The following is a 59964-nucleotide window of genomic DNA, read 5'->3' on the forward strand; positions in this document are numbered from 1 at the left end:
CTTTTATTGTTTTAATATTGATGATTTTGGCATACAGCTCATGAAAACCCCAAATTCCTATCTCAAAAAATTAGCATATCATGAAAAGGTTCTCTAAACGAGCTATTAACCTAATCATCTGAATCAACTAATTAACTCTAAACACCTGCAAAAGATTCCTGAGGCTTTTAAAAACTCCCAGCCTGGTTCATTACTCAAAACCGCAATCATGGGTAAGACTGCCGACCTGACTGCTGTCCAGAAGGCCATCATTGACACCCTCAAGCAAGAGGGTAAGACACAGAAAGACATGTCTGAAGGAATAGGCTGTTCCCAGAGTGCTGTATCAAGGCACCTCAGTGGGAAGTCTGTGGGAAGGAAAAAGTGTGGCAGAAAACGCTGCACAACGAGAAGAGGTGGCCGGACCCTGAGGAAGATTGTGGAGAAGGACCGATTCCAGACCTTGGGGGACCTGCGGAAGCAGTGGACTGAGTCTGGAGTAGAAACATCCAGAGCCCCCGTGTACAGGCGTGTGCAGGAAATGGGCTACAGGTGCCGCATTCCCCAGGTCAAGCCACTTTTGAACCAGAAACAGCGGCAGAAGCGCCTGACCTGGGCTACAGAGAAGCAGCACTGGACTGTTGCATGTCATTCGGAAATCAAGGTGCCAGAGTCTGGAGGAAGACTGGGGAGAGGGAAATGCCAAAATGCCTGAAGTCCAGTGTCAAGTCCCCACAGTCAGTGATGGTCTGGGGTGCCATGTCAGCTGCTGGTGTTGGTCCACTGTGTTTTATCAAGGGCAGGGTCAATGCAGCTAGCTATCAGGAGATTTTGGAGCACTTCATGCTTCCATCTGCTGAAAAGCTTTATGGAGATGAAGATTTCATTTTTCAGCACGACCTGGCACCTGCTCACAGTGCCAAAACCACTGGTAAATGGTTTACTGACCATGGTATTACTGTGCTCAATTGGCCTGCCAACTCTCCTGACCTGAACCCCATAGAGAATCTGTGGGATATTGGGAAGAGAAAGTTGAGAGACGCAAGACCCAACACTCTGGATGAGCTTAAGGCCGCTATCGAAGCATCCTGGGCCTCCATAACACCTCAGCAGTGCCACAGGCTGATTGCCTCCATGCCACGCCGCATTGAAGCATCCTGGGCCTCCATAACACCTCAGCAGTGCCACAGGCTGATTGCCTCCATGCCACGCCGCATTGAAGCAGTCATTTCTGCAAAAGGATTCCCGACCAAGTATTGAGTGCAGAACTGAACATAATTATTTGAAGGTTGACTTTTTTTGTATTAAAAACACTTTTCTTTTATTGGTCGGATGAAATATGCTAATTTTTTGAGATAGGAAATTTGGGTTTTCATGAGCTGTATGCCAAAATCATCAATATTAAAAGAATACAAGGCTTAAACTACTTCAGTTGGTGTGTAATGAATCTAAAATATATGAAAGTCTAATGTTTATCAGTACATTACAGAAAATAATGAACTTTATCACAATATGCTAATTTTTTTAGAAGGACCTGTATATATATATAAAAAACAAAAATCCCGGCAATGATTTATTCATCCACATCGATTGATGTGAATGGAGAAATCTGGTTTGCCAGGGCATACGAGCTAAGTGGGTATGGATGTAGGGCGGAGCTCCTATGTCCTGGCAGACGCCTTTCCCCTCCATTTTTTTTTTTTTGGCAGAGATTTTTTCATCCACATTGATCAATGCGAATGAAGAAATCTGTGCCGTTCATTTTTTTCTTTCAGCCCAGAGGCTGAACGGAAAAAAAAATCTCATTACCTGTATGCTCAATATAAGGAGAATAGCAGAAACTCCTAATGCTGGCCATACATGTAATGATTGCGGAGACCCTCAAATGCCAGGGCAGTACAAACACCCCACAACTGACCCCATTTTGGAAAGAAGACACCCCAAGGTATTTGCTGAGGGGCATATTGAGTCCATGAAAGATTTAAATTTTTGTCCTAAGTTAGCGGAAAGTGAGACTTTGTGAGAAAAAAAAAAAAATAATCAATTTCCGCTAACTTATGCAAAAAAAAAAAAAATTCTATGAACTTGCCAGGCCCCTCATTGGATACCTTGGGGTGTCTTCTTTCCAAAGTGGGGTCACATGTGGGGTATTTATACTGCCCTGGCTTTTTAGGGGCCCTAAAGCGTGAGAAGAAGTCTGGGATCCAAATGTCTAAAAATGCCCTCCTAAAAGGAATTTGGGCCCCTTTGCGCATCTAGGCTGCAAAAAAGTGTCACACATCTGGTATCGCCGTACTCGGGAGAAGTTGGGGAATGTGTTTCGGGGTGTCATTTTACATATACCCATGCTGGGTGAGAAAAATATCTTGGTCAAATGCCAACTTTGTATAAAAAAATGGGAAAAGTTGTCTTTTGCCAAGATATTTCTCTGACCCAGCATGGGTATATGTAAAAATGACACCCCAAAACACATTCCCCAACTTCTCCTGAGTACGGCGATACCAGATGTGTGACACTTTTTTGATGCCAAGGTGGGCAAAGGGGCACATATTCCAAAGTGCACCTTTCGGATTTCACCGGTCATTTTTTACACATTTTGATTGCAAAGTACTTCTCACACATATGGGCCCCTAAATTGCCAGGGCAGTATAACTACGCCACAAGTGACCCCATTTTGGAAAGAAGACACCCCAAGGTATTCCGTGAGGGGCATGGCGAGTTCCTAGAATTTTTTATTTTTTGTCGCAAGTTAGTGGAATATGAGACTTTGTAAGAAAAAATAAAATCATCATCATTTTCCGCTAACTTGTGACAAAAAATAAAAAGTTCTATGAACTCACTATGCCCATCAGCGAATACCTTAGGGTGTCTACTTTCCGAAATGGGGTCATTTGTGGGGTTTTTCTACTGTCTGGGCATTGTAGAACCTCAGGAATCATGACAGGTGCTCAGAAAGTCAGAGCTGTTTCAAAAAGCGGAAATCCACATTTTTGTACCATAGTTTGTAAATGCTATAACTTTTACCCAAACCATTTTTTTTTTTGCCCAAACATTTTTTTTTTATCAAAGACATGTAGAACAATAAATTTGGTGAAAAATTTATATATGGATGTCGTTTTTTTTGCAAAATTTTACAGCTGAAAGTGAAAAATGTCTTTTTTTTTGCAAAAAAATCGTTACATTTTGATTAATAACAAAAAAAGTAAAAATGCCAGCAGCAATGAAATACCACCAAATGAAAGCTCTATTAGTGAGGAGAAAAGGAGGTAAAATTCATTTGTATGGTAAGTTGCATGACCGAGCGATAAACGGTGAAAGTAGTGTAGTGCCGAAGTGTAAAAAGTGCTCTGGTCATGAAGGGGGTTTCACCTAGCGGGGCTGAAGTGGTTAAACAGCAAGCATTTGATATGGGAGATAAAGCTGGGAAGATCTTGGCCCATATTGTTGATAAAAAACGGTTCTCCGTATACAAACCTTTGACTGTACCATACAAGAAAGTACAGAAGGTATAACGGCACGTTTTCGTGAGTTTTACCAAGTCCTATACCAATCTAAAGTATGTTATTCAGACAATGCGCTAGATAATTATCTTGAGGAAGTAACACACCCTCAGCTTGTCACTAGTGATAGACACACTTGAGGAGGACATAACATTAGAATAGATACAAGATATTTTGGGACCACAATTATACGAGATGTACAGAGCGGCTTAACAAATAGGGGAGCTCCCAATTTCTCTGTATGATGCTTCCATAGTGGTACTATTAAAACCAGACAAGAACCCACTGGATTGTGCGTCGTATAGGCCCATATCCTTATTAAATCTAGACTACAAAGTGCTCACAAAAATCCTGGCCAACAGATTAAATAAAATAATACCCAACATCATTCATGAGGATCAGACTGGATTTATTCCGGGTCGCTTGACATCCAATAATATTCGCAGAGCACAAATCATAGCACAAATAGGAGTACAAAACAGCAGACAATGGGCTATGGCATCATTAGATACGGCTAAAGCCTTTGACTCCTTAGAGTGGCTGTACTTGATGGGGATTTGAAAAGTTTTAGCTTTGGAACAGCGTTCCTTAAATGGATCCAAATAATATATAAGAAACCCAGGGCCCATATACTGATAAATGGTAATGCCTCATCCTCTTTTCCACTAGAGGGGGAACGAGGCAGGGATGCCCTCTCTCCCCCCTATTGTTTGTTATTGCCATAGAACACCTAGCCCTTAGAATACGTCAAGATTTTGTTTTTTAGGGGGTGGCGATGGACGACCTTATATTATTCATGAGCGCAGTGGAGATCACATTACCAAGGGCAATAGATCTTCTAGAGAAATTTGGACAGTTCTCCGGATTACACATAAATTGGACTAAGTCGGCACTCATGCCTTTCTGGCAGACTACCTGGCCTGCGGTTTACCATAACCTTTGGGTAGTGAAGCACGTTAAATACTTAGGCATTTTTATTACTAAAGACCCGAAGGAATCTTACTCCCAAAACATTGCTCCTATAGAAACCTTTTTCACCAATAAATTTAAGGTATGGAAGACCCTTCCCCTGTCAGTAATGGGAAGAATAAACCTCATAAAAATTATCCTACTGCCTAAGGGGTTATACTTATTGGAACATGCATGGACCACGATATCCCACAGTTTCTTTGATCGCGTTTACTCCCTGATGGTTAACTTCGTCTGGGGGGATGCTAGACATAAACTTGCACTCACAACACTGCAAAGATCAAAACAACAAGGAGGAGAGGCATTACCAAGTATCCACTTATATTTTTTGGCGGGTCAATTGAGATAGTTATCTTCATGGGTTACAGGAGAGTCGCATCAAAATGCGGAATATTATCTAGGAATTTCCTCATTGTGGCCAGTCCTGGAGAATATCTGTTTAATCTCTGGGCGTGCGTTGCAGATACATAGGTTGGCTCACCAGGTGTGGAGGGATGCAAAACTCCATCAATACAAAGATTGGGCAGACGTTATACCACTATGGGATAATCCATTGTTCTCACATTTACAAAACATTGAAGGGATAAATATCTGGAAAGAGCATGGAATAACAACACTATGAGATATTTATCAAGATGGAGCTCACAGATCCTTTTCTCAACTTCAGGAACAATTTGGATTGATACGCTCCCAATTTTTTAGATATTTACAAATAAGACATGCTCTCAGGGAACGATTCAAGAACAGTGTAAGAGCTATATCCTCATACCTCTTAATAGGAATAATAAGTCACAGGGACCCAAAGGAATAATTTCTGCACTTTATACACGCCTTTTGGGGAATTGCATGTCGTCACAACCACGGATGGCTCAAACTGGATGAAGGGGGGACAATCCTCATCTTACTGCAGAAGACTGGTCAGAGGCACTAGAGGCCACTACAAAAGTCTCACCCTCTATAAACAATAGACTCATACAACTATTTATACTGCAAAGGAGTTATTTAACTCCCACCCGGCTGCATAAGATGGGCAGGATGTCTCAATCCCAGGTGTCTTGGATGCGCACACGCAAATGCTGATTTTTGGCATATGATGTGGGATTGTAGTAATATCAGATTGTATTGGCAGGCAGTGCTTGATGTACTTTCAACCATGGGCTTAGGACCTATACCATTGTGCCCCAAGGTGTGCTTATTGGGCATATTAGAGGATGGGTGGACACACTACTATAAAATATTTTTGGGAGAAACCCTGTTCCTAGCTTGACAGGTTATAGCTCTTAAATGGATGGCAGACGACCTGCCTACAATAGGGCTTTGGAAAAAGTTAGTAAATCAAGTGATACCTATAGAGAATGTGATGTTTATACATAGAAAATGTCCTAAAAAATTTCTGAAAGTATGGGGCACTTGGTGTGAACGCCATTGACACTGCCTAACAGCATGTCAATACCTGATATTTAGCCCTATAGTAAAAAAAGACAGCCAATACACGCCTTTGTAGCATTCACCTGCTTTATTGTATTGTATTTGTACTGCATAAAATGAACAATGATGCTCTTACACATAAACATATTTATCATTGACTGTGGAATAACTTTATTGTTCACGTCGTTCATGTATAGTATATTGACAATATTGTACGATTCTATCTGTACTGATGCCTTGACTTGTTACTTTTCAATAAAACAAGTTTAAAAAAGCAAATGGCGTATCTTCAATGAAGGCAGACCACAGACTGCTATGGAGCGGGTGGGGGGGGGGGGGGGGGGCGCATTGCAAAGACATTATAATAGCTTCTGTTGCACTGTATAAAGTCTTATGAATTGAGCTCCCCCTAGTGGTAGCTGCAGGCAGCCAGCTTTGTAATATGTGAAGTGAAGCTGGAGAATTTATCAATGTATTTGTAGTTGTCTGCTGTAGGGACTCGTTAAGGGTCCATTCACACATCCCTAGTGTATTGCGGATCCGCAATACACCCGGCCGGCACCCCCCATAGAACTGCCTATTCTTGTCCACAATTGTGGACAAGAATAGGACATGTTCTATTTTTTGCGGAGCCACGGACCGGTAGTTCGGGGCTGGAGAACGAAAATGCGGATGCGGACAGCACACTGTGTGCTGTACGCATCTTTTCTGTCCCCATAGAGAATGAATGGGTCTGCACCGTCCCGCAAAATTGTGGAACGGATGCGGACCCATTTGCGGATGTGTGAATGGAGCCTTAATGTATTACTGCACTAATGCTCTTAGATAAGACAGATACGATTGCATAACTGGTCAGACTGGACTCTCATGATACAGCAGCCTATAATCAAAAGGTTTAAATTGCATGGATACAATAGAGCTGGGATGGAACAAATTACATTGCTAGAATATTGCTGGAGAGTTAGTATACGTATTAAAAACAATGCTGGAGTACTAAGTGTTTTCTACAGTGCTGCCCATAATTATTCATACACCTGGCACATTTTGACTTAGTTACTTTTATTCAACCAGCAAGTAATTTTTTTTACGGGAAATTACATAGGTGTCTCCCAAAAGATAATAAGACTATGTAAAAGAGGCATTATTGTGGGAAAAAAAAACATTTCTCAGCTTTTATTTACATTTCAGCAAAAAATACAAGATGTTCCGCACTGTGGAAAATCTCAGGGGACCTGGTCGGAAGCCAAAAGTGACACCTGTGCTGGCCAGGAGGATAGTTAGAGAGGTGAAAAAGAATCCAAGGATCACCACCAAGGCCATCCTGGTGAATCTGGGCTCTGCTGGTGGCAATGTCTCAAGGCAGACAATCCAACGGATACTGCACAAAGCAGACCAAGGAAGACGCCACTTCTCCAGATAAGGCACACAAAAGCTCGCTTGGCCTTTGTAAAAGCTCATCTGGACAAAGAAGAAGACTTCTGGTCTTCTGTGTTATGGTCAGATGAAACAAAAAATGTATAGTTTAGTCACAATGATGTTTCCTTCATTTGGTGTAAAAAAGGAGAAGCCTTCAACCCAAAGAACACCATCCCCAGTGTCAAACATGGTGGTGGGAACCTAATGCTTTGTGGGTGTTTTTCAGCCAATGGACCAGGGAACCTAATCACAGTAAACGGCACCATGAAAAAAAAGCAATACATGAAGATTCTCAACAACATCAGGCAGTCTGCAGAGAAACTTGGCCTTGGGTACCAGTGGACATTTCAGCATGACAATGACCCCAAAACCCACAGCAAAAGTGGTGAAGAAATTAGTAGAAGACAACAACATTAACATCTTGGAGTGGCCCAGCCAAAGTCCAGACTTGAATCCAATTGTGAATCTGTGGAGGGAGCTAAAGATCAGGGTGATGGCAAGAAGACCATCCAACCTAAAAGATTTAGAGCTCATTGCTAAAGATGAATGGGCAAAAATATCTGTGGAGACATGCAAAAAGCTGGTCTGCAATTATAGGAAGCGTTTGATTGCTGTAATGGCCAATAAAGGCTTTTCTATTGATTTTATTGAGACGGGTATGAATAATTTTGGACTGGACACTTTTTCCTCAAATGTAAATAAAAGCTGAGAAATGTTTTTTTCCCCCACAATAATGCCCCTTGTACATCGTCTTATTATCTTTTGGGAGACACCTATGTCATTTCGCGTCAAAAAAATTACTTGCTGGTTGAATAAAAGTAACTTTAAGTCAAAATTTGCCAGGGGTATGAATAATTATGGGCAGCACTGTATAGGCAACACTTCCATCGAATTCAACCCTGTTTCATCAAAGAGTGAGTAACAGCATAATATCTGACCTAAAAGTACAAGACTCTCAGTAGCCAAGAAAAGAAAGTAAGAAAACAAATTCTATACCTGGTGGCTGGTCCATCATGCTTCATTTTATTCCAATAATAATAAAATAATTTATATTTTCATACTTAATTTTAAATGTGATTTAAAGATGTACGTTTTATACGGTCAGAGATTAAACAGTAACAAATTACCTAAAATCTTTCTTTGCACTGCACTCATGTTACACAAACACAACCTCTATTAAAAAAAAATCTTTCAAAATAGATATTTTCAAGGAAAGTAACAATCCACTTATTAATTTCAAGCAGTGGCTGAGTTGTAAGGCTCGGGGAATATGTTGTTTTGCTGTAATAAAGTCTGGAGTCTTGAAATCTCTTGTTCCTGGAAAATATAAGAATATCTATTTAGATTGAACTCTTAGATGGGATCAAATGAAGCGTCAGTGCAATTATTAGTACAGAAAATAAGATTCCCATTCCATTACACGGCCCCCCTAACAAATCAGGTCACTACTTTCAATTAAGCAACATCACATTTTTATTTTCCAACTGTTAAAAACAAATAGTGAAATATTTTCTAATCTGCTTTTACTTTCTTTTATTCCGTTTCTTTAACATGATTATGGGGGCAGCCATATTGCCCTTGCTGTTGTTAACAGCATTTTTAGAGAGATGTTTTAGAACAGTGAACATGGGCCACAGACACAATGGTCAGGAGGGGACCTCACTGACTTCTATGGGAGCGTTTTCTAGGCATGCTCTGTGACCTGTGCAGAGATCATTGTACAAGTAGTAGATAAACATTGTTCATCACCTACTGCGAATAGAGGATCCTGCATTACATATACATACAAGTAATATCTGTCATTGTTATCCTACCTGTGATGATGGACTACTGAAGTGAACCAAGACGTGGTTCCTATTAGTGGTCAGTGCAAAAACAGCAGGATTTTTTTCAAACACAGTGACATGGAAATGAAACATATTTTTAAAGATTTTTTTATGTTATTTTTAACAAAATCTTGGCTTAAATAAATGGTCCTTTTCTGAAGGCACATTCCCTTTTAATTAGTGCTAGTCTTTATTGTACTACAGACAGACCATTACTTAGTGATGTTATAACAACAAGAACTTTACACAATAACATGTTTTCCCTTTGTACTAATTGTCTGTAAATATGTTCACACTTTAACCCCTTAAGGACCGGGCTCATTTTCACCTTCAGGACCAGGCAATTTTTTTGCAAATCTGACCAGTGTCGCTTTATGTGGTGATAACTTTAAAACGCTTTGACTTATCCAGGCCATTCTGAGACCGTTTTTACGTCACATATTGTACTTCATGACACTGGTAAAATGGAGTCAAAAAAATTCATTAAAAAAAAATACCAAATTTGCCCAAAAGTTTGAAAAATTTGCAAATTTCCAAGTTTCAATTTCTCTACTTCTATAATACATATTAATACCTACAAAAATAGTTATTACTTTACATTTCCCATATGTCTACTTCATGTTAGGATCATTTTGGGAATGACATTTTATTTTTGGGGGACGTTACAAGGCTTAGAAATTTAGAAGTAAATTCTTAGAAATTTTCAAAAACCAACTTTTTAAGGACCAGTTCAGGTCTGAAGTCACTTTGTGAAGCTTACATAATAGAAACTACACCCCTCAAGGTATTCAAAACTGATTTTACAAACGTCGTTAACCCTTTAGGTGTTCCACAAGAATTAATGGAAAATAGAGATACAATTTCAAAATTTCACTTTTTTGGGCAGATTTTCAATTGTAATATTTTTTTCCACTTACAAAGCAAGGGTTAACAGCCAAACAAAACTCAATATTTATGGCCCTGATTCTGTAGTTTACAGAAACACCCCATATGTGATCGTAAACTGCTGTAAGGGCACACGGCAGGGCGCAGAAGGAAAGGAATGCCATACGTTTTTTGGAAGACAGATTTTGCTAGACTGTTTTTTTTTTACACCATGTCCCATTTGAAGCCCCCCTGATGCATCCCTAGAGTAGAAACTCCATAAAAGTGACCCCATCTAAGAAACTACACCCCTCAAGGTATTCAAAACTGATTTTACAAACGTTGTTAACCCTTTAGGTGTTCCACAAGAGTTATTGGAAAATGGAGATGACATTTCAGAATTTCAATTTTTTGGCAAATTTTTCATTTTTTCCAATAACAAAGCAAGGGTTAACAGCCAAACAAAACTCAATATTTATGGCCCTGATTCTGTACTTTACAGAAACACTCCATATGTGGTCGTAAACTGCTGTACGGGGACACGGCAGGGCCCAGAAAGAAAGGAATGCCATACGGTTTTTGGAAGGCAAATTTAGCTGGAGTGGTTTTTTTGACACCATGTCCCATTTGAAGCCTCCCTGATGCACCCCTAGAGTAGAAACTCCCAAAAAGTGACCCCATTTTAGAAACTACGGGATAGGATGGAAGTTTTGTTGGTACTAGTTTAGGGTACATATGATTTTTGGTTGCTCTATATTACACTTTTTGTGAGGCAAGGTAACCAGAAATAGCTCTTTTTGGCACAGTTTTTTTTTGTTATTTACAACATTCATCTGACAGGTTAGATCATGTGGTATTTTTATAGAGAAGGTTGTCACGGACGCGGCGATACCTAATATGTATACTATATTTATTTAAGTAAGTTTTACACAATGATTTCATTTTTGGTACAAAAAAAAATCATGTTTTAGTGTCTCCATAGTCTGAGAGCCATAGTTATTTCAGTTTTTGGGCTATTGTCTTAGATAGGGTCTCATTTTTTGCGGGATGAGCTGACGGTTTGATTGGCACTATTTTGAGGTGCATATGACTTTTTGATCGCTTGCTATTACACTTTTTGTGATGTAAGATGACAGAAAATAGCTTTTTTTACACCGTTATTTTTATTTTTTTACGGTGTTCATTTGAGGGGTTAGGTCATGTAATATTTTAATAGAGCTGGTCGATACAGACACGGCGATACCTAATATGTATACTTTTTTTATTTATGTAAGTTTTACACAATGATTTCATTTTTGAAAAAATAAATAAATGTTTTAGTGTTTTCATAGTCTAAGAGCCATAGTTTTTTCAGTTTTTGGGTGATTATCTTGGGTAGGGTATGATTTTTGCGGGATGAGATGACAGTTTGGCACTATTTTGGGGTGCATATGACTTTTTGATCGCTTGCTATTACACTTTTTGTGATGTAAGGTGACAAAAAATAGTTTATTTAGCACAGTTTTCATTATTTTTTTTACGGTGTTCATCTGAGGGGTTAGGTCATGTGATATTTTTATAGAGCCGGTCGATACGCACACGGCGATACCTAATATGTATACATTTTATTTATGTAAGTTTTACACAATAATATCATTTTTGAAACAAAAAAGAAAATCATGTTTTAGTGTCTCCATATTCTGAGAGCCATAGATTTTTCAGTTTTTAGGCAATTATCTTAGGTAGGGTCTAATTTTTTGCGGGATGAGATGACGGTTTGATTGGCACTATTTTGGGGTGCATATAATTTTTTGATCGCTTGCTAATACACTTTTTCTGAAGTAAGGTGACAAAAAATTGTGTATTTAGCACAGTTTTTATTTTTTATTTTTTACGGTGTTCACCTAAGGGGTTAGGTCATGTGATATTTTTATAGAGCAGGTTGATAAGGACGCGGCGATATCTAATATGTATGCTTTTTTTTTATTTATGCAAGTTTTACACAATAACAGCTTTTTTAAAATAAAAAAATGATGTTTTAGTGTCTCCATATTCTGAGCCATATTTTATATTTATTTTTTGGGTGATTGTCTCAGGTAGGGGCTCATTTTTTGCGGAATGAGGTGACGGTTAGATTGGTACTATTTTGGTACGCCTTTTTGATCGCTTGCTGTTGTACTTTTTGTGATGTAAGGTGACACAAAATTGTTTAGCACCGTTTTTATTTTTTACGGTGTTCATCTGAGGGGTTAGGTCATGTGATATGTTTATAGAGGTGGTTGATACGGACGTGACGATACCTAATATGTCCATATGTAATTTTTTTTTTTTTACTTTAATTTTATTAACTTATTTTTTTCACTTTATTATTTGTCCCACTCTGGGACTTCAACATTACAGGGTCTGATCCCTGTTTCAATGCAGCACGATAGATCTGTATTGAACTGTTAGTGTCTTACACTGTAAGACGCTAACAATTGCCTAGGAGACCCAGCCTGGGGGCTGGGCCTCTTAGGCTTCCGTACATGCTTGGCTTGGGGCTGCCATGGCAACCATCGAGTCCCCGCCACAGCAGCGCGGGGACCGATGGATGAGGTGAGGGATCGCAAACCTCCCATATGCTGCGGTCAGCGCTGACCACGGCATATGAGGGGTTAATCCACCGGCATCAGCGTTATCGCCGATGCTGGTGGATGCAGCAGGGATCCGGCTGTCAGTAACAGCGCGGGACCGCACGCGGGGGAGGAGAACGACTGCAGGACGAGAACGCTCGTCTTCTAGCGCTAAGTGCCGGCGATTTTGGACGAGCATTCTCATCCTGGGTCGTTAAGGGGTTGTCCAGTAAATAAATATTCTTCTGTACGTGCAGGAAATTCTTTTAAATATTACAATACCCAATACTCACCTGTTTAACCCCTTATTGGCATCCTCCGTACATGTATAGTTCTCTAACTATGTTTAAAGAGTAAAGGCTACTTTCACACCAGCGTTTTTGCTGGATCCTTCATGAGCAAAAATGCTTCCGTTCAGATAATACAACCGTCTGCATCTGTTGTGAACGGATCCGGTTGTATTGTCTTTAAAATAGCTAAGACTGATCCGTCATGAACACCATTGAAAGTCAATGGGGGACGGATCCGTTTTCTATTGTCATCACGGACAGAAAAATGCTGCTTGTAGCGTAATTCTGTTTTGCGATGGGGACACAAGCAAACGGAACAGAATGCATTCTGGTGCATTCCGTTTCGTTCAGTTCAGTTTTGTTTTAACTTCTCATACCGATTATAGGGCAGCCATCTTGCCTGAGCTGTTGTTAACAGCATTTAGAGATATGCTTTAAGACAGCCACATGGGCCATAGACACACTGGACAGGAGGGGACTAGTTGACTTCTATGGGAGAGTTTTCCAGGCACACTCTGTGAGGTGTTGATGTATTAACGGTACGTGATATTACTATTTTATAGTTTGCAGTTGTGTTGTACTCCTATTTTCAGATGGTGGATTAAACAGTACTAAGTGAGATATTCAGAGCTTGGAATATTTTTTTTATAACCTAACCCTGCTTTACACTTCTCTACAACTTTATCCCTGACCTATCTGGTGTGTTCCTTGGTTTTTATGATGTTTGATCACTAATGTTCACTAGCAAACTCCTGGGGCCTTCACAGAATAGTTGTAGTTAGGCTGAGACTTCTGAAGGCTATTGGTCACACTGGATTTTTTTTTTGTGGTATCAGAGTACAGGGAACTGAACACGCATGCATGCCACACTTTTCAGATTTTTATTTATTAAAAGTTTTGAAATTTTTCTACTTTGTGTTGGTCTTTCACATAAAATCCCAATTAAATATATTTAAAATTGTGGGTGTAACGTGGGGGCGTGGTCTGGCTGCCGAGGCGCGCGGATGTAAGGTGCTTCAGCTCCAGTGATAGCACTACAAACCAGCGACTATTTCAGCGACTAAGCCCACGGTGAACTACCCTAAAGTGGCGGACCCGGTCCAGGAACTCGGCCAGAGCATGACGGGCCGAAAAAGGAAGGCAATAAAGCACCCGCAACTAACAAAGTTCTACTTCACCAGAGAAGCGGGCAGATCTCAAGATGGCGCCGGGGAGAGGACGGCACTGCTACGCGAACACGCGGAAGGCCTACAACCATCTACTTGCCCAGACTCTAAGACGGGGCCGAGACAGACGCCTGAGGAGGACAACCTTGAAGCTGGCCAGGAATATGTGAGCGGCACGGCAGTTACACTGCAAGATGCAGGGAGAGGCGTAGCGGCGGGATCAGCAGCTCCGCCACACATCTCAGAGGACACCCGTGAATCCGAGCCGGAGACAGACGCAGGTACTCTGGGAACACAAGGGGGCCCCCATGTCACGGGTGAGGCAGAAATTTTGGCGCTACCAGTTAATGATTTGGCCCTGACTGATACTATAATGAGAGACATGCTTCTAATCCAGAGGCGCTCCTTCCTACATGACATGCGCTCCTTAGTGGCCCCTTTGAGGAGAGAGGTGGAGGACATTGGGGACAGAACAGACCACCTAGAGCGCAAGTTTGGAGAATTTGCGGGATCGCACAATGACCTCATAGACGCCCATTATGCCTTAGAAGCGGAAGTGGAGGCAATCAAATGTAAAATGGCGGATTTAGAAGACCGCAGCAGGCGTAACAACATAAAGCTGCGGGGCATCCCAGAGACTGTGGTTGCTAAAGATATTCCCTCTTATGTGAAAGCGCTGATTAAAAGTGCTCTGCCTCACTGCAGCGACAGAGACTTGGAAATAGATAGGGCTCATAGAGTCCCTCGCCCTAGGCACCTGGAGGAAAATGTCCCCAGAGATGTATTGGCCAGGGTTCATTTCTACTCCACCAAGGAGCAACTAATGTCTTTTGCCAGACAAAATGGAGGTCTCCCGGCTCCGTACCACAAGGTGTCGCTATATGCGGACTTATCAGCTGCTACTCTTAGGCTCCGGAGGGCCCTTTTACCTATTACGTCAGCCTTGCAAGCAGCGAAAATACAGTATAGATGGGGGTTCCCGGTTCGCCTGTTGATACACCACCTAGGCGACCTACATGCTATCAAGTCCGTCGATGAGGGGAAAAAGTTGCTGCAAAGCTGGGACATACCAATCGATTTGCTAAAGGAACATCGCCGTCCCCCTCCTGATAAGATTCCCAGGGACTGGGACGTTGCTCGCTGAATTGATGAAGAAGGTTCACCGGGGGACATACAGGGCAATTATTGCCTATGAGATTTTTTGAGTGTCTATCGGTATAAGTACCAGACCTAGGCCTCAGACGGGACTTTAATTCCCCAAGTTATTTGGTGTTAGAGAACCGGCTGGTTCTTGTGAATACACCTCTGTTTATCTATGCTGTTGATTTTATGTTCTTATGTTTTACCACTGGTATTTGCTGCTCAAGTCATGACTGGTGCCACGAATATGCTTGTACACTGTTCCACCACCTTCATATTATGGCTGCGGACGTGCTGGCTGGGAGGCGTCCTGCACCTTCTTTATTGGTTATTGTGCGACCTCTATGCTTTCCGCTTTAAGTTGATATATTATGGTAATTGTGTTCGCTAGCCTTAATGTGAACGGGTTGAACAGTCCCATGCGCAGATCCCACCTATGGAAAGAGGCTAAACTTCTTAAGTGTGGTGTCCTGGGAGCACAGGAGACTCATATATTGGCCACAGATGCTCATAGGGTACAGCACGCGCAGTTCCCCCATGTTTTCCAAGCCCACTTTGATTCTAAATCTAGAGGAGTGTTAATAGCTATTAAAAACACGCTGGCGTTCACATTATTTGAAAGCTTTAGTGACCCTATGGGTAGATATGTAATAGTGGTTTGCACTTTGAATAATGTGACCGCCACTCTGGTTTCTATTTACGCGCCCAACAAGGGACAAAAAAGTTTTTTCCGAAGGGTAATGAAAATGGTCAATAGGAAAAGGAAGGGCCAGCTTATTATGTTTGGCGACTTCAACATTACCACAGACCCAGAGATTGACACCTCATCGTATGGGGGGAGACATACCCCTACTCTAGCGGAGGACGTGTGGAAAGCGGAGGTGTATGATGTATGGAGGATTCAGCATCCATCAATCAAAGACTTCACTTTCCACTCGGGGGTTCACAATGTTTATTCTCGTATTGATATGTTTTTGACAGACAGAGTAGCATTGCCCAAAGTGCTAGATACGGAGATCAAGCAGATTAAGTGGTCTGACCATGCTGCTATTACAATGACGTTAACGGAGGACAATAACTGCTCACCAAAGTACTTATGGAGGAGCAATCCGATACTGTTATCTTGTCCACAGCATGGTCAGCGCATTGAATCAGACTTGAGAGAATTCTTCCAACTTAATAGAACAGATTCTATTGACCCCGTAGTTCTCTGGAATGCCCATAAGGCTTTCATAAGAGGATCATTTATACAGCAAGGGGCGGTGAGAAAGAGGAAACTGGAGGAGACCACATCACAAATGCTGGCTAAACTGAAACAGCTGGAGGACAGCAACAAACTATGTCCCTCAACCCCAACGGCAGAGGCTCTAAAACAATTGAGACTTGACCTGAGAAACCATATGTTAGAGTCATATGAGAAAGGGCTCCGTAGATGTAAAGCTCGCTATTACTCCCAAGGGAATAAAGCAGGTAAACTCCTGGCAGCCAGCTTGAAAGCAAAACGGGTAAAGAGCAGAATTCCATTTCTTTTACATCCCAAGTCACACACCAAGCTATACTCACCGTCGGCCATAGCAGAGGGATTTCAATCGTACTATCATGACTTGTACAACCTTAGAGAAACCATTTCGACCCCCCAAAACCTGCCTGAGATGACAGATGAATACCTTAGATCCTTAAATTTGCCAACCCTAACGGTTCCACAACTCCAGGCCCTAAATGCCCAGATAACGACCGAGGAGATAGAAAAAGTGATTTCCTCCTTGCCAAGGGAGAAAGCACCAGGCCCAGATGGGTTTGCTAGTCATTATTATAAGTGGTTTTCACACATCCTGAGTCCCTTTCTGCGAGATTTTTGCCAGAGCGCGTTAACATCTGGAGCCTTTCCCAAAGAAAACCTACAGGCTATGATCATTACCCTACCAAAGCCAGGCAAGCCTTCTGACAGACCCCAAAATTTCAGACCCATATCTTTGTTGAATCAAGACGTGAAAATTTACGCCAAACTTTTGGCACTCAGACTCGCTAAAATTCTTCCAACCATAATTAATGCGGACCAAACTGGTTTTGTTCCATCCCGTCAGCCCTACTTTAATACTAGAAGAATGCTGGGTGTATTCCACCAGATCACACAGAAAAAAAGTCCCCTTCTGGTTCTGGCCTTGGACGCCGAAAAGGCGTTTGACAGGATCAGATGGTCGTTCGCCTTTTCGGTGCTCTCTACTATGGGTTTTGGTGGCCCTATTATGCGTGCAATAGAGGCTCTATATAGCAATCCAACGGCCAACATATATGTTAATGGGGCTCTGTCAGAGGCGTTTGAACTGACGAACGGTACGAGGCAAGGATGCCCTTTGTCCCCTTTAATTTTTATAATTGCTATGGAACCTTTGGCCCAAGCAATCAGGTTGGATCACAGGATCTCTGGGGTAGAGATTGGAAGTCAGGTACACAAAATTTCATTGTATGCAGATGATGTTCTTTTGTCACTTACGAGACCAGAGGTATCACTGCAAGCGGTTATGGACCAGATAAAAATCTATGGCGATCTCTCATACTACCATCTTAATTCCACTAAGACGCAAGCACTTCCGATCAATATCCCAGAGACCTTGACTAGATCATTTCGTGAGAAATGGAATTTTGATTGGTGCAAAGAGAGTATAAAATACTTGGGCACCAATATGACGCCATCTCCGTCGAAATTATTCACGCTTAATTATGAGGCTCTGCTCCTGGAAGTTGGGAAAGACCTGGAAAATTTCCACAAACATGAAACGTCGTGGTTAGGCAGAATTGCAGCTTTCAAGATGTTTATCCTTCCCCGTTTCCTCTATCTGTACCGCACCGTCCCAATATTGGTACGGAATGGTTTCTTTAGCAAGGTGCAAAGTGTGATTTCTAAGTATATCTGGAAGAACAAAAAACCAAGGGTAGCTAGGGATATTATCCAGAGGACTCGCAAACTGGGGGGTCTTGCAGTACCCGATATGAAATTATACTATTTATCCACTCTGGTCTCTATGCTTAGAAACTGGGGGCAGGGAAAGGAGGAGATCCCATGGGTACAGATGGAGACAACACAGGCAGCACCTTTCATCCTGAAGGATCTACTGCACATACCCTTCTGGGACATCCCGTTGCCAAATAAATTTCCACTGGTTATGCGGGCGTCTATAGAGGCCTGGAAACAAATGCACAAGACAGCTGGTGGGGGGAAGCGGCCTACACTGACCCATCTCCCCTTTTCTCTGGTCAGAGCTATGCTTCCTCAGACTGATTTGTCTAATTGGCAGCTGGGAGATACTGGCAGAGTGGAGATGCTGTATGAGAATGGGCAGCTACAGTCTTTTCAGTCTATAAAGGAGCAACTCAATCTTCCACAATCTGAATTTTTCAAGTACCTTCAAATTAGACACCTGTTGCAATCTCTACGCCCCTCTAACTTGTGCTGTAATCAAGTGGGTATAACTTATATGTCCACGAACACTAAAGGGCTCAAATTATTATATGAGGAATTACTCCAACCAGCACAGTTCAAGAAGTCTCATCCCATGCGCAAATGGGAAAGATCTCTAAACATACAATTATCAGATAGCGACTGGCAGAGGTCTATTGAAGCAGTCCATTCTCATCTGCACTGTTCCACCCATGTTGAATCCGCTCTAAAGACGATCTTGCACTGGTATTACACCCCGGAAATTTTACAATTTATGTACCCAGGGGTGTCTGGGGAGTGTTGGAGGGGCTGCGGATGCAGGGGGACCCTTTTCCACATTCTTTGGCAGTGTCCACTGATTAAAGGATACTGGAGAGCATGTGGGGAGCTGTTAGGTCGCTTACTTCCGCAACAGGTTAACTGGACACCGCAACTTGCTTTACTACTAATAGGGATAAATGATTTCCCAAGAATTGAGAGGAAACTGATATGCTTATTTTGTGTTTTAGCAAAACTGTTGCTTTTGCGGAGATGGAAATCTCAAGAAGTGCCGGGGATTGTAGACTTGATTTCTGAAATAAACACAACTTTTGCATATGAGAAAATAATTGCCCTAGGCAACGGTTCATATCATAAAGCCATGAAAAAGTGGCAAAGATGGGTAGCCTCATCTTATTGTAAATGAGAGGAGGTCAGGGTGGGGAGATGGTGCCCATGAAAGGCTGCATGATGGGCCTCATTACAGACATACACATCTGCGCTGGGACTGTTTAGCCGTTCGTCTATACCTACTAGTTCTGAGAATAATGAGGTATATGTGTATAAGGGAAGGAGGTGGATCTCACTTAATCTTTGTAACTTACGACCATGTACGGCTTTACTAGGATTACAGCTTGTGAATTTTGCTGAAGGAGGGCTCCGGTTGGAGTTGACGACTTTCACATACAGTGGGTTGATTCTTGTTATGGCAAGTTTATGCCATTGTGTTGAATATGTTTGATCCAACGCAAATGTAAATCAGATACTGTTTTTTAAGGCAACGTATCTTTATTGTAATTTGCATAAATGTTGTAAAATCCAATAAAAATTATTGAAACAAAAAATTGTGGGTGTAACAAGAAAAAATGTGGATAAGTTCAAAGGGTATGAATACTTTTTCAAGGCACTGTATATGTTGTTTAAGTTAGCCTGTGGTATTCGGTATTGCTTTTGAGGGGGTTTCACTGGAATGTATGTTGAGCCTTTGTTCCTCTGTTTACTGTATTGATGCTTATTAGATGGTAATATATTACAGTACCGAGTTGCCATATACAAATCCGCACGTAAAATATGTGTGCATGTGGCCTTTAAGAACAGCATTGCATATGGCATGGGCGGTATAACAGCAATCGGTGGGTTGAAATGGTTGTAGTCATAGGTAAAAGTCTGGATATGATTTATCCAAAGCCACAAAGCACCATGTATAATAGTATTAGAAGACTGAAAAAAAAAGTTTATAACAATTTACAAATATTAAGTCGCTCCAGTGCCTTCAATTGGATGGCACTAATTTTTGTCACAAATCTATTGCTATAATTTTTCGTTACAGTACCTGCTGAGTGCACTGCTGCTCTAGCTGCGAGACTCTGGCTAATAGGGTCTCCTGTTTCTCCTTTAACTTGTGGATCTTTTCTTCTGCTCTGCTCTTCACAGACAAAATGACACCTGTAAAAACAACCAGAAAGTAATCCATACTGGGCTGTATGAAACCAACTGGCCCAACCACATAGAAAGGGAGCATTTTTCTAACTAAAATAAAATCTTGCCGTAACTGACATCACAGTCTAGCAGACCTCACAAAATGCTTTATTACCATGACTCTTAAAGGGAACCTGTCACAGGGTTTTGGGTATAGAGTTGAGGACATGGGTTGCTAGATGGCCGCTAGCCATGTGCTTTTATTGTGTTAAAAAAAACTATTTGATACATCTGCAAATTAACCTGAGATGAGTCCTGTCCCTGACTCATCTCACATACAGGACTCATCTCAGGGTAATTTACATATGTAGTAAATCTTTTCTTTCTCCACAATAAAAGCACACAGAGCTATGGGGACTGGGTATTGCGGATGTGCTAGCGGCCATCTAGAAACCCATGTCCTCAGCTCTATACCCCAAATCCCGGTGACCGGTTCCCTTTAATATGGAGGAACTGTGCTACAGCTACCACTGGTGATCACTAGCGGCTGCTTACTGCTGGTGCTCACCTTTCTTACTTCTTGCATCATGGACATCACAATGCTCCACATTAACAAGTGTGTGATATGTTCCAGCTTGAAAAAGGACTCTTTGGTAGCCTGAAAGGTTACCTTTGTGATGTACATGATGCGCATTTTGTTGACTGGATTAATACATTTTACACATATTGAAGCCATACAACCATTAAGTGCTGTCATTCATTGGAATACAATATTACAGAAACCTGGCAGCGGATTGATAAGAAGATGGGCGCCCGTAAAAGCATTGGGTTGAGTGCAGTTGCCCCTTGGAGATGAACACCAGCTCACATATGTTATGGTTGAAGACCTCCATGCTCTTACAGTAAATTCCCGGTCCAGCTCAAATTAACCTTCATAACATATAGTGGCAAAGAGATCCATTGTCTTACTGTTCTTAGAATATATTCACTTGGGATTTTTTTTTCTGCAGTTCGGTAACTTTTTTTGTAAATGTGGCAATCAGGCAGAATATACACTTACAGTATAAAAACTAATATGGTGAAAATAACTTTCTTCTAGAGCGAAACATATGATTACAGGCCTAGGTATGAAAGGATCTATTCATCTTCATATATGGAAATCTAAACTGTTATTGCTCCCTTAAAGGGGCTGTTCATATGATCACCATAACTGGGGTTTGGCTCAATTTCTGCCACGCCAGCTCTGCAGGTCCTGGGTCTCCCCATGTCAAAATATGGTTGGATATTGCATTTGTGGGAATCCGCGACGCCCCTTGATAACATGTCACCGTTGCAGCCAGTGATTGGTAGTAGCGGTCATGTGCCCCGCATCAAATCTGATATTGATGAGGAGAGACTTGCGACATGCAGAACTGGCAGGGCAGCGATGGAGACAGAACCCAGTGGCAAGGATCTGGTAAGTATGATCACCACCGTGGGTCCAGCTTATTTTTACGTCTACAGTCATATAAGATAGATAGATTTTTTTTGTGGGACAAGTATTTTTATGTCACCAGGTAACATTAAAAATATACTAAAAAATAAATGCATTGAGAAAAAACTCTTAGATTATGGAGCTGTGTGAGTTTTGTTTTTTTGCAGAGCAAGCTGTAGTTTTCATAGGTACCATTTTAGGGTACATACAACTTTTTGATCATTTTTATTTCATTTTTTTGGGTAGGTGATGTGACCAAAAAACAGCAATTTTGTCATCTATTTACAGTTTCACAATATTTTAATAGTTCAGATTTTCACAGATACAAATTGATAATTATATTATTTAGGTTTTTACATTTTAATATTTAGCTTTTATATAATAAAATCTGAAAATGTTTATTTTTATTTAAAATATTTATTGGTGGTTTGTATTCTAAAAAATTTATTCAAACTTTTTTTTGTCACCCCAGGGGACATGAACATGCGATAGTATGTATAGTACACTGCAATACCTCTGTGGGCTACTTTTACACTCTCGTATTGGGCGGAACGGTCATGGATCTGCAAAAACGGATCCTGCATGCATCCGTCATGAACGGATCCGTTTGTATTATCTGTAATAGAGATGGCCTTGCGGTTCGCCTGGCGGGCGTTTTGTGGCAAACTTTGCTCATTTGCAATTTGCCAAACTGGCAAACATATAGCAATGTCCACCGGCGCCATATTCTTTTGCATTGCGCAGAACTTTTACCCATGACACATCCATCAGGAGGGACAGGACAGCCAATTGAGATGTTTCAGCACATGGACACATCCCCTACCCTATAAATAAACCCGATCTCGCCGCCATTTTACATTCTGTTTTTTGCCAGTGTAGAGAGAGGTTGCTGTGTGGAGCAGGGACAGGCTGTTAGGGACACCAAATGCTAGCTAATAGGGCCACAAAAGTCATTTTAAGGACTGGTATAGGTGTGCTATCGATAGGTGTGACATACAGAGGGATGTGATATACTTATAATATACTTTCTAACATAGAAAGTATACTATAGTGCAGTTGTGTGCGGTTCTGCTGCGATACTGCAGCTATATAGAGGGACAAATGACATTGGAACAACTAATTGCAACTCGTGTGATATACCAGTTGCCCCCCCCAAAAAAACTGATTGAGGCAGGGGTGTAATATACCTATAATATACTTTCTATATAGTGCATTTGTATTGTGCAGCAGTTGTGTGTAGTTCTTCTGAGATACCTCAGCTATACAGAGGGACAAAGGCTATTGGAACAACTATTTGCAACTGGTCTGATATACCAGTTGCCCCAAAGAAAACTGATTAAGGGGTTCTATATACCTGCTTCCACAAATACTGCTCTTCTATAGGGACTTTGCCTGTCATTTTCAAAAGAGGCAGGCCATTCCATAGGGGTCGGGCAGGTGCACCAGGCCAGAGCCTAAGTGGAAAGTTGGAGAAGGTGTGTGCGATTACGTCAAAGGATGCACCAGAGTTGGTTGAGTGGCTCACTCAGCCTTCCGCTTCTGCACCATCTTCATCCTCTGTATCGGCACCCTCCTCACTCTCTGCTGTCTGCACCCCCAAAGACACCAGCACCAACAACATAGCCTCTCCATTTGAGTCAGAGGAATTATTTTCCCATCCATTCCCAGACCTTACCGATGCGCAGCCATTCTTGGCATCGGTCCAGAAAGAGGAGGTAGCAACAGCCGCCACCCAGCGGTCTGACGACAGTACCCAGATCAGCCCAAGGAGGGTGGTCCCCGCTATTGCTGCCTACTCTGAGATCTCTAATGTCAGTGGTGGTGAAGGTGATGATGACCTGTCAATGGACGTCACCACAAGATAGGAAGAGGAGGGGAGTTCAGAGGGAGAGACAGAGCAGCAGATAGGGCGGCAAATTTGGAGAAGCAGGCAGAAGTGCAGTGTACAGGAGGCAAAAAGCAGACTGCAAATGTATCTGGAGTGAGCCATCCACCACGCATGGTCACATCTGGCAATCCCAGGACGCAGGGACATGGCTCCGCAGTGTGGGCTTTTGTTAACGTGTCAGCTGCTGACAATATTGTTGCCATCTGCAGCCTGTGCTGTCAATGCATAAGTCCCGGTAAGTCCAACACTCACCTAGGGACGACCGCCTTAAGAAGGCACCTGGCCAACCATCACCGAGCCCAGTGGGATTAACACCGTCAGAACCCACAAAGCCACACTCCCGGTGCTTCACGTCCTGCCTCTTCTCCTCCTCTCTTCTCCCATTTGTCCTCCACTACACCTTCCACCGTGCCGTTGTCGCGTTCATCTGGCAAAAGGTAGGGTTCCGTGGCACAAAGGTTCGAACGTAAAAAGTTGATGACGCCAGATAACCCTCCTGCCCAACGGCTGACCGCTGGCTTTTTGCAACTGCTACTGCCATATAAACTGGTGGACTCTGAGGCCTTTAGAAAATTTTTGACCATTGGCACACCGCAATAGAAGGTCCCTGGAAGGAAATATTTCTCCCAGAAGGGCATCCCAGAGCTATATGGCCATATTCAGCGGCAAGTGAATGTATCTCTGGCACACAGTGTCGGTGCTGAGATACATCTGACCACAGACACATGGTCTAGCATACACGGGCAGGGAAGGTGCATAACTTTTACTGCCCACTGGGTGAACCTTCTGACGGCTTTCAAGCATGCAACCCTTGGCACCAGTGTGGATTTGGTGTTACTGCCACGGATTGCATGCAGGCCTGCCTCTTCTTCTCCTCCTCCTACTCCATCCTCCATCTCCTCCTCGGCTGACTCTTCCTTTTCCACTGCTACCGCTTCTTCCGCTGCACCTCCCCAGAATCTATTCGACGTGCCAGGTGAGACGTTGCCATGCTGCGGCTGTTGTGCCTGGAAGCCAAGAGCCACACCGCTCCTGCACTCCTTTCAGCTCTGCAGTCACAGGCCGATCAGTGGATAACCCCGCTCAATTTGACAGTTGGTAAAGTGGTGTGCGACAACAAGGTGCCAATCTGCTGAGCTTGCTGAAACAGGGAAAAATGGCACACGTCCTGAACTTAGTCGTGCAGAGATTCGTTGCCAAATACCCCGGGGTCCAGGATGTCTTGAAGCAGGCCAGGAAAATCTCTGGACATTTTAGAAGATCTTACACGGCCATGGCTTGCCTTGTTGACGGCGGCGACACCACCTGCCCGTCAGACGTCTGATTTGTGACTGCCCGATGCGCTGGTACTCCACCTTGTATATGCTTGATAGGCTGCTCCAACAGAAACGTGCCATTAATGACTACCTGTACGAACTCTGTGGCAGGACAGGTTCTGGGAGCTTGTTTTTTTTTCACCTCGCCAGTGGCTGCTCATGGGCGACGCATACAGACTTCTGCAGCCATTTGATGAGATCACCAAACTGGTATATCGCAGCCAGGGCGCCATCAGTGACATCATACCTTCCGCTTTCTTTCTGGAGCGTGCATTGTGTCGTGTCATTGATCAAGTCGTTGAGGAGCAGGAAGATGATGAAGTCGCACTGCTGAATGAATTCCCGGGGGGGGCTACTCCATCTGAGACAAGTCAGCAGGAGTCAGAGGAGGATTGTGCCTGATGGGAAGAGGAGGCTCAAGAAGAGCAGGCTTTAAACTTTTCTGGGATCTCTGGTGTTGTCCGTGGATGGGGGGGGGAGACCAAGGATGACATTCCCCTTGGCAATGAGCAGGAGCCAGGGCGCTCCACCGCTTCCAGTTTAGTGCAAATGGGGGCCTTCATGCTCCAGTGTTTGAATAGGGACCCCCGTATAAAAAGCATAAAGGGCAAGGACCAGTATTGGGTGGCAACGTACTTAGACCTCCGATACAAACACAAAATGGCGGACATGTTACCAGCATCACAGAGGGCTGTCAGAATGCAGAATTTCCAGGCCTTGCTTTGAGAGATGCTGCATTCTGCTTTTGCGGGTGCTGGTAGAGGAATTTCCACCCATAGAGAAATTTTTAGGGCCTGTAATCTAACTGGCCAACAATAAAATTGTTAAACGGTGACCGCCTAATGTACCTCCAGCCACATAATGACTTTTATCTTTTCTGTACGTTGAATGCATAAGTTTTGGGGCCTTTAATGTAACTGGCCAACAGTAAAATTGTTATACGGTGACCGCCTAATGTAACTCCAGCCACATAATCACTTGATGTTTGCTGTTCGATGAATGCCTAATGTTTGGGGCCTGTACTCTACTGGCCTGCAGTAAAATTGATATCCAATGATCGTCTAATATAACTCCAGCAACATAATCACTTGATCTTTTATGTACGGTGAATGCATAATTTTTGGGGCCTGTAATCTAACTGGCCAAAAGTAAAATTGTTATACGGTGGCCGCCTAATGTACTTCCAGCCACATAATCAATTGTTCTTTTCTGTACAGTGAATGAATAATTTTTGGGGCCTGTAGTTCACTGGCCTGCGGTAAAATTGATATCCATTGACTGTCTAATATACCTCCAGCCACATAAACACTTGATGTTTTCTGACTGGTGAATGCCTAATGTTTGGGGCCTGTACTGACGTGGCCTAAAATAAAATCTCTCTAGGCTCCAGCAGGGCACATTTTTAAGAGTTTCCCTTTAAGACGCATTAAAATGGCCGCTGATTAAAATACATATTTTTTGTAGGAATTTTTGCCATTGATCTCCCTCTGGTATGTCACTGTCCATGTTGTGGGATAATTTGTGCACTTCTAGTAAGTATTTGGTGGCTGCAAATATGACCTGAAGGTTTTTCAGGTTCGCCTGCCATTAAAGTAAATGTGGCCCGCCACGAAATTGCGGTTCACGAACATTTGATTGTGTTCGTGAATCGTCCATCACTAATCTGTAACATAGCCAAGACAGATCCGTCATGAACTACATTGAAAGTCAATGGGAGACTGATCAGTTTTCTATTGTGTCAGATAGTGTCAGAGAAAACGGATCCGTCCCCATTGACTTACATTGTGTGCCAGTACAGATCCATTTGGCTCAGTTTCGTCAAGTGGACAGCAACATGCTGCAGGCAGCGTTTTGGTGTCCGCCTCCAGAGCGGAATGGAGACTGATGGGAGGCAAACTGATGCATTCTCAGTGGATCATTTTCCAGTCAGAATGCATTAGGGCAAAACGTATCCATTTTGGACCGCTTGTGAGAGCCCAAGACGGATCTCACAAGCGGAAAGCCAAAACGCGAGTGTGAAAGTAGCCTAAGGTGACAGAGGGGGCCCCCATTCAACTGTTTAGTTGCCGCAGTTGCTTTTGGTTGGTATGCTGCTGAGGACTGATTGGCTGCAGCAGTCATGTGCCATATACCTGCACATCTTCGCTGCAGTCTGTAACAACCAGTGGCAGGAGGACTGGACCTGCGCAGGAAAAAAGCAGTATGTGTAGATTCCGTTTTTACTGTACAACATTTAGGAGCATGTCTGAGATCTTTTTATTATCTTGAACAAACCTTTAAGGGTGCGGCTACAAGTGTCGAGCAAGTCGCAGACAAGTTGCATGACACAAAAATATGTGCAACTTGCCTGCACTTCCTGTCATGTGACTATTTTCAGACTGTGATTTAGGTTTGAAAACAGAGCCAAGTCACAGGTGAGTCGCCTGTCACGTGCATCTCCCATGAGGGTCAATGGGGGAAAAGTCACACGCGACTTGCAACACAAAATCCGATAAGTCTGGATTGATTGTGACACCATTGACAAACATACATGAAGTTAGCAGCACCCTTAAGATGGCAAATACACATGTCAATAAGAATATATTGTAAGGGACATAGTTACCATTGACAATTCTGCCCACTCTCCAAAGTCTGAGTAAGATTAACAGCCCGACTGCGTTGAAGATATCTTCCCGGGTTATATAGACCACGTCGATGATAAATGATATTATAACAATAACTGCATCAAACACTTCAAACTTGTGGTGGAGCAATTCCAGTCGAAAAGCATATAGTTTACCAAGAATTTCCAGCAAAAAGAAGGACAATATAGAAATGCTCAAACAATGGAATATCTGGTGAAGAGGCAAAATAACAAGAAACACATGTTTATTCAGAAGCACTTTATATATATATATATATATATATATATATACTCATATATGGGGAGATTTATCAAACTGGTGTAAAGTAGAACTGGCTAAGTTGCCCATAGCAACCAATCAGATTCCTCCTTTTATTTTCCAAAGGAACTGACAAAAAATTAAAGGTGGAATCTGATTGGTTGCTATGGTCAACTCCACCAGTTCTACTTTACACCAGTTTGATAAATGACCCCAATAGTTTTATGTCTTACTTCTATGCTGAAATATAAATCTTGCAATTGCAGGCTCAAAGCCTAAGGTTGCATGACTTAGCCATTCTGATTTCTGCAAGGAACAACAATGTCATGGAGATCATAAAGGGGGTTGTAGATAACATTAAAACAAGGCACTTACTAATGTATTGTGATTGTCCATGTTGCTTTCTTTGCTAGCATGATTCATTTTTACATCACATTATTGTTTCCATGGTTACGACCACCCTGCACTCCATCAGTGGTGGTCGTGCTTGCACACTATATGAAATAGCGTCAGCCTCCATGGTGTCCGGGACTGTTGGAGTGCATATAGGCTGGTGCTTTTTCCTATAGTGTGCAAGCATGACCACCGCTGCTGGATTACAGGATGGTCGTAACCATGAAAGCAAGCTGTGTATTATGTGATGGAAAAATGAATCCAGCCAGCAAAGGAGGCAATATGGACAATCACAATACATTGGTAAGTAGCTTGTATTAAAGGGGCTCTGCAGCTCTATTTTTTACTGATGATCTATCCATCTGATCAGCTGTTTGAGGAGGCAGCATCACTGGCAGTAGCGCCGCAGCCTTCTCGATTACCGCACACCCAGTGATTTCACAACTAGTATCACTGAATTAACCCCACCAGAGCGTTTAGCTTGGGGGGAAGCATGGGGGCAATGACACCTTAGGTAGATTTAGGTTAGGGGTTTTGTATGGTGTTCTCTTTCCCTTTCCTGTCTCTCTTTTCCCGCCTTTTTTCTATTTCAGGTAAAATTACCTCAGAAAGCTGTTTGCCTGCATTCAAGATGATTCCAGTTTTCTGTGAGTCAAGAGTACAGCTGATTGGTCGCTGCCTGTTGCTGGGGGAGATTTCCAGCTCCCTGATTTGTTGCTGCTCTGGCAGCGGGAATCTGTCCCCCTTTATATTGGCAGGTTCGGCGGTGCTGGCTCAGAAGTGCCTGAAGACTTGAGCAGCGTCCCACCCCCACTTCCCCTACTTTTTTCATTAAGTCACCTGTCGCTGGGTAATCTAGCCAGAGGATACATGATCAGTAAGAAAAAACTGCAGAACCCATTTAACTTTCCCTACATGACAAATGCCATTTGCTGAAGTGAGACAACCCCTTTAAGTGGGTTCAAATCACCATCGACATCTATGCCCCACACATACAGTATATACAAATTCGTCAGTAGCATCAAATCATATGTAGGCATTTTTTACATTTAATGTATATTAACTATTACAGTGGTTTTCCAGTCTTTTCATATTGATGGGCTAAAGATAGGTCATGAGTCCGACACCCCGCACCCCCCGCCAGTCAGCTGTTCTGCAGTATCTCTGGCACCAGAAGTTGGCACCCACAGCTCCACCCACTGTATGTAGTGGACAGAGACAATTACTGCAGCGCTACTTCCATGGGAGCAGCGCTGATGTAAACAGCTGTGTCTACTACACGCAATGGGTGGAGTTGTAGTTCCTGCCGCACAGCTGATCAGTGGAGGTCGTGACTACCTGACAATGACATGTTGATGGCCTATCCTAACAATGTAAAAGGGTAAAAATTCTCCATGTTAAGCAATGTTAAGGCTGCTTTCAGATAGCCATCATACCGATGCTTTCTTATTCTTTTTTTGCACCCATATTATGGTCGCAGCACCTGGACCTCCTGCAGTTGGAGCACCATAGCAGCCAATGATACTCTAACTCCAGTTCTGATGAACCAATAGAGGTCCAGAGGTTGTGTCCATAATACAGGTGCAAACATACCTGTAATCATGATCATCTGAAAACAGTTGCTATTGTCTGATAACAGACCTATGTGGTGGGCTCCTAAAGTGCCCACATATCTTATATCTGTCATCACCATTGTAGGCAAATACTTTGCAGACTATAAAGCCTCCCATAGTTGCAATATACAATATTCCCAGTCCGTCAATAATGATGGTTTATCGCTGCGTGTCTCGGACGTGTTGTGGGTTCAGATCACACGAGGTAAAATGTAGTTAAAATATATCAGGCCTCGCGTTATTTCTTCCACACAACTTATCACAGGTATTAACACTTTTGTTTCCTCATGGTGAAATTAAATCTCTCAGAAGTCTTCTGTCTTATAACATCCTGTGAAACATCAGAAAGGTGCACTGATAGTGAAGCACCGTTTAAACAAACACCGCTATATCTTTGCCAGAATACTCACAAATACAAGCGGGATATAGGCACAGTCTACCTTTCTGATGTTTTACAGGATGTTTTAAGATAGAAGACGTCTGTAAGACTCAATTCCACTGTGAGGAAGCAAAAGTGTTAATAGCCTCCCATAGTTGGCAGACCTGACTGGCCAAGATGTCAGACGTTAATTAGCTATAGGCTCCTATTTACAGTAGAGACATCAGTGACACGGACATCATGTGATGTAGACTTTTTTGTCTTTTCTCTAAGAGTTAGCAATTGGACATTTGAAAATAAAGTTGAACGGTCTTGGAAGTTGTTGTACAATAAAGTCTGTTCTTACCTTTGGTACAATGTCGTCAACTTTGTTATGTAATAATTCCAAGTCTAAAAGTACCTCGATAAGAACAAATATAGCATCCAGAATAACCAGGCACACAATGACAATCTGTAAAAACAATCATGAAATAGCATGGAGGGATGGATACCACTTCATTACAGTGCAATATGGAAAATAAAAAAGGCAGCAAATAGCCAATTAATGTAAAGTATAAGGCTACATTACCTGGAAATCATCTACAATAACATCAAGACTTAAAGGTGCAACTCGAAAATTTAGAATATCGTGCAAAAGTCCATTTATTTCAGTAATGCAAATGAGAAGGAATTGCATTAATGAAACTTAAAATTCTAATTTTGTGATAAGGTTCAATATTCTAGGCTCAAATTGTCACACTCTAGTCAGCTAATTAATTCTTACTCCCTGAGCAAAGGGTACCTGAGATTGTGACTTTGGGGTTTTCATAAGCTGTAAACCATAATCATCCAAAATATAACAAATAAAGGCTTGAAATATCTCATTAGCATGTAATGAGTCTATCTCATATATTAGTTTCACCTTTAAGTTGCATTACTGAAATAAATGAACTTTGCACGATATCAAAAAAAATTGAGTTCCACCTGTATGTGTTATATCAGGAAATAGTCTACAAATTAGATTTGTAAGCAGATGGTGAGAAGTCTATACAGAAAGTACCTGAAACTTGTGGCAACTAAGGAGCCACCTTAGGTTATCTCTGAAGGAGTATGAAGAGGTAATTGAATCGGGTGTCTTCTGAGGCTCTTCTTTTGGCTGCTTCTCTTCATCCACGTTCTGCTGCCTTTCATTTTGTTTTTCACCCACAGAGGTAAAATGCTTCAGGTACTTGGACATGGTTGTCAGCAGCTAAATGTTTATCACTCTGAACAGTAGGACTAACCTGATGCAAGGTTACACCAATCTAAGATCTGGGAGAGAAGAATGTCCACATTTACAAAACACACAGTCATTTGGGAAAAAAAAGGTGGGTGGGGTATGAAGCACAAAGTCATTTCAAGCTCATCTACTAGAAACATTCTGAATAAATACAAAATTTATTTTTTAAATTTAGTTTCTATTGAAGAACGTTCCTGGTGGAATAGTGGAAATAAAGGACATGTACAGTAATCTAAAATGTACAGTGTATGAGATTAGGATCAATATCTAAGATTTCTTTACTGCACATAAAGCCCTGTACGTGGAGCTTGGAACCCCGATTAAGGGGTGGGATTCAAATTTTTAACAGATTCCCTACTCAATGGCGGACATGCGGCGTCACGACACATGCTTACATATACATACACCATATATATGCAAAACACTATATATACACTACACACATACCACCCAACTTTTAAAAAATCTAAGGAGCTAAAGTATGGAATCATCTCCAGCTGCCTCTGTAATTTTAACAATCGGATATGGAGAACCCGAGGAAACTGGCTGATTCCCATTTCTGGTCTGACTTCTGCCACTCCCTCCGATTAGATGTTTTCGCACTGGAAACAACATAATGGACGGAAGGCTCCATTTACTTTGTTAGTGGCCATGCTGCGTTACTGTAGCTCTAGTCCCATTCACTTGGAGCTTAGCTGCAGCAAGCCAGCATGGCCACTACACAGTAGATGGAGCTGTCTGCTTTTGACTTAGTTGACTATGTTATTTCCAATGCCAGTGGCTGCCAAAAGACCAACTGATAGTGATAGACCCCCAGTGATCTGATGTTGATAGGTCATCAGTACCTTTAGATGAATTAAAAATTTAATAATCACAGAAATGTGTCTTCTCCTTGAGATTGATCTTCTGCATCAGCAATGAATGGGTAATACATATGGAAGAAAATGATGTCACTAATAACCAACCAGCTTGAATATGGACAAATATCTGAAGATACAGTCCTGATCAAAAGTTTAAGACCACTTGAAAAATGGCAAAAAATCATATTTAGCATGGCTGGATCTTAAGGTTCCAAGTAGAGCTTCAACATGCAACAAGAAGAAATGGGAGTGAGACAAAACTTTTTTTGAGCATTTAATTTAATTTAATGAAAACAATGACTAAACTAAAACAGGCTGTTTTTCAGCGGATCAAAAGTTTAGGACCACATGCCTTTAAAAGGCCAAATCTGTGCAAAGATGTGGATTCACTGTCATTTTCTGGCAGGTAGTCACATGTTGTGATGGCAAAGGCAAAAAAACTCTCCCTTTTTGAACGTGGTCGGGTTGTTGAACTGCATAAGCAGGGTCTGTCAGAGCGCGCCATCGCTGCTGAGGTAGGACGCAGTAAGTCATTAAGGAATTTCTTAAATTCTTAAATGATCCTGAGGGTTATTGAACAAAAAAGTCAAGTGGCTGTCCGTCAAGACACTAGACGACCCTCGACCCAAATTAAGGCTGACTGCAGCCCCATAACCATCAGACGGCACCTGAGACTGAAGGGCTTCAAAAACAAAAAAAACATCTTCAAAGACCTGGTCGTTGAACGCCACAGAACTGCTTGTTTGGACTTTGCAAGAGAGCGCCAAACATGGGACATTCAAAGGTGGAAGAAAGTTTTATTCTCTGATGAGAATTTTTTTTACCTTGATGGTCCTGATGGTTTCCAACGTTACTGGCATGACAAGCAGATCCCACCTGAGATGTTTTCTACGCGCCACAGTGGAGGGGGCGCCATATTGGTCTGGGGTGCTTTTTCCTTCAGTGGAACAATGGAGCTTCAGGAAGTGCAGGGGCGTCAAACGGCCGCTGGCTATATCCAGATGTTGCAGAGAGCATTCCTCATGACTGAGGGCCCTCGTCTGTGTGGTAATGACTGGGTTTTTCAACAGGACAACGCTACAGTACACAATGCCCGCAGGACAAGGGACTTCTTCCAGGAGAATAACATCACTCTTTTTGGCCCATCCTGCGTGTTCCCCTGATCTAAATCCAATTGAGAACCTTTGGGGATGGATGGCAAGGGAAGTTTACAAAAATGGACAACAGTTCCAGACAGTAGATGGCCTTCGTGCGGCCTTCTTCACCACTTGGAGAAATGTTCCCACTCACCTCATGGAAACACTTGCATCAAGCATGCCAAAACGAATTTTGGAAGTGATAAACAATAACGGCGGAGCTACTCATTACTGAGTTAATGTTTGGAAGTTGGATTTCTGTTTTGGGGGGGGTTTAGTTTTTTTTTGGAGGTGTGGTCCTAAACTTTTGATCAGCTGAAAAACAGCCTGTTTCAGTTTATTCGTTGTTTTCATTAAATTGAATGCTCAAAATTTTGCATGAAGAAGCTCTACTTGGAATGTTGTTAAGATCCAGCCATGCTAAATATGATTTTTTGCCATTTTTCAGGTGGTCTTAAACTTTTGATCAGGACTGTAGTTCTACAAAAAGATTTTTCACTGTTGAGAGTGAGGCCTAAGACTGCATTCACACAGTCAGTGTTTGGTCAGTGATTTCCATCAGTGATTGTGAGCCAGAAATCAGGAATGAAGGGAAAAATTTGCACCTGTTCTGTGTTCAGACCTGCACCTGGTTTTGACTCAAAATCACTGATGGAAATCACTGACCAAACACTAACTGTGTGAAAGCAGACCAATTCACACATCAGTGATTTTCATAAGTGATTGTGAGATAAAATCAGGTGCGAGTTACAAACACAGAACAGGTGCAAATCTTTCCATTCTACCTTCTTTGTGCAGGCTGGAAATCACTGACCAAAACACTGATGTGTGAACTAGGCCTTACTAGTCTTCTGGAAACGATAAAGAACCCACACCTACCCTTTGCATTTACTTGTTATAAATAACAGTTGGATAGACTCCAGTCTTGACATTATTCATGAAGAGTAGTGCAGAGAAGGACCTACTTGTAGATTAAGATTTTTTTTTTTGTATCAGTCACTTCCATCTTAACCCCTGGTAATTTTGGAGACTTTTTTTTTTGGATGAGTAATACATTTTAATGGCACAGTTTGGTGTCTTACACAACTCTAAAAACATTATAGGGTGACACAGAAAAAAGGGAAATTCTGCCATTGTCTTTAGGGTTTTTGTTTTTACGATGTTCATTGCACAGTAAAAATGTGGTCATAACAACGGGGGAGGGAGACCACGGATTAAGGCAATATATGCACTTAAAATTGTCCTCTTCACTAAACAGTTGAATATTCCTCAACAAGAATTGATAGGAATAACACAGGTTGCACATTTTGTCAGCCTTATATATGTTTGCTTTTTGCACAAGGAAATTGTAAGTCGATGGGCTCCAAAGAATGATTTGGATATGCTACAGCTTCCGAGCACTTACCCTGATGCAGACGTAAAAAAAAGTGCTCTCACATTTGCTAAGAGACACCTTTGGTATCTGTCAGAAACAAACGTAGGATTGGCTTTTCTGGACAAATGTATTACCCAGGCTGTTAAGGAAAATATGACAAAAAAATTTGAAACCAAACCTGAAAAAAAAAAAAGAAAATGAAACGCTTAGAGGGTAAAACCGACTTTTTGAAGGAAAAAAACTGAGCCATTTAGTTACTGATAATTCTTTGACTTGTTTAGGATCCACAACGTAACAGAATACTGCAGTGATTTTCTAAGAAGCCATGTGAATGCTCTTAAGGTGGCCAATGATACCGCAGAAAGAGGAATTGCTCTGATAAAAAAGTTTAAAGAATCTGTCATGGACGAACAATAAAAATAATTCTTGTTGAGGGTAGTCGAGCATCACAGAAAAGTCGTGACCAAACAAACAAAGAAGGGATTGCATTGTTGAAAGTTGATTAATACAACACGTTTTGCCTATCATACTATCTATTAATCTTAGCGTCTAGTTTTAATATTATTTTAAGTTTGTGATTTCTAGTTTTCCCAATCCCAATAAAAGTTATTAATATTGAAAAATCTTATTTTTTGCCTACTTTTACAAAACTAATCAAAGTGTGCAACCTCTAAATATTATCCAATCTTCTTGAAATTTGGCATATATATCTTTTATCACTGAGACTCAGGGCGTAAGCAAAGTCTGCAAAATGGAAAATTTCAGCCCGCACAACCCCTAGCAGGTGCAGATTGCTATGGCGAAATAGAGATATAAATGTAAAAACACAAAATGCAATCGCACACTGCAACCAGCACTCTGCCCTGCCTTTATGCTGGATGTTGAATAAGGCATTGGTGTACATTTTGGCCAAAGCGTAATAAGCCACTCACCGCGTCAAGGTTGCCTTCATGAGTGGTCCCTAACACTAGTTCCTACCTTTTATGGGCCATGACAGCCACATAAAGTCCAGGGAGCGCAGGTACAGCATGCATGCCAAGCACACTCTGCTTTTAACCCCGTCCGGTGCCATTACAGCTTTCATCGGATCCAGGGATGCAAGTACTCACATGCATGCTGAGCCCACTTTATACTTCTCCTGGAGCCTAATGGCTACTGGTAGGTGCTGTATAAGCAGACTCAGTTTTATACTGACTTTAAAACCAGCCTCCAGGGGGCAGATTAACTGGACAGGTGTGCTTGACTGCTTGGAGATCGCCACGCCTCCAATACGTACTACAAAGAGAAAAATATGGAAAATTTCAGCCCGCACGACCCCTAGCAGGTGCAGATTGCTATGGCGAAATAGAGATATAAATGTAAAAACACAAAATGCAATCGCACACTGCAACCAGCACTCTGCCCTGCCTTTATGCTGGATGTTGAATAAGGCATTGGTGTACATTTTGGCCAAAGCGTAATAAGCCACTCACCGCGTCAAGGTTGCCTTCATGAGTGGTCCCTAACACTAGTTCCTACCTTTTATGGGCCATGACAGCCACATAAAGTCCAGGGAGCGCAGGTACAGCATGCATGCATGCCAAGCACACTCTGCTTTTAACCCCGTCCGGTGCCATTACAGCTTTCATCGGATCCAGGGATGCAAGTACTCACATGCATGCTGAGCCCACTTTATACTTCTCCTGGAGCCTAATGGCTACTGGTAGGTGCTGTATAAGCAGACTCAGTTTTATACTGACTTTAAAACCAGCCTCCAGGGGGCAGATTAACTGGACAGGTGTGCTTGACTGCTTGGAGATCGCCACGCCTCCAATATGTACTACAAAGAGAAAAATATGGAAAATTTCAGCCCGCACGACCCCTAGCAGGTGCAGATTGCTATGGCGAAATAGAGATATAAATGTAAAAACACAAAATGCAATCGCACACTGCAACCAGCACTCTGCCCTGCCTTTATGCTGGATGTTGAATAAGGCATTGGTGTACATTTTGGCCAAAGCGTAATAAGCCACTCACCGCGTCAAGGTTGCCTTCATGAGTGGTCCCTAACACTAGTTCCTACCTTTTATGGGCCATGACAGCCACATAAAGGCTCCAGGAGAAGTATAAAGTGGGCTCAGCATGCATGTGAGTACTTGCATCCCTGGATCCGATGAAAGCTGTAATGGCACCGGACGGGGTTAAAAGCAGAGTGTGCTTGGCATGCATGCTGTACCTGCGCTCCCTGGACTTTATGTGGCTGTCATGGCCCATAAAAGGTAGGAACTAGTGTTAGGGACCACTCATGAAGGCAACCTTGACGCGGTGAGTGGCTTATTACGCTTTGGCCAAAATGTACACCAATGCCTTATTCAACATCCAGCATAAAGGCAGGGCAGAGTGCTGGTTGCAGTGTGCGATTGCATTTTGTGTTTTTACATTTATATCTCTATTTCGCCATAGCAATCTGCACCTGCTAGGGGTTGTGCGGGCTGAAATTTTCCATATTTTTCTCTTTGTAGTACGTATTGGAGGCGTGGCGATCTCCAAGCAGTCAAGCACACCTGTCCAGTTAATCTGCCCCCTGGAGGCTGGTTTTAAAGTCAGTATAAAACTGAGTCTGCTTATACAGCACCTACCAGTAGCCATTAGGCTCCAGGAGAAGTATAAAGTGGGCTCAGCATGCATGTGAGTACTTGCATCCCTGGATCCGATGAAAGCTGTAATGGCACCGGACGGGGTTAAAAGCAGAGTGTGCTTGGCATGCATGCTGTACCTGCGCTCCCTGGACTTTATGTGGCTGTCATGGCCCATAAAAGGTAGGAACTAGTGTTAGGGACCACTCATGAAGGCAACCTTGACGCGGTGAGTGGCTTATTACGCTTTGGTCAAAGTCTGCAAAATGTTTACATTTTATTGTTTTCCATTACAAAATAAAACACCCTACTGTCCAGCTTTGCTACCAGTATCCTACAAGAATGTAAAAAGGAATTCTCCCAGGTCCGCTCTGAGCTAGCTGTGCTTGACACTACAATTGATTCTGCTACACAAGACCATGCAAACCTGGACGCCACTGTCCAAACTCTACAAGAAAAGGCCCAAGCTCACGACAAACTACTTTATGCTCTACAACAACACCTAGGCGATATAGAAAACCGCAGTCACCGTAACAACATATGGATTAGAGGTCTTCCGGAATCAATAACGACAGTGGATCTTGTACCCACGATCATGAGGATATTTAATGGAATCCTAGGACGCCCGCCGAACTCCCACATATCATTTAGGCCTCCTAACCCTGATGGTGCCAGCCCAAAAGACGTTATTTGCCGAATTCACTTCTACGTCATTAAAGAGCAAATCTTAAACAAAGCTCGACAATCCTCTCCCATATCCCACGAAGGGGCCCCCATTATGTTACTACAGGACCTATCACGCCACACCCTGTCTCAACGAGCTACCCTACATCCATTACTGGACCTCCTCAGGAACCGTGAAATTCCCTATTGCTGGGGCAATCCATTCGCCATATTTGCTGGCCACAAAGGTCATATTGCCACTCTCTGTCATCCCTCGGACTTGCCACACTTTCGGCAGCAACTTGACCTGCCACGTGTCGAGCTGGGTCCCTGGCCTTCCATTTCTGGCTGTTACTGAGCCCAATAGTCCGAGACACTCCCCCAGGGCTGTTTAGACCCTGTTGACTGTCTCTCCAGACCCTTTGGTCACACTAATTACCCACCTCCTCTCTTCATTCTCTCCTTGTGGTTGTTTCTTTTTCTTGAATTCTTTTCTCATTCTCTATTTGCTCTCCCACCCCCTTGTTCCCGGTGTCCCCCCCCCCCCCCCCGCAGGTATGACGTCACTCAAGATAGCGTCCTTTAATGCAAAAGGCCTTAACACCCCTGAAAAGAGAACTCAAGTACTTCATCACTTTCACTGCCAAAAGGTACATATTGTTTGTTTTCAGGAAACACACTGGCATCTGTTATCGGCACTACACCACTTGGCATCTCGCAAATAACCCGGTTAACAAAACAAAAGGCGTAGCCATAGCGATCCATAAATCCTTACCTAATCAGGTGCTGAGTTGGACTGCTGATCCTGGGGCCAGGTACCTGATCCTTACGCTTTTGATTAGTGGTCGTTAATTCACATTTCTTAACGCTTACGCCCCCAATCAGAACCAGGCCTCATTTATATTAGACTTAGCTGACACAGTGTTGCCCCTTATTCGGGGAACAGTTGTATTCTGCAGCGATTTTAATCTAACTCTGGACCCCACGCTTGATAACTTAACTGGACGCACTTCCCTTTCCTACTCAACCATTAAAAAGGTCAAAAGAGCACTACTCCAGCTACAATTATATGACTCATGACGCCTCCAGCATCCGGCGAACAAGGACTACACCTTCTTTTCTGCCCCCCACTCCTCCTATAGCCGCATAGATTACATCTTACTTCAACAATCGGCCGTTTCATTGATGAAAACTGGAAAACCAAAATAGCTAAAAAAACATTTTTCTCAAACTTCATACCTCTTATGATAGAATCGCTCACCAACAGCTGCTTACTATCAGTCCTCACCTTATCCTTGTTGTCTTTGGCTGCAGTCTTGCATACTTCAGGCATGGGAGATAATTGTTCCTCACCCACTGTGCCTGAGCCATCCTCCATGTTGCTCTTGCGCTCTGAAAGTGTTGCAAATAAATTATGGAGAGCCACAGACTGTGGGACATGTCTTCTATTAACTCTCAGTCTACCAGAACCTGCAGTAACCTGTCTTCCATTTCTAGGGGGCCTCTGTGGCAGTGGCATTGCAACATTCCCAGACTGAGTTTGTTTAACAGTTAATTTACAAATCTCAGATTTCAGAAAATGAAATTTCCTGCTGCATTTTGGGCAAAGTACTTAATATTGCAGCCTTTGCTGCATCTGTGATTGTTAAAAACAAGCTTGAAATACTTCAATAATTTTCTGGGTTTTAAAAAACAGCCATTTTTGGCAATACTCTCCATCTTGGGCCTCTGCCGCATTAGTCAGTGTGCAATTTAAGGTAGAAATACAGCTATAATTTTCTGGGTTTTAAAAAAACACCTTTTTTGGGCAAAGTACTTAATATTGCAGCCTTTGCTGCATCTGTGATTGTTAAAAACAAGCTTGAAATACTTCAATAATTTTCAGGGTTTTGAAAAACACCCATTTTTTGCAATACCCTCCATCTGGGGCCTCTGCCGCATTGGTCAGTGTGCAATTTAAGGTAGAAATACAGCTGTCATATTCTGTTATAAAAAAAACACCCTTTTTGGTCAAAATACTCAATTTTCCAGCCCTTGCTGCATCTGTACATTCAAGCGTTATATACTGCTGTCATATTCTGTTATTAAAAAAACACAAATTTTTGGTAAAAATACTTCATTTGCGGCCTTGTCTGCATATGTCAGTGTGAGATACACGCTTTAGACACTGCTGTGCTATCTTGCTATAAAAAAAAACAACTATTTGGGGAAAAAAATATAATTTTTCAGCCTTTGCTGCATCTGTCATTGTGAGATACACCCTTTAGATACTGTTGTTCTATTCTGCTATTAAAAAAACACCTATTTAGGGCAAAAATCTTAATTTTGCAGCCTTTGCTGCATTTGTCATTGTGAGATACATCCTTTAGATACCGTTGTTCTATTCTGCTAATAAAAAACACCCATTTTGGGCAAGATCCTAAATTTGAGAAATATGAGGAGAGCGTCAAATAAGGAACATGGCCCCGGTCGTGGTGCCGCTGGTGGAGCTCCTGTTGCAGGGAGAAGATGTGGTCAAACTGTGCCAGCTACACGCACAAGTCTCTCCTACTTTTTGATGACTCTGCTAGCAGGGTTTCCCAGGGCCATCCACCTAGCCCTGCCCCAGAAGTGGAAGAGATTGAGTGCACCGATGCCCAACTACTTATCTTTCAAGATGAGTACATGGGAGGACCACCGCAGCACATCTCGGATGATGATGAAACACAGGTGCCAACTGCTGTGGCTTTCAAAAGTGTGCAGACCGACAAGGAGGGCAGGGGTGAAGACTGGGTGGAAGATGATGTGGAGAATGATGAGGTCCTCGACCCCACATGGAATCACGGTCATGCGAGTGGCCTGTGTAGTTCAGAGGAAGAGGCGGTGGTCACACAGAGCCACCAGCACAGCAGAAGAGGGAGCAGGGTCCCCTAGACAGTACGCCTGCTACTGCCCACCGCAGCAAGGGACCAAGCACACCAAAGCCAGCTCCAAGGAGTTCCCTGGCGTGGCAGTTCTTCAGACAATGTGCTGACGACAAGATACGAGTGGTTTGCACGCTGCGCAATCAGAGCCTGAAGCGAGGCATAAATGTTCTCAACCTGAGCACAACCTGCATGACCAAGCATCTAAGTGCAAAGCACGAGCTGCAGTGGAGTAGACACCTCAAAAACCAAGAAAGGTCTCTTGCTCATCCTGCTTCCTCTTCTGCTGCAGTCTAGGCCTCTTCATCCACCTCTGGAGTGACAGTTCCACATGCCACCCCGCAAACAGAGGATCTGCCAGCCACACTACCACCTGGGTCACCAAGCATCTCCACAATGTCCAACGGAAGCGTTCTGCTCTCCATCTTCCAAACACTGGAGCGGAAGAGGAAGTATCCCCCTACCCACCCACGATCCTTAGCCCTGAATGCCAGCATTTCAAAATTACTGTCCTTTGAAATGCTGTTATTCCGTCTGGTGGAGACGGAGAGTTTTAAAACCCTTATGGTGGTGGCTGTCCTGCAGTACGTCGTGCCCAGCCGCCACAACTTTTCCAGGCGTGTGCCATCCCTTCCCTGCACAACTAAGTGGGGGACAAAATCATGTGTGCACTGCGCAACGCCATCTGTGGCAAGGTCCACATAACTACCGATATGTGCACCAGTAAGCACGTTCAGGGACGTTATATCTCCATAACAGCACACTGGTTAAATGCAGTGGCGGCTGGGCCTGAGGCGGATATCAGTTTGGTGCATGTCCTTCCACCACCGAGGATTGCAGGGCGCTTCAGTTTGCCTCCTGTTGCTTCCTCCTCCTACTCCACTTCCTCATCCTCTTCTGGCTCCTCACCTGGTCAGCGTAACACCTTCACCACCAACTTCAGCACAGCCAGGGGTAAACGACAGCAGGCAGTTTTAAAACGTATCTGTTTGGGGGACAAACCCCACACCGCGCAGGAGCTGTGGATGGGCCTTAAACAACAGACCGATGAGTGGTTGGTGCCAGTGAGCCTCAAGCCTGGCCTGGTGGTGTGTGATAATGGGTGTTACCTAGTAGACAGGTAACATTTCACTAATTTGTCTGTTACATATTCAGGTGAAATTCACCACTTTTTGGGTGTAATATACCCCAGCTGTACCTAGTAGACAGGTACAAACATTTCACTAATTTGTCTGTTACATTTTCTGGTGAAATTCACCAATTTTTGGGTGTGATATACCCCTGCTCTACCTAGTAGACAGGTAATCTTTCACTAATTTGTCTGTTACATATTTGGGTGAAATGCACCACTTTTTGGGTTTGATATACCCCGGCTGTACCTAGTAGACAGGTAAAAACATTTCACTAATTTGTCTGTTCCATTTTCGAGTGAAATTCACCAATGTTTGGCTGTGATATACCACTGTTATACCTAGTAGACAGGTAACATTTCACTAATTTATCTGTTACATATTCGGTGAAATTCACAAATTTTTGGGTGTGATATACCCCTGCTGTACCAAGTAGACAGGTAAACAAATTTCACTAATTTGTCTGTTACATTTTCGGGTGAAATTCACCAATTTTTGGCTGTGATATACCACTGCTATACCTAGTAGACAGGTAAAGAAAATGTATTAATTTGTCTGCTACATAGTTGGGTAAAATTCACCAATTTTTGGGTGTGATATACTCCTGCTCTACCTAGTAGACAGGTAACATTTCACTAATTTGTCTGTTACATATTCGGGTGAAATTCACCAATTTTTATGTGTGATAATCCCCTGCTGTACCTAATAGACAGGTAAACGAATTTCACTAATTTGTCTGTTACATTCTCAGGTGAAATTCACCAATTTTTGGCTGTGATATATATACCCCTGCTCTACCTAGTAGACAGGTTAATAAATTTAAAAAAAAATTCTGTTACATTCTTGGGTGACATTTTACAATTTTTGCCGTGAATAAACCCCTACTTTGCATAGGTAAGAGGGACTGAAATGTTTAAAAATGATCTGTTCCATTGGTGGGTGATATTAACCCATTTCTAGCGATGAAAAACCCCTGCTCTGCATAGCTGACAGGGAATTAAATTAGTAAAATTTGTCTTTTTTTTTTAAACATATTTTTATTCAATTTTCCATATAATTGACATTCAGTACATAGCGTGTACAGGTATACAGATTTTTTGTAATTCAAACAAATGAGTATAATAGTCATATATATTCATTGTTTCCTTATTTCCTACTGTTCCCCCTCCCCCTCCCCCCTTCCCTAGATGCTGTAACGTACATTACACAATACAACTCTTGTGTCCTATGATAATAATCTCTAAGCCCACAGTGTTTCTTCCATTCATTCTTGTTCTACATAGATAGAAGTAGGTACATACTTTCATTTGTGTCACTTAATATCTGATCCAGTTGTTAGATCAAGTCACCAGCTGAATCCCCAGGATAGAAGGAAAAAATTTATGTGAGCCACTTTGTGTGGTATCTTTTCGTAGCTTTCTTTTCCTCCCTGTCAGCCGCCCATCTGTCTGCTAATAAACATTTTTTCGTATGATTTATGATTTCATTTATCGATGGTAACATTGGTGATAACCAATGTGTTAAGATACATTTTTTTGTGGCTAATAGGACTACATGGGCTGCTAAAGGAACCTGAGGGCTAGTGGCCTGAAACAACAGCTCTTTCGGTTCTATGGACAGGTTTGTTCTTAATTTATCATTTAGTTATCTTGTTATTTTGTCCCATAATTCACCAATCCGTTTACATTCCCACATGCAATGATACAAAGTTGCTCCTGGAAGCAGGCATTTAGGGCCCGCTGTCAGCCTTTTACCATTAGAAGCAGTATTGGTGCTTTTGACATCAAAAACATATATTGCCCTGTGAAAATTTGTCTTTAATTGGCCCTTTCATTCGATCCTTCCTCTTTAATAACTTGTCCCACATTTCAGCTCGATCACGTTCCAGCCATTGACCTCCCTTGGATGTGGTATCCCTTTCTCACGCTCCCTCTCCGGCGTGGAACCCTGATTTGCTGTTAACCGTGATCAACATGGTAGGCTCAGAAAAGAACATCGAAAGTTGATAGAGAAGAAGGATTGTGGACGTCACGGGGATGTGCGATCAGGCAGAGGTTATGTAGAGTCAACAAAGCGGCAGCATGGCCTCTCCTGTCTAACGTTTCCAAATCCTAAATACCCCAGTGACATTCTCTATAATTTTTTATTAATCATTCCAATAACAAGGCATCTTAAGAGTCCTGTATTGTTATTTATCGTCACTACCTTCCCGAGTCGGGAGTGGGTAATTGCCGCGCGCCCCCTCCTTTCCTTCAATTCTTTCGTTTTAATAGCTTCTCCCGCATTTCCGCTCGATCACAATTAAATTTCATCCATTGATCTCCCTTGGATGTGCTATCCCTTTCTCACGCTCCCTCTCCGGCGTAGAACCCTGATTCTTCGCTAACCGTGATCAACATGGTAGGCGCAGAAAAGAACATCGAAAGTTGATAGAGAAGATATCCAAATGGATTGTGAACATCACGGGGACGTGCGACATGGTGGGGCAATATGTGTGCACACGCCTACACGAACTGACTGATGGGTCTGCCCCCTTCAACTTCTGGGTCTCCAAATTGGGCACATGACCTGAGCTTGCCCTTTACGCCTTGGAGGTGCTGGCCTGCCCTGCAGCCAGTGTATTGTCTGAACGTGTGTTTACCACGGCTGGAGGGGGTTATTACAGGTTATATTTCCTAATGTTTTGGGGTGTACCCTAATAAAAAAAAGTTTATTAAACCAAAAACCAGTGTAGGCTACCTCCTCCTCCTCCACCGCCGCTTCCACCTACACCACTACATCCACCGCCTCCTCAACCTCCTACTCCATATGGACCTCATCCTCCTAGATCAAGATTATTTTAATTTTTTACATATTTTATGTTATTTAAAGTTATTTCCCTATCCACATTTGTTTGCATAGCATTTGCCATGCTCTTAACCACATTATGATGCCATTTGCAGCCCTCTAGCCCTTTCCATTACATTTTTAGAGCCATTTTAGAGCTCAAAAGGTCGAGTCCCCATTGACTTCAACTTGTTTGTGAAGTTCGGACGAACCCGTCGAACCCGAACATCTAGGTGTCCGCTCAACTCTACTCCATAGTTATGACGTGAGGGCACAAAGGTTATTAAATAAAGGTAAGATCACTTCTATAAATGCACTCATATTTCTGTCCATTTATTAAAGGAGTATTCCGGTTTCATAATATTGATGACCTCAGGATAGGTCATCAATTGTACATCAGTGGTCCGACTGCCGGCACCCCCGCCGAATAGCTGTTTGAAGCTGTTCAAGTGAATGGGATGAAAAGCTGTAACTCCGCACCGGTAGACTGCTTGCAGGGTGCTACCATTCCCCTGTCAGCACTAGTTGGACAATGTCGGGCTGTTTAGGGACACGCCCCTTTGACGATTGTTGTCAATTGAATCATTATTTACTAGGAGGAATAACTGAGAAATGAAGCAGTGCAGAGTTCAAAGAAAAGGTGCTGCAGATTTGTTATTTAAAGGGGTTGTCCGCTTTTTACTATTGATGACCTGTCCTCAGGATAAAGAGGTAAGTATAGCAGCATTTTTTTTTATTTTGCAGCATTCGGGGCATGTCTGAGATTTTCTGTTATCTTGGACAACCCCTTTAATCTGTGAGATGTTTCAATATTATTTCATCTCATATGTTCAAATGTGTCCTTAACAAACTTGAATAAATCGGGTATTGTTCAGAGTACCAATAGATTTGGACAACTGACTCTGCTCAAGAGCTCAAATGACCAAAACTGTTTAGCAGGAGAAGGACTCAGGACTCCAGTTCTATTTGGTTATAACACGATGTCTGGCTGCAGACTGCGGTAAGGAGACTTCATAATGAGAATTTCCTTTTCAAAGCCAATTTAGACACAACTGTCTTCACCAATGGTTGGCCTATGTTGTGCCATGTGACTGTTCTCCATCAGCATCAATAGAAGCTGTCATTTCCCTTACATTGTCTTGGAGCCATAGACTAAAGACCACAACACGCAGAAGGGTTAACATAATGTGGCAACAGAAACTGGTCCTGAGGCAAACCAGATAAAGTTATTTAAAGGGAGTCGGTCCCCAGGAAATTCACTGTTAAATCAGACGCTGGATGTAATGCTGGGCTCAATCCACTCTGTGCACCCTTGTTCCTCCTGCTTCCTCTGTCCGCCTCTCCTTCTCCTCCTTAATTGAGAATGCTCCGGCACACTCCTCTTGCCTGGCCCTGTTAATCATGGAGAGGGAGGGACTGGCAGAGGAAGCACAATGGGCAAGGGTGCAAAGAGTGACTTGGGTGGGCCCTCGGTGCACTTAAAGGGGTATTCCAGTTACAAGTCCTGTGGACAGAGGATAACTATATCAGTGTCCATTTCAAGCCTGACACTATTCAGACAGTGTGTGATAACTATGTGGACAGAATCCTGGGTTTAGTATTGAAGAGATGCAAGCTATATTATTGTGTTGTGTTTTACTGTCTAGCAGTTGTTATTACATGTTATGTTACTATATTATTTGGTATGATCCTTACACCCCTGCTGTTTCTGGCTAGTTGGTTGTTCCCACGCTCCATTTCCTGCTGTAACTCCATTTTGTATAGTTGTTGTGAAGAGACTGCAGAGTGAGGGAGCTGTGTAACTTCATTACAAATTTACCTATGAAAAAGCCTCTATGTTCATATCCTTGCTACCTTAAAGCATAAAGAACAGGGGCGTAGCTATAGGGGGTGCAGAGGTAGCAGTCGCTACCGGGCCCAGGAGCCTGAGGGGGCCCAAAAACCCTTGTGTCACATAAGACACTGGCATTTTTTAAAGTGCATGCTGGTCAATTTACACCTCTGGCTGGAGGGAAGGGGTTAGGTCAAGAATTTAGATTGAGGGGGTGCCCTTTCAATGTTTGCTTCTGGCAGCAGGAAGGCTATGTGCTCCCCTGCCCCTTGCCAACAAGGGAAGTGGGGCCTAAGCTGAACTCTTGCACCAGGGCCCATGAGCCTTTAGCTACGCCCCTGATAAAGAAGCATTGAAAATCACCTCTGGAGTCTTAATTCATTGAGTAAGCTATCTGTTAAAGTCATCATTCAACCTGCCGCACACATCCTTACAGACTGGGTCTACAAGAAGCTTGTCGCAGGTACAACCGATGCTGAGACAGAATATGTTGCCATTTAGGCAGTACTACCAGCTGTCATAGAGACACCGGACATATAACACCAGCTGAAATACTGGACATAGGACACATTTACATATAACTGAAATGTCTTTTTCTCTCCTCTTTAGAGTCAATTATACCAGTGCTGGATTTTGTAAGCTTACCAATGCTGCCATTCTGAATGTGCTACAGTTTCCCAACTATGTGGCCCAGTTTGGGAATTCTCAGCCAGAGAATGTACTAGACTGGGTACCAATTAATACTATTACCACGGATCAAGCTGAGGTTCAGGTAACTTTACATTCCCTGTGTAAAATAGCATTGAATATTTATATGATACATTTTTAAAATCAAACATTTCAGCACGAGTTCCATTTACTAGGAAGAAAGAGATCTGTAATTCATGGCCGGACTGAGTTGTCCACAGTGGGAAACAGTGCATCTTTGCTAACAGACATGGGAAATTCCTCCCCCTCTATGACATCCACATGTTCTACCTGGCCATATACACTGACCAAAAATATAAACGTAACACTTTCGGTTTTGCTCCCATTTTGCATGGGTTGAACTGAAAGATCTTAAACATTTTCTACATACACAAGAGACTCTTAAATATTGTTCACAAATCTTTCTAAATGTGTGTTAGTGAGCACTTGTCCTTTGCCGAGATAATCCATCCCACCTCACAGGTGTGGCATATCAAGGTGCTGATTAGACAGCATGAATATTGCACAGGTGTGCCTTACGCTGCCCACAATAAAAGCCACTCTGAAATGTGCAGTTTGATTACGAAGCACAATGCCACAGATGTCGCAACGTTTGAAGGAGTGTACAATTGGCATGCTGACTGCAGGAATGTCTACCAGAGCTGTTGCCCATGCAATGAATCTTTATTTCTCTACCATAAGCCGTCTCCAAAGGCGTTTCAGAGAATTTGGCAGTACATCCAACCGGCCTCACAATTGCAGACCACGTGTAACCACACCAGCCCAGGACCTCCACATCCAGCATGTTCACCTCCATGATTGTCTGAGACCAGCCATCCGGAGAGCTGCAGCAACAATCAGTTTGACTAACCAAAGAATTTCCGCACAAACTGTCAGATACCTTCTCAGGGAGGCTCATCTGCATGCTCATCGTCCTCATCGGGGTCTGGACCTGACAGCAGTTCGTCCTCGTAACTGACTTGAGTGGGCAAATGCTCACATTCAATGGTGTCTGGCACGTTGGAGAGGCATTCTGTTCACGGATGAGTCCCGGTTTTCACTGTTCAGGACAGATGGCAGAAGACGTGTGTGGCGTTGTGTGGGTTAGTGGTTTGCTGACGTCAATGTTGTGGATCGAGTGGCTCATGAGTGCACAGAGATACCGTGACGAGATCCTGAGGCCCATTGTTGTGCCATTCATGCACGACCATCACCTCATGTTGCTGCAGGATAATGCACAGCCCCATATTGCAAGGATCTGTGCACAATTCCTGGAAGCTGAAAACATCCTAGTTCTTGCATGGCCAGCATACTCACCGGACATGTCACCCATTGAGCACGTTTGGGATGCTCTGGATCAGCGTATACGACAGCGTGTTCCAGTTCCTGCCAGTATTCTGCAACTTCTCACAGCTATTGAAGAGGAGTGGACCAACATTCCACAGGCCACAATCAACAACCTGATCAACTCTATGCGATGGAGATGATTTACACTGCGTGAGGCAAATGGTGGCCACACCAGATACTGACTGGTTTTATGACCCCTCCCCCCAATAAGGCAAAACTGTGCACATTTCAGAGTGGACTTTTATTGTGGGCAGTCTAAGGCACACCTGTGCAATATTCATGTTGTCTAATCAGCACCTTGATATGCCACACCTGTGAGGTGGGATGGATTATCTCGGCAAAGGAGAAGTGCTCACTAACACAGATTTGGACAGATTTGTTAACAATATTTGAGAGTAAGGCCTCATGCACATGACCGTTTCGTTTTTTGCGGTCCGCAAACCACGAATCCGCAAAAAAACGTAAGCCACGTGTGTGCCTTCTGCAATTTTCAGAACGGGCGGCCCATTCTAGAAATGCCTATTCTTGTCTGCAAAACGGACAAGAATAGGACATGTTATATTTTTTTGCGGCGCTACGGAAAGGAGCAACGTATGGGGACAGCACACGGAGTGCTGTCCGCATCTTTTGCGGCACCATTGAAGTGAATGAATCCGCATCCGAGCTGCAAAAACTGCGGCTCGGATGCGGACCAAAAAAACGGTTGTGGGCATGAGGCCTAATGGGTCTTTTGTTTATGTAGAAAATGTTTCAGATCTTTGAGTTCAGCTCATGCAAAATGGGAGCAAAACCGAAAGTGTTGTGTTTATATTTTTGGTCAGTGTGGAAAGGAGACATCCCCTTTAAATGAGACACTTAAGTACTGTATCTCTTCAGATGTTCTCTACTTATACTATCCACACCACTATACGTACTTTAACTGTTTCTCGCACCATGCTGTAAATGTACAGCGTGACAAGCAGTATATTCTCAAACTATTCTATACATTTACAGCATAGTGATGGAACCGGCTCACTTACTGACACCCTGCTGCAACAGCTGCGATCGGAGCTATCTCTGATCCTGGCCCTGACTGCAGCACCTAAGTGGTTTACAGAGGAAGGACACAAAAGGTAAAATTGGTTGTTTTACAAAGCCATCCGGCCACCTGTGTCATAAATAGAGTTCAGCAGGCCGAGCTGTATGAGATTGTGCATTGGGTGTGGAGATTACTGTCAGAAGAAGGTGTTCAGTTCAGGATAAGGGTTGGGATAGGGGGGTTACTAGAGGAAGAGTCTAGGCCCCTTTTGATGCAGCCCATTATCTTATTGAAATCACTGCAGAAAATGCACCAAAATGATACACAACTGACAATACTAGCTAATTCCTCAGGCCGATGTTAAAAGCTGAGAACTTTGCCAATATCTTCCAGTCAGGAACATATTTGAGCTCCTTATGCACCATGTCACGGTGTCTCAACACACATGTATATTTTTTCATCTGCACAATGTATCATTTTGTGTAAGATGTTCTTGTGGTGCATGCGGTCCGCCCCGGCATCCTCCATTGTATGCATTTTTTGCTGGGGATTGCCTTTGTCTGTGGAATTGCTCACCCGGTTATAGACACGCTATAGTGTCTGGGTTTTGGAGCATTTTCACCCGTTTAGGCCACTTTTTTCAGTGAGTTTTTTTACATTATCTTATTGTCATGAGGGTGTCAAGAGCCACGCCTGACTCCGTTGTACCCGGGGTCAGGAGGTCGCAGCGGTTGGCTGCACGCTCTAGGTCAGATAGGGAAGTTTCCTTATTGTAGCTTTCTGGGTTTGCTTTACAAACCCTTTTGGCTCACTCAGGGATCCGTAGCTCCTTCTCTCAGCTGTTCCTTGTCCAGCACTCCCAATCCTCCTTATATTCCCCTCTCACACTTCTCTGGTTGCCAGATATAGAGCTTCCTGCCTGGACATCTATTCTGACCCACTGGAGCTGTGTTGCTGCGTTCTCTGAGTGTTGCCTTAGAACGCTACCCTCCGGATCCCTGTTGGACCTTTGTGGACAATTGTTGCCGTCCACCTGGGTGTTTGTGTTTGTCTGTGTTTGTCTGTCCTCTCCCTGGTGTTTCCCTCTTAGTGCAGTGGTGAGGACTAGCGATCCCACCGGCCCGTTCATTATCTAGGGCTCATTTCAGGGAAAGCCAGGGTTTAGACACGTGATCGCCGCACGGGTGAGGAACCCGTCTAGGGACGTCAGGGCAGTCAGGTGCCAGCTGCAAGGTGAGTTAGGGGTCACCACCTTTCCCTCTCCCTTGGGCAGGGCTTTCCCTGTTTTCCTCCCTGTGCGTGTTGCCGGTCATTACACTTATTGACCTTGGCAGCAGCTGCCTGACACTGGTTTCTACAATTAAGTTTACTGTCAACTAAAATTCCTAGGTCCTTTTCCATGTCAGTGTTACACAGAATTTTGCCATTTATTATGCACTGGTGACTTATGTGCATAACCTTACATTCATCAGTCAGCAACCCATTCCCTGCCAAGGACGTATGCCATAGGTCCTGGCAGGGTGGTAATTCAGTAGCTGCTTCTCTAGCGATACCCGTTACAGTAATAGTGGTAACGATTATCACTAGAGACGAATGTCTGATATATGACAGATGGAAAAAAATATAATCAGTCAGAAAAAAAAAAAATCTTTTACCATTTTATTTGATTTTTTTTAAAGAAAAGTACTCAACAGAAGTAATACAGGTTTTGTTTAGTTTTTTTGTGCCCATATTATGGATGTAATACCAGGACCACCCGCGGTTCATCAGCACCAGTGCTATGATGCTCAGACATGTTTTCTGATGAACTGCAGGAAGTTCAGGGGTTGTGTCCATAATAAGTAATAAAGCCCCTATACATTATACCCGTCTGAACTCGGCCTTAGTTAATGCATTATATGAGGTTCAGCGATTTATCTTTGTTACATATTTACATACTTCCCAATACTTGCATGCAAAAAAAATGGTTGCTGCATTCCTGCTGGATTTGTATTTCTTTCACACATGCAGCATTGAATGTACGTGTGGTATGTTTGAATTCCTCACATCCTACAGTTTGTTGCTGACTATATATTTTTTTTAAATCAGATAATTTTTATTGAAGTAAAAGTAAATACAAATGTATCCAAAAAAATACAATAAAAAAATCCCCCATAACCCCCACATTATAGGAAAAGAGCAGCAAATCTAACATAATAGTCAGATACATTAGAATATGTGCAAATACACAAATCACAGTAATGAATTCAATAGTGGAGACAACGGAGACGTCGGCAGACCCGCAATACCAAGCCCATAGACAGACTAGCCAAAATGACGACAATGGTTCAATAGCAAAAGTAAGAGAAACAACATTGAACTCCCCCCACAATTTCCAATGAGTGATATGTACGGTCGATAATCTTGGCCCCTGTATTCAAGAAAAAGGAGAGATCAGCACACTCCCTGTACACCTTTCTTTGACCGACAGATATACATTAATAGTTGCAAGCACATAAGCGCCACCCCTGCTTTAAGAACGACATTGCTGACTATATTTTACTCTGCTAGAGTACGCATTTCAGTAGAAAATGTAATGTTTTGTCCAATTTTTGTTAATCATTGTTTGCTGCAAAGTTGCATGAAGATGGTTGAGTGTATTTATTATTAGGTTATATTTTTATACATAGTATATTTTGTGCTCTCAATAATTGTAGATTTGGTAACCTAGAAGCGGTTTTGTCGTGTAGAGTAATATATGGTCATGTGGATGATGACCGTATATTACATGGCCTCTGTACGAGTGTTTTTAAAGGGAACCTGTCACCATGAAAATGCGACTTAATCTGCAGGCAGTATGTTATAACGGAGGACGAAATGAGCAGATTGATATATAGTTTTGTATAATCTGTATTTCATTCATTTAAATTCCTCCTGTATTTAATTATAAACCTTTGTGAAACGGACATGTGGAAGCGGAAAGCACACGCATGACTTCCGTGTGCTTTCTGCATCTATGATTCTGTTCCGCAAAATACAGAACATGTCCTATGCTTGTCTGCAAATTGAAGTCAATGGGTCTGCAACAAAATGCAGCATGCACACGGACCGCATCTGTATTGTGTGGATCCGTAAATTTTGGACTGCAAAACGGACACGATTGTGTGCATGAAGCCTTATTTGCAGTAAAGGCAACTAAAGTCCTGACCTAGTTACCAAATGGCTAAATAAGTACTAAAGGGATAGTACTAGTATGTTCTGGGCCAAGTATAACTTCATGTTTAGGTTATTTATTAATATATTTACCGTATATATTTAAGAAGTACAGTATGTTTCTGGATGTTATGTGGCACCCCTTTTTTATGTTGACCAATATAAGTGCACTTTTTAAAAACATTCTGAAAATTACATTTTACTCTTGATTTTAAGGGTATGTGCAAAATCCCAGTTTCTTTAAACCTGGAAGTTAGGTGGACAAGATATGGGTCCTTGGTGAACCCACAGGCACAGATAGTGGATGTGGTGGAGAATATCGCCTATGCCTCTTTCCCTGTAAGTATCTATAGCTCTTGATATATCACATACATATTTCATGCTTAGACAGAGTACAACCGCTGAATATTTTACGCAGTGTAAGGAATCTAGGCACGTCTGACTGTACAATGTGTTTTTTTTCATAGATTAATCTGGAAGGTGGAAGTTTTCTACAGATCTCTTCCTCTGTGACTTTTGTAGATGTCTCACAGCCAGCAAGTCCTGGTTACAAAGCTCAGCCCACCATTGATGCAAAATTGCCCTTTGATTTCTTCCACCCATTCTTATAAATACACTGGTAAAACATTACTTGTTTATCTGGCTTGCGTCTTCACATAATAATTGGCTCTGTAAATGATTGGGCAGTTTCTTGCCTTCTGGTGTTTTAACATTTCTGCAGTAAAACAGAATGAGGCAGATTTACCATTGAAAATGCACCAGTTTTTGGTGCAATTTGCACCAACTGGCTTTCATACTTTGAACTGCATTTATCAGACACTTTTCTAACATTTTATGGTGAATGTGACAATTGGGTTGTGGCATATTAGAAATGGGAGTGGCTTAAGTTAGTGCGCCTCCATGCGCCAACTTATAAGTGGTGTAAACTTTTAGGGCCCTTTACACTGCCTGATGTTCGGGCATATTGCTAATGTGCATTCGTACAAAAGCTCGTTAGCGATAATCTGCTGGTGTAAAGGTGCTGCCGATTACCCATTGAACAAGCTAAACATCTGGTAATAGGATCATTTGTGTGGACACCTAAATCATCATTTGCGGATAGAAGATCGCTCTGTCTAAATAGCCTCTGCTGCCAGAAAACAATGGTTCTGTATGGGGACGAGTGATGACATTAGTGATCGCTCCTCCCAGTACTGGGGAGGAGATCTCTGTATGTAAATGAGCAGAAGCTTGCCAGGAAGGAACATTTTCTTTCCGACAATCCTCGATACATCAGGCCATGTAAAGGGGCCTTTAGACTAGTCTAAAGATATGACAGATTTATCATCAAGCATCAGTCAGTGTAATAAATCTGGAGCAGTTTAACGGTCCTTTCAGACGTACAGATGATTTAGCAGATTATCAGGAACGAAGCAGACAATCCTGATATCTGTCAGATCATCGGTGGAGATGAGGGTTTTATTTACATGCAACAATCACCTGTATCACTGTATGGGGACAAGCGATCAACATGTTAACCTTTCCCCATAGAGAATCATTTATTCCTGCACAGCAGATGGTTCTTAAAAGTCCCTTTAGATGGGACGATACAGCAGGCGATTGTCGGCAAGACATCGTTTCTTCCGGACGATCGCCTGTTCGTCAGCAATGGAGACCGCTGCTATTACATGCTGCCATCACGCATCCCCATACAGACTTGTTGTTTGCTGGCAGCAGAGCGCGTTTACACAGCACAATCTGCTGCCAGCAAATGGCGATTTTTGTGTCTGCACGAGCGTTTCACTCATTCATCAGGTAATCAGCGGCACCTATAAACTGCTAGATAATCGCTATCAAGCGTTCCTATGAACACTCATTAGCGATTATCTGGCAGATTCTAGGCCCTTTATACAACAAGATCTACTGCACAGGAACGAGGATTTTCAGTGCCAGGAAAATAACACGATCACCCAATGAACAAGTGTTTGCCTGTTCACCAGGTGACCGCCAGCACCTTTTACACAGGCAGATGATTGGGAACGAGTGTTTATACAAATGCTCATCCCCAATAATTTGCCAGATAATCGGTCTGTGTAAAAGGACCTTAAGACTGCCTGTCTGAGCTTACAGTCTCTTACTTTTAGACAGTATTAGTAAATCCGCCCCAAAGTTTGCGGTATTCACAAAAGTGATTTACAGGAACGTGAAACCTAGAAATAAATGGTAAAATAAACCACAGATAAACTTGCTACACAGTCTGCAAAACTTTCTGTATGTTCCTATGTTATGTCTTGTAGAAAACCTGCATTCAGTGGATTACTTTTAATTAACAGTGATTATTGGGCCTTTTAAGGGTTTTTTCAGTGTCCAGATGTTGATGAGCAATCCTCAAGATAGGTCATCAGTATCAGATCATCGGGGGTCTGACTCCTGCCACTCCCTCCGATTAGCTGTTTTCGCACTGGAAACAACATAATGGACGGAAGGCTCTATTTACTTTGTTAGTGGCCAGGCTCCGTTACTGTATATCTAGTCCCATTCACTTGGAGCTTAGCTGCAGCAAGCCAGCATGGCCACTACACAGTGGATGGAGCGGTCTGCTTTTAACTCAGTTGACTATGTTATTTCCAATGCCAGTGGCTGCCAAAAAAGACCGACTGATAGTGATAGACCCCCAGTGACCTGATGTTGATAGGTCATCAGTACCTAGACGCACCCTTTAAAGGAATAAAAATGAAATAATCACAGAAATATGTATTCTCTTTCAGATTGATCTTCTGTATCAGCAATGAATGGGTAATACATATGGAAGAAAATGACGTCACTAATAACCAACCAGCTTGAATATGGACAAATATCTGAAGATAGTTCTACAAAACGACTTTGCACTGTTGAGAGTGAGGCCTAAGACCGCATTCACAGTCAGTGTTTGGTCAGTGATTTCCATCAGTGATTGAGAGCCAGAAACCAGGAATAAGGCCTACACAGACATAATGTATAAGGGAAAAATCTGCACCTGGTCAGACCTGCACCTGGTTTTGTCTGAAAATCACTTATGGAAATCACTGACCAAACACTGACTATGTGAAAGCAGCCTAATTCACACATCAGTGATTTTCATAAGTGATTATGCGATAAAATCAGGTGCGGGTTAAAAACATAGAACAGGTGCAAATCTTTCCATTCTACCTTCTTTGTGCAGGCTGGAAATCACTGACCAAAACACTGATGTGTGAACTAGCCCTTACTAGTCTTTTGGAAACGATAAAGAACCCACACCTACCCTTTGCATTTGCTTGTTATAAATAACAGTTGGATAGACTCCAGTCTCGACATTATTCATGAAGGACTAGTGCAGACAAGGACCTGCTTGTAGATTAAGAATTTATTTTGTATCAGTCACTTCCATCTTAACTCCTTAGAGACCAGGGTAATTTTGGAGAATTTTTTGGGGATCAGTAATACATTTTAATGGCACAATTTGGTGTCTTACACAACTCTAAAAACATTATAGGGTGAAACAGAAAAAAAGGGCAATTCTGCCATTGTCTTTAGGGTTTTTGTTTTTACGATGTTCATTGCGCAGTAAAAATGAGATGAAAAGCATATTCTGCAGGTCAGTACAACTATGGTGATACTAAATGTATATATTTGTTTATTAGGTTTTACTGCTTTTAAGGAATTAAAAGCAAATGGCGTGGGGGGGGCATGGCTAGCAGCCGACATGAGCGGACGCGTCTAAACATCGCTCCGGCTCCTGATCTGCATCCTGTTTAATCCTGCACGCTGACATCATCTAAAAAGTCCGCAGTACGGTGCAGAACAGCGGGGGAACTGTCACGGCGGACGAGCACTCAGACACACAGATAAACCGACAACCAGGCTTTAGGCGAGAAGCAGGGGAAGGGTCACCTCCTAGCTAATCCCTGACTTCTCTCCCTGCACTGCTCAGCCCACATTCAGACCTTGTTGGTAGGAATGATGTGTCCCTGTGCCTGGGCTAAAACACCCTAGATTCCCTGAGATGGCGAGAAGGGGAAATAGGAGCAGCCTGCTCGCACAGAACCTGGATGGGAGAGATGACACAAACACAACCTAGACAGCAAACATCAAAAACTGAAACCACACTTATCTTTTCTGAGCTGGAACAGACAACCTTCCTTTCTTCCTTGCTTCCAAGGCCAGACAGATTTCCATAACCCGCCCGGAGCACTGGAATTGAGAGCCCTTTAAACTAATGACCCCCCACCCAGTGCACCTGATGGGAGGCGGATCCAGAACGACTCCAAAACACAACACTAAACATGTGCTGCTATTCTGGCCGATCTCCGCACATAGTCAGAGCAGGGCATGACAGGAACTTACCGAACGTAACCATGAGCCCCAGCAAAGCACAAGTGGCGGCGGAGCGCTTAAAAGAATAGAATGGGGTACGTTCTGACGGTGGTGTGGTCTACATTTGGGTCAGTATGCTGTGTATTATGCTAACTTTACATGGTGGTTAGGTATGGCATGGTGTTATGTTGTGTCCGTGTAGGTCTAAGTGTCAGTAATGCTGGTACTGTGATCTCGGTATACTGTGGTCAAAGTAACACCCTATACATGCACTGATTATACTACCCTTTGATATATATTTTTGCACTTGCACTTTATATAGATGCATTAAAACTACCATACACCTGAAGCCTATGAGATTTTAAATGTTCTTAATTATGTGAAGCCAGGTTTTTGTAATTTTTAAATATTTAATAAAAACGATGATTATTTGAATGTATATTCAGTGGTGGAGTTACGGTTTTTGAAAACTTTGATCCATATATTTTTGAGTATTTGTTCCAATTATTTTGATATTGGGTCGTTGATACATAGAAGGGGAAATATTTATTGGTTGCTTAAAAGAATATGCCCGACAAGAGGCCCAAAATGGCGCCGCTCCCGCTGCCACACCGCACACTCAACATCCTCGCGGGCAAGCGGCTCAGCAGGCGAACACTGGAGAAGCAGAAGTGCCTGAACTCACTCTGAAAGAGGTACATGAACAGCTCATGTCTGCAATCCTGTCATGTCAGACCTCCGTCACTACAAAGATAGAGGAGGTGAGAGTGGATCTCGGCCTACTCAGGCAAGATGTACAGCAACTTAGAGAAAGGGTACAAGGTGCAGAGGAAAGAATCTCTGATTTAGAAGACCTCACGCGACCCTTACCAGCAAAGATTCAAAATCTAGAGAGATCAGTTGCTCTATGGAGACAAAAGTGCGACGACTTCGAAAGCACGCTAGGAGAAATAATGTTCGCATACTGGGCATGCCTGAAAGAGCAGAGGGTTCTGATTCATCCACTTTACTGGAGAATTGGTTTAAAGCTACTTTTTCGGAGGCGGCCTTCTCCATGGTGTACACGGTAGAGAGAGCCCATAGGGTTCCGGCACGACCACCACCACCCGGTGCTCCTCCTAGACCTCTATTGGCACGCATGTTGAATTGGAGAGATAGAGACCTTATTCTCAGCCAGGCAAGAATCAAGCACTCTATAATGTTTGAAATAGCAAATATTTCACTATTCCCCGATTTCTCAGCTGAACTCCAGAAGAAGAGGGCGACCTTTGTATCCGTAAAACGGTGCTTTCATGACCTGAACTTGCCATATACAATGGCGTATCCAGCTCGCCTACGTGTGACGGAGGATGGAAAATCGCACTTCTTCAGTGACCCGAAAGAAGCAGATGACTGGGTGTCCAGGAAACTGCGCAGGACACCGCCGACCTGAAGTCACTGGACTTAATTATCCTTTCTTCTTTACCTTATTTGACTTGAAGAAGAGGACTCTTCCATCAGAAGACACTTACCGCACTAGTTCCTTATTAGTTAAAGGAAATCCGCTGATGCTGATTTTTTTTAAACGTTATCCACGATTGGTTCAGAGTGAGTTGCAATGCCTTTGGCAGCAGCTACTAATAATTTGTCAGCTTAATGTATAACATACAAGGAGCCGGTCAGACACCTGCATAGATTTTGAACAACCTGAACTATGCAGGTCACTGATCACATAGCCACAGGGAGATTTATCTCCCATTACTGTTGTTTCCATCACAATGTTATAATGTTTTGGATAAGGCAAGATGTAATAATAGAATGTACGTGAACACTAAGGTACACTCTCTGGAAAATCTGAGAGCAGTTTGCACTCACATAGTCTTAATGATGTTCTGAACATCCGGGAAAATATAGACTGGCAGCACTATGGCCACCCTGAGTGTTATGTCCTGGAATGTGAGAGGGATGGGTAATCCGGGAAAAATAATTGCAATATTCTCACATATCCGTAAACATAATGCGCATGTCCTCGGCCTACAAGAAACCTATCTGACAACAGACACAGCAGGCAGAATCAAAAAGCCTTGGGTACAATGGATGGGAAATGCCTTTGGTAACTCACACTCCAGAGGGGTTTCATTACTAGTGCACCGTACCATTAGATGGGAGCTTCATAATGTGGAGGTGGACCCAGAGGGAAAATATAAATTTTTGTTTTTTGCCCATATAAACTGTGTCCCATATGTACTCTTGAACATATATTGTCCCCCTCCAGCTAATATCTCAGTCCTTCAGAACGCTGCAGCAAATTTTGTAGTTCAATATCCGCATGTCAGGCTGCTATGTATGGAAGACCTTAACATGGTAGTGAACAACCAATTAGACAGATTTTTTGCTGGGTCCACATCCGTTTCACATAACACAACCACCGCCTTATCCACTTGGATTGAGGAAATGGGATGGGAGGACCTCTGGAGGGAAAAACATCCAGATCTTGTAGAGTACTCATGTTTCACCCCCTCAAGAGTGGCGTTATCACGAATAGATTATATGATAGGCACTCCCAACATTTATATGGACCTAACAGACATCTTTTATGG

The 59964-nt window shown here is 42.7% G+C and overlaps 1 protein-coding gene across 1 annotated transcript; it reads right to left on the reverse strand.

Annotated features, from left to right (window-relative positions):
* Nucleotides 1-8118: 8118 nt before the first annotated feature.
* LOC122934931 (voltage-gated hydrogen channel 1-like) lies at nt 8119-31491 on the reverse strand. The gene is made up of 5 exons (XM_044290610.1): nt 31270-31491; nt 30577-30681; nt 27566-27797; nt 20200-20312; nt 8119-8609 (listed from the first exon to the last, which is right to left on the reverse strand). Exons 1-5 carry the CDS (start codon nt 31444-31446, stop codon nt 8529-8531), a joined length of 708 nt encoding a protein of 235 aa, XP_044146545.1. The 5' UTR covers nt 31447-31491; the 3' UTR covers nt 8119-8528.
* Between the last annotated feature and the right edge of the window lie 28473 nt (nt 31492-59964).

This window comes from Bufo gargarizans, chromosome 1, assembly GCF_014858855.1.
Source record: "Bufo gargarizans isolate SCDJY-AF-19 chromosome 1, ASM1485885v1, whole genome shotgun sequence".
Lineage (NCBI taxonomy): Eukaryota > Metazoa > Chordata > Amphibia > Anura > Bufonidae > Bufo > Bufo gargarizans.

What these genes read in the sequence shown, in the direction of transcription:
- LOC122934931 (XM_044290610.1), bottom strand. Translation starts at nt 31,446, where the DNA reads ATGTCCAAGTACCTGAAGCATTTTACCTCTGTGGGTGAAAAACAAAAT. An exon ending in TTAGTTGCCACAAGTTTCAG is followed by an intron (nt 30,682 to 31,269) that starts GTACTTTCTGTA and finishes TTGTTTTTACAG; the next exon opens with ATTGTCATTGTGTGCCTGGT. An exon ending in AGTGGGCAGAATTGTCAATG is followed by an intron (nt 20,313 to 27,565) that starts GTAACTATGTCC and finishes TTGTTTTTACAG; the next exon opens with GTGTCATTTTGTCTGTGAAG.